Genomic DNA, 68,269 nt, shown 5'->3' with positions numbered 1-68,269 from the left:
TTCCGCGGGTGCAGCGCCTCGCAAAGGAGTCCAAGTCGCGGGGTCCCGCGCCCACGCGGCGGGTGGGGCAGCGCAGGCGCGTTGGACCCGGGCTCCCCGCGCTCACCTGGGGTGGGAGGCGGTTCAAGCAGCCCCGAGGGCCAGGAGCCAGAAGCGGATGGATTGTCAGGGGTTCAGTCATTCACTTTAAAAAAAAAAAAAAAAAAGATATTTTTTTAATTGATGTCAGAGAGGAAGGGAGAGAGAGAGAAACATCCATGATGAGAGCTGATCATGGATCGATCGGCTGCCTCCTGCATGCACGCCCCACACTGGGGATGGATGGAGCCTGCAACCTGGGCCTGTGCCCTTGACCGGGCATCCCACCGTGACCTCCTGGTTCCTAGGTCGATGCTCAACCCCTGAGCCACCCGGCTGGGGTCTGGCCTTTTTTTTTTTTTTTTTTTTTTTAATTGAGCATTTGATAACCACGTGGGATGAGGTCTGCTGTCCCTGGAATGCATAGGCCCTGGTGTGATGAAATAAAATACATTCTTATTCACCTGAGTGACTCATGCACAGCAAATCGGGAAGAAGCTGCATTTTTAAACGTATTCTTTCATGTTCCTTCGTGTGTCTGGGGGAGCTCACGAGCATTGGAAACACGGCGTTTTCCGTTCAAAGAATCGGTGCCCGGAAACGTCACTGCCCCAATCAGAACATCGCAATCCCGGCCCGACTGGACCCTGAGGCGAACTGTCCGAGCCAGAGAAAGAGGCCAGGTTGGCGGGCAGTTCTGCACGTAGACTTTGGGGCCGCTGGCTATTTGCACCCCGGGTGGGCGAGGTGCCACACTCAGAACTGGGGTGAGTTCCAAGAAGCCTGAGTCATTGTCGCTCAGTGGGTGCAGGACAGCTGAACACCCCGTCTTGGAAATTCTTGGACTATTCCCTCCCACCCCCCCAGGGATCAATATGACCCAATTTAAAGACCCACTCGCCTAAGCCAATCACAGCGCTCTTTTTTCTCCTTAGCCAACGATTGGCCCGCGGTACTCATGAGACCGAATTCTAGCCAATGAGAACAAAGGGCAGTGTCATGGGGGCGGGGCTCTGGGATGGGGGTTCTCTATCTTCCCCCTCCCCCCCGCCCCTCGCACCCCCCCATGAGCGGGGGTCCTTTTGCAGGGAGCTATGACAGACCCTGAGAAACAACCTTGAAGAAAGTCCATAAACAGCACCACGGGGCAGAAGGGGGGAGCGGGGGTGAGGGTGGGGGGGACCCAGACCTTCCCTCTGAGCTGCCAGAGCGGGCCCGCGACTAGCCGGGGGCTTCTGGCTGAATAAACAGCACCTGTCATCATGGTGTAAATCACTGGTCTTTTTTTTTAAAATATAATTTATCGATATTTCACAGAGAGGAATAGAGAGCCAGAAACATCGGTGAGAGAGAAACATCCATCAGCTGCCTCCTGCACACCTCCTAATGGGGATGTGCCCGCAACCCAGGTACATGCCCTTGACCGGAATCGAACCTGGGACCCCCCAGTCTGCAGGCCGACGCTCTATCCACTGAGCCAAGCCGGTTTTGGCTGTGTTGGCGTCTTAACCTCTGCTGAAAGCATCCCAACAGTTGCCAAAGGCCATCTCACTTGCCCTGCCTTGCCCCCCAGCCCTCCCCCCCCGGGGGGGCTTCTCTTCCCTTCGGTACATCCATGGCCCACGGGGGATGGCCGAGCCCACCTGATCCCAACTGGGAAGCTATGAGTAATACCTGGGGAGGGGAGGGTCCCCAGGCGTCTCTATGTACAGTATCTGTAACTATTAAAGATCTATCCCTCCAGCCCCCTTCTTTTTTTTTTAATATATTTTTTTAATATATATTTTATTGATTTTTTACAGAGAGGAAGGGAGAGGGATAGAGAGTCAGAAACATCGATGAGAGAGAAACATCGATCAGCGGCCTCCTGCACACCCCACCACTGGGGATGTGCCCGCAACCAAGGCACATGCCCTTGACCGGAATCGAACCCGGGACCCTTCCGTCCGCAGGCCGACGCTCTGTCCACTGAGCCACACCGGTTAGGGCTCCAGCCCCCTTCTTATCCTTATCGTCCCCACCTCTCCACCTAGTCCAAGCCACCACCATACCCCAAGTGGACTATGGCAACAATCCCCTCAACACCCCAAACCCAACCCCCCCCCCAATTACCTCAGGGCAGCGAGACTGTCCCTTTCGCAATGTGAGTCACATCACTTCCTCGCTCACAATGTCCCAACCGCTTTTAACCGCACTTTGCATACAAACCCCTAGGTCCTCTGAGGCCAGCACGGTGTGCCTCAGGGCCTTGGCACGTGCTATGCCACCTGTCTGGAAGGTTCTGCCTCCACGCTCAGCCCTGGGCCGGATGCCTCACTTCCCTGTAGGTGGGGGAGAGTCTTCAGTTCCTGTCTTCCAAGCCTGTGGAACCCTTCGGCTTGAATCACCTGACACAGACATTTGTCATCCGTTCCAACGTCACCCCCACTACCCAGCCTCCCCGCAGCCAGCCAACGACCCGTTACCCATTCCCCCCCACCCCCCTGCCCAGGCCGCCTACACGCTGTTCCATCTTGCTTCCTTGCCAGGGCGAGACGAGATCGCCCTGATTATTAACCGTGTTTGCTTTTTTTTATCTCCTGCCTGCGCCTTGGACAGCGAGGTGGCGTGGAAGCAAGAAGCTTCCTGCTTGTGTTGGCACGGGGCGGGCACACACTAAGCATCTGTCACCACGAATGCCTTCCCCGCCCCAGCAAACACTCCCCATCCTCTGCCTTGATTTCGCTTCCTTCTCCTCTCTTTCTGCAGAAGCCACGCTTCCCGAGGAAAGGAACACGGCCGGGCCGGCGAGGCTCGGTGGTTGAGGGGCGACCTATGAACCAGGAGGTCACGGTTCGATTCCAGGTCAAGGGCACAGGCCCGGGTGGCAGGCTCGATCCCCAGTAGGGGGCGTGCAGGAGGCAGCCGATCCATGATTCTCTCTGTGGACGATGGGGCCACATGCTGACCTGACAGCTCAGGGGAGGCCTGCGTGGCGGTCTTACAAACTCAGAGACCTAAAGTCACCACAGAGGAGGGTCTGAAATTAAACTTGAACTCAACGCAGTGATGGTGGACAGTTACAGCCTAGGCCGGTGTCTTCCCTGACAAGGCCAACCTTTACGTTAACTGAGTCTGTCTGTCTTTTTGCATCTATGATAACACACCCATGAAGTGTCTGGGTAACTGGTAACTTCCCTTTTTCTGGAGCCCCTGGGGCACAGCCTCATGTGGGGGGCGCCAGGACAGATGCCACAAATTCCTCCATCATCATGTGAATTGTTCCTGCACCCACCTAAGTGTGTGTCCATCATTTTATTTTTTATCCAGCCCCAGCGTTTCCCCACCACTTTGCTTTATCCCACCTCCTTAATCCATCCCCAATGAATTCCATGTCACCCACCTACGTCCCTTTCCTTTGATGGCCCTGTATAAATACAGATGTAACTGCCATTCTCCGGAGCATCATCTCCATCCGTTGAGGTTCTGCTTCCCGGCATATGTCCACAGTTTGGCTCAAATAAACTCACAAAAATTCTTTACAGGTTTCAATGTGTTTTTTTTTTTTACGTTAACATCTCTCATCATGGATGTTTCTCTCTCCCTCTCCCTTCCTCTCTGAAATCAATAAAATATATATATATATTAGAAAAGGATCATGAAAAATTTTAAAAAATTAAAAAATTGCCCCAACCGGTGTGGCTCAGGGGATAGAGCGTCAGCCTGCGGACTGAAAGGTCCCAGGTTCGATTCCGGTCAAGGGCGCACCCACACTTTCCTTTTTTTCACGCTCTACTTCCGCCTGCGCACCCGGTAAAAGGCCTCCAGAGTTGGCTCCTCTTTCGGAAGCCTTCCCGCACCCCATTTCATTGCATGTGGGTGCAATCCACACTAGCGCCCCGATCCTCCACCCACAACCCTGCTTCTACCACAGCACTTGGGCCCCCTGCCTGAAACGAAGCCCCGTGTGTGCCTGCAGCATCTGATCCCAGGCAGTGGAGAGCACAGCAGCAGCTCAAATATTTATGTAAATTAGGTTAAAAATACTGGGGTGGGGGGAAAGGGCGGGGTGTCAGAATTTGTCTGTCTCTCTCCTCCATGTGGCAAGGCTATACTGCGCATTTCTTTTGAATATTGTGGGCAATTTTAACCTTCCTTTTATTTTTATTATAAGGGTTCTTCTGTTTATTTGTATTCGTGATTTTGGGGGTGAGTTTTTTAAATGCTTTTTTTAAAAAAATATATATTTTATTGATTTTTACAGAGAGGAAGGGAGAGGGAGAGAGAGTTAGAAACATGGATGAGAGAGAAACATCGATCAGCTGCCTCCTGCACACCCCCCACTGGGGATCTGCCTGCAACCAAGGTACATGCCCTTGACCGGAATCGAACCTGGGACCCTACAGTCCGCAGGCCGACGCTCTATCCACTGAGCCAAACCGGTTAGGGCTTAAATTCTTTTCTTTTTTTTTCATTTTAAAATATATTTTTATTGTTGATAGTATGACAGATATCTCCCACCCACCCCTTCCCCCCCATCTCCTCCCAGCACCTACCCCACTCCCACCCCCAGGTCTTCACTGCCCTATTGCCCGGGTCCATGGGCGGTGCATGTGAGCATATAAGGTCTGGGTTTATCTCTTCTCGCCCCCCAGGCCCACGTGGAGGTGTGGCAGTCTGTTCATTTTGTTCATTAGATCCCACAAAAAAGTAAGATCATGTCTTTCTCCGCTTGGCTTATTTCACTCGGCATACTATTTTGCAGGTTCATCCATGCTTCCCCAAAGGGTAAGAGATCCCTCTTTCATTATTATTATTATTATTATTATTATTATTATTATTATTATTCTTTGGGATGTCAAGCAAGAGTTTCAATGTGCATAGAAGCAGGCAAAGTCCGTTCTAATAACGCTGTCCCGTGCTGTTCATTTCTCCTCCGCTGGGCATCACAGCGTGTCCCCCCGCCTCCCTCCGTCCCACCCGGCTGGTCCCGCCGGTCCCGCCCTGCCTCGCCCGGCAGCTGGGTCCCAGGGCGGCGGCGGCGGCGGCGGCGGCAGCGGCAGCAGCGGCGGATGGATCCTCACCACACGCACGCACCACTCACAGCTCGCACGCTGATTGGCTGATGGAGAGCTGGCCCCACATCAGCCCAGACCGCCGCGCCACGACCTGAGCGCCAACCAATCGCAAGTCGTTCCGGTACATGGGGCCGCGCCTCTCAGCCAATCCCAAGGGAGATCCTGACAAGGGCGTGCCCAATGGGAGCGGAGCAGCGGGGCGGGGTCACCCTTCGCCTGTGAAGGCCGCGCGCTGTCACCTTGACAACCTGACGGGTGCGGAGCGAGTGGGTCCCGCCCCACGTGCGGGGCTCCCCGGGTTCCCAGCGCTTCACTCCCGTGGGGCAGGGAGAGGGGTTTGCGTTTGGGACGCGGTGACGCTAACATTTCTACACTCGGAGATGCACGGGGGGGGGGGGGGCGCTCCTCGTATGTGAGGACCCAGAGCGCTTGGGGGCCCGGAGGGGACCCCCCCCCCCGCCCCCGCCAAGTCAGAGGGAAGGAAGTGAACATCAGTTAGTGAGAGGTGACAGGGATCAAAGGTCACAGAGCAGAGAAGCAGGAAGCTGCCCCTCACCACACACCAAACACCCGGCACCCTGATCTTGCACTTCCAGCCTCCAGGGCGGTCATAAATGAATGTTTGCTGTTTGCACCAGCCAATCCATGGTATCTATACTAATAAAAGGGTGATATGCTAATTAGACCGGGAGACCTTCCGGGTATCCTTCTGGACAAAGCTTTGGTGGTGGGGCCGAGGCAGAGGCAGTTAGGGGCGATCAGGTCAGGAGGGGAGGGCAGTTGGGGGCCATCAGGCTGGCGGTGGGGGGGGGGTGCAGTTGGGGGCGATCAGGCCAGCAGTGGGGTGCAGTTGGGGGCGATCAGGCCAGCAGTGGGGTGCAGTTGGGGGCAATCAGGCCAGCAGTGGAGGGCAGTTGGGGGCGATCAGGCCAGCAAGGGGGAGCAGTTGGGGGCGAGAAAGCTAGCAGGCAGAGTGGTTAGGGGCAATCAGGCAAGCAGGCAGGTGAGCAGTTTGGAGCCAGCGGTCCCGAATTGCGAGAGGGATGTCCAACTGCAGGTTTAGGCCCGATCCCAGCAGTGGGACATCACCCTTAGAGGTCCCAGATTGGAGAGGGTGCAGGCCGGGCTGAGGGACCCCCCCCCCCCTCGCCCCCCGTGCACAAATTTCATGCACCGGGCCACTAGTTTCTGTATACAGCAGCCCAATCAGACCAAGGCGAGGCCCTTTTCATGTCCTTTAACCGACCCTAGGAGCACTTCCTTCTGTGGGTTATAGCTACCGATTAGCATGTAACGGTAGCTCAGCCGGCTCCGTGGTTGAGCTTCCACCATGAGCCAGGAGGAGGTCATGGTTCCATTCCCCGGCAGGGCACATGCCTGGGTTGCAGGCTCGATCCCCAATAGGGGCATGCAGGAGGCAGCTGATGGATGTTTCTCTTTATCTATGTTTCTTTTCTTTTAATATATTTTATTGGTTTTTTACATAGAGGAAGGGAGAGAGAGAGTTAGAAACATCGATGAGAGAGAAACATCGATCAGCTGCCTCCTGCACATTCCCCACTGGGGATGTGCCCGCAACCCAGGTACATGCTCTTGACCGGAATCGAACCCGGGACCCCTCAGTCCGCAGGCTGACACTCTATCCACTGAGCCACACCGGTCAGGGCTTCATCTATATTTCTATCCTTCTCTCTTGCTCTATGTTTCTATCCCTCTCTCTTCCTCTCTCTCTCAATATCACGGGGGGGGGGGGATATCCTCAGGTGAGGATTAACAAAAATTAAAGGATGTTTCTTGTTTACCTGGAATGCACACTGAAACAGGCTTCCTGTATTTCATCTGATAACCCTGCCTCCAATAAACACTTCCAACGAACGACGGCCTGATCTTCTCACAGAATCACCACGACGTGTCGAAACGGGGGTAAACTCCACGTGGGCTTGGCCGGAAGGGGGGGAGCAGATTTAGGAGGTCGTACAACAGCCAGTTATTACAATAAAACATTTATTAAGCTGTCATCGTCACAACAGTTTCATTCTGTTCTGAAATCGGCCTACAAAGATCTCTACGTAACACCAAAGCCAGTTATCTTAATAAATAACAGGAAATGTATCGCTTTGCCAAAAAAATACAAACAAGCCTTGTACATTTAGGTCTATATGCGATATCTGTAGAATCCATTTCCCAAGGCTCATGGCACGGAGACTGTGCACACCACACACACACACGCGCGCACACACGCACGCACACGCACACGCCTCTATGCAAATCAGGTGATTTATAGTAAAAATGTCAAATGAAATGCTCTATCAAATTTATAACCAGGTACACAAAGTATTGAATCGGGAATGCATTGTGGACAACGGGCACCCCACCTCACCAATGAGATGTCCAGTGAAGAGGAGAGAAATGGCTTTGCTGAATTTGGAGGGAGCGCGAACCGCCGTCTCCATCACCAGCAATCAGCGCAATTGCACGGCCCTCGGAGACGGAACTCACACCTTTAAATCTGCGAGAAGACGCGGGAACAGGCGGTCCCTGCCGACACTCGCTGCCCAGGTTTTCGGATGCAATCGACGATCCCCACAAAGGCGACGCTGGTCCCCACGTGGCTGCCACAGGTCAGGGGGGTCATTGGAGAGCAGAGTGTGGGAGGCGGTACTCGGACCAGTCTGTCTGTGTCCCCAGGTGCAGGGCCTTGTACGAGGGCCGCCTAACACTCAGTTTAAGGGGACTGCGTCAGATCCTGCCAAACTAGATATACACGGAGTGGCCAGGTGATGGTGACCTCTGAACGCATAATCATCTGGCCACTCCGTGTCTATCCTATAGAATAAAAGGCTAATATGCAAATGGTCCCCTCGACCAGGAGTTGGACCAGCAGGCAGGCTGGCCAACCGCCCATGTCCCCTCCCCCTGGCCAGGCTGGCTGGACCCCACCCGTGCACGAACGAATTCATGCACCGGGCCTCTAGTATACATATATATATATATATACACGGAGTGGCCAGATTATTCTGCGCTCAGAGATCAACATCCTCTGGCCACTCCGTGTAATTCTATTATTCACAAGCGAGGCGCAAAAGTCCAACAACTCAAATGGCTAAGAACAAAAACTGTGCAGAACAGTGATCTCGTTAGAAAAATAAAGTTGGGGGGAGGCGGAGGTTGACACCTTGGGGTCTCAGGAATTTCTTCCTGTGTGTGTGTGTGTGTGTGTTGTTTTATTTTAAATATATTTTTATTGATTTCAGAGAAGAAAGAGGGATAGATAGAAGCAACAACGATGGATCACGGATGGGCGGCCACCTGCAGGCCCCCTGCTGGGGATGGAGCCTGCCACCTGCGCCCTGACCGGTACTCAAACCAGCGACCTCTTGGTTCATAGGTCGACGCTCAACCACGGAGCCACACTGGCCGGGCTCAAGAATTCCTTTCAACGTGAGCAAGCTGGGTGGCAGAGAGCTGGGGTTTGGGGGTAAGTCCACACCCAGCCGGGGCGGGGGGCAGGTCCCAGCATCAACCACGAGGCAGATGTCATTCATCCGAAGCGTCTGAAGCGGCAGGAAGCAGGGAAAGGTAGCGATTTCGGGTCTTTCGAGTCGGCGTTGGCTATTGGGTGTGTTATCCTGAATCGCTGCACAGAACTGCGGCATCGGAGACACACCAACAGCAAAACGTGGTTTCCGTGGTCCCCGCGAGCCAGCCCTCGTGGGCGTGCCAAAGTCATGAGCCTCACAGCCACCGACCCTGACCTGGCACGGTCCCCAGTTCGCCCCAGTCTCCGCTGACCCTGCGTGTGACAGGTTACGTGTGGCCCTGCGTGGCGTGGCGTGGCGTGGCGCACCTCATCTTCAGGCGCCTGAGCATTAAAAACCTTCTTTCGCCCTAGCCGGTTTGGCTCAGTGGATAGAGCGTCGGCCTGGGGACTGAAGGGTCTCGGGTTCGATTCCGGTCAAGGGCATGTACCTTGGTTGTGGGCACATCCCCAGTAGGGAGTGTGCAGGAGGCAGCTGATCGATGTTTCTCTCTCATCGATGTTTCTAACTCTATCCCTCGCCCTTCCTCTCTGTAAAAAGTCAATAAAATATATTTTAAAAAAATTTAAAAAATAAAAATAAAAACCTTTTTTCACTGGTATTAACCCTACATGTCCTCATGCAGTCACCTTTACAAATGAAGACCCCAGCGCAGGCCCCGGCCAGGGTGGCTCCGTTGAATTTGGGTGGGTGTCCTCACGTGCACTGAAAGGTTGCCGGTTCGATTCCCGGTCAAGGGCACACGCCCCGGGTTGCAGCCTCAATCCCCAGCAGGGGGCGTGCAGGAGGCAGCCGGTCATGGTTCCTCTCTCCCGCTCCCTTCCTCTTTCTAAACATCCATAAAAACACATTTTAAAAAAAAAATGAAAAGACCCCCCAGCACCATCCACAGGGCAAACGCGCTCAAGCGATTCCGTCGCTGCAACGACGCCCTTGGGAATGATACGGGGAACCCCTGGGACCCGGTACCCAGGCGGCCGGGGCGAGGCAGGGAACGCCGACCAGCGTCGGGATCAGAACCCGGACGCCGGGAAGGCCCCCACCCAAAGCTTCGCTCCTAGCGCATCGAGCGCGAGGTCACTGTCAACATCGGTCCCCACACAGCCCGCCACACAAACCCAGCCTTTTTTTTTTTTTTTTTTTTCTTTTCTGGACTGTTTTCTGTTCCTGGTATTTCCCGAAGTCCCGGGAAGTTAACACTGATGGAGACGCCTACACCGTGGAAGCCTCGCCACGGCGCCACGGCGGTTCTCACCAGGATGTGCTTACATCACGTCGAGCGACGCGTGACACTCCTCCCGTCCACGGCCCTGGAGCTAGAAAAAGGTGTCTCTTCAAGGTATGAGATACGGTACAAAAATACATTTTCCCACGTACAAAAGAGAAGACGAAGAGAGAGATGGGGGTGGGGGTGGCGGGGGGCCGGGAAGGGCGGGGGTGGGGGGCGGGGGGAACAGCAGGCCAAATACCCTATAAGCTTCCATGGAATGGAGACGGAAAGAAAAAATTCCCACCCTAGCTGGTGTGGCTCAATGGATAGAGCATCAGTCTGCGGACGGAAAGGTCCCGGGTTCGATTCCGGTCAAGGGCACAGGCCTGGGTTGCGGGCTTGATCCCCAGTAGGGGGTGTGCAAGAGGCAGCCAATCCATGATTCTCTCTCATCATGGATGTTTCTCTCTCTCTCTCTCCCTCTCCCTTCCTCTCTAAAATCAATAAAATATATTTTAATTCCCACACTCCCTGGGGTTAAGAATATAGGCCCGACAGAAGCCAGGTTTATGCCCGGGGTCCTGGTCGGGGCGCGTGCAGGAGGCAGCCCATCGATGTTTCTCTCACATCGATGTTTCTCTCTGTCTCTCTCTTCCACCCTCTCTCAAAATCAACGGGAAAAATGCCCTCGGGGTGAGGATTAAAAAAGCCACAAGCAAACCGAAAACCCTCAAGAGCGTCTTTTTCCTACGAAGGCCCCGGTGGCCCAGCGCGAGACTGGGGCCACCAAGAGGGTCCGGAGCGAGCCCGGCCGGCCGCCTGCCCAGGGCGCTCCTGGCATCCGACCCCAAGACGTTTCTCTGCCCCGTCCTGGGGGTGTTTTTTTTTTTTTTTTCTTTTACAAATTGTGGAGCCTAAAATACATCCAAGTACAGAAGTGTGTGGGGGGAAATACACTCAGTTCCTTTCAAGAACGGGTTCTTCACTTAGAGCATTACCGGGGGCGCGGCTGGGTCCCCTCAGGACCCAGGAGACGTGTCCTCAGCCTCGAGCCCAACCGTCCACCTGCGGAGGCGACAACGTGGACCGCTTCGGTCAACATCCACCCCCAAACGTCAGCCGGGCGGACGTGACACGCTCGCCCGGGGAGCGCCCGCCATCCGTCCCTTCTCCGACACGTCGGATGCGCGTCGTCTCCCCCCACCTCCACGTGAAGTGTGAAGCAACGGGACCCGGATCTGCCTTTATTTTTTTTAAAAAAAACCACCTTACAAAAGATGTTCTCTAAGGGCTGTGGCGGGGGGGGGGGGGGGGGGGAATCCACAGGATGCTCTACCGGACACACGTCTGTGACTGAACAGCTGACAGGGTCTCTCCTGGGTTTAAAAAAAAACCTCTCTCTCTTGCCCTGACTGGTGTGGCTCCGTGGATAGAGCGTTGGCCTGCGGACTGAAGGGTCCCGGGTTCGATTCCGGTCAAGGGCATGTGCCTTGGTTGCGGGCACATCCCCGGTGGGAGGTGTGCAGGAGGCAGCTGATCAATGTTTCTAACTCTCTATCCCTCGCCCTTCCTCTCTGTAAAAAATCAATAAAATATTTTTTAAAAAAAAAGAAAAAGAAAAAAAAAACCTCTCTCCCCGCCGCGGACCACACCCGGCAGGCGCCCCCCCCCCGGAGAGTCTGCTGCGGCCGCGGCCCCCCCCCCCCCCCGGAGAGTCTGCTGCGGCCGCGGCCCAAACACCCTCACCGAGCACCCCCCGTGGCTCAGGCACCTTTATTGAGACAGTTTGGGGTTGGCCGGCCTCCTCCTCCTCCTCCTCTGCTGCCTGCGGAGCGAGGGCGCCCGCGGCGTGGGGGGCCCCGGCGGGGCGGCTGGTTGTCACTTGCTGGCGGCGCCGTCCAGGCTCTCGAGCACGCGGTTGAGGCGGATGTTGAGCAGACGCACCTGGGCGTCCAGCTGGTCCAGCTTCTCCTCCAGGCCGGGGCCGCCGGGGGGGCCGCGCCAGCAGGCGCCCACGGGCCCCGTCATGAAGTAGACGGCCACCACGAAGCACAGCGGCAGCGCGGCGCCCTCGGGCTCGCCCTCGTACTTGTGCAGCACGTACACGCAGGACAGGGAGAACAGCGCCACGCGGGCCACCCAGAAGAAGCGGCCGAACAGCAGGTGCAGGAGGCTGAAGGCGAAGCCCAAGGTCAGCGACAGGAACCAGTAGGCCAGCATCAGGACGCCCACCAGGACCAGGGCGCGGGCGGGGCTGCTGGCCACCGAGGCGGGGCTCAGGTACTGCGACATGTTGGACACTGCGGGACAAGAGCGACAGGGGGACAGCGGCCGGTTACAGGCTGTGGGAGGCGGGCGGGCGTTTCGGGGCGAGGGCAGCTCGGCGCACCGGCTGGGCCCGCGCCACCGCCCGGGGCACGAAGCTGCCTCCGCTACCTTCACGCCAAACCCCGGGGGGGCGGGGGGGGGGGGGGAGTCTGCCTGCCCTCCCCTGGGTTTTAAAACGCCTGTCACGCCGAAACCGGTGTGGCTCAGTGGATAGAGCGCCGGCCTGCAGACAGAAGGGTCCTGGGTTCGATTCCGGTCAAGGGCACGTACCTTGGTTGCGGGCACATCCCCAGTGGGAGGTGTGCAGGAGGCAGCTGATCGATGCTTCTCTCTCACCGATGTTTCTAACTCTCTATCCCTCTCCCTTCCTCTCTGTAAAATATCAATAAAATATAAAAAAAAATAACAATAAAAAAATAAAAAAAAATATAAAACACCCGTCACGGTCCCTCACTGTCCTCCCCCCTCGTCTCTTTCCCGTTCTGGTTGCTCATCCTCGCCGGAGGATATTTTCCCACAGATTTTCAGAGAGAGCGGAAGGGAGAGGGAGAGACAGAGAGAGACATCGACGGGAGAGAAACACATCAATGGGTTGTTGCCTCCTGCACGAGCTCCGACCAGGACCTGAGCCGGGGAGAAGCCTGCAACCGAGGATACGTGCCCTTGACCGGAATCGAACCCGGGACCCTTGGGTCCGCAGGCCGACGCTCTATCCACGGAGCCACACCGGCCAGGGCCCTTCTCGTCTCTCTTGCAGCAACCAATGTCTCCCCGCTTCAAGCTACACTACCCAAGTGTTGGTCAAGGAAGCAGAAATGCTCTGTGGTCGCTTTAAGGGTCTGTGTGTGTGTGTGTGTGTATTTTAGTTTTAGTTTTATTTTTCTCCTAAAAGTAGCAGAAAGGCGCCCTTTACCTCTCGTTCCTCGGCCTGCCGGGAATTGGATGCGATAGTAGGACTGAGAGCAGCTGTCTCGGGCCATGAAGGGAGAAAAGTCACCGACTGGGGAGCAAAAACACGGAAGGGGCCTGGGTCCCGAGGACCTGGCACCGCCCAGCCACCTACCTGCCTACCCACCTACCTGCGACCTTCCCCATAAGAGAGAGACGCTTCCGCCTCGATAAGGCTGCTGCTAGGTGGTGGTGGTGGTGGGGGGCCTTACGCCCAGCCAACCCTACTCGTAACTGGCACCCCCCCACGAAGTGCCCTCGTGAGTGTGGGGGGAAACGCAGCAGCTGCGTCCTCTGCGTGCCGGCTCAGGGAGACGTCCGAAGAGAAGAGTGGAGAGAGCAGTGCCCGCGGCCGCATTTTGCCTCATCGCTCCAGCCACGCACCTTTTTTTTACCGAACCCTTGGGAACACGCACACGTCCTACTCCAGCATGCTTCTCCCGCCTCTAGTCTTGTTGAGATGGAAACGGCATCAGCACCATCTAAGCTTAAGGCGTACATCATCCTGGCACACATATGTGGGGGACATGAGCGCCACAGTAAGTTTAGTTCACAGCCGTCATCTCAGATGGATACAAAAAAGGGAAAAACTTTTTTTGCTTGTTCTAAGAACTCTGAGGATCTAGGTCTCTCTCTCTCTCTTTTAAAATATATTTTGTTGATTTTTTTTTTTTCAAAGATTTTGGGATTCATCTATTCCAATTCCTTTTTTTTTTTTTTAATGTATTTTATTGATTTTTTTACAGAGAGGAAGGGAGAGGGATAGAGAGTTAGAAACATCGATGAGAGAGAAACATCCATCAGCTGCCTCCTGCACACCTCCTACTGGGGATGTGCCCGCCACCAAGGTACATGCCCTTGACCGGAATCGAACCCGGGACCTTTCAGTCCGCAGGCCAACGCTCTATCCACTGAGCCAAACCGGTCAGGGCTCTCTCTCTCTTTTAAAATATATTTTGTTGATTTTTTTACAGAGAGGAAGGGAGAGGGATAGAGAACTGGAAACATCGATGAGAGAGAAACATCGATCAGCTGCCTCCTGCACACTCCCTACTGGGGATGTGCCCGCAACCAAGGTACATGCCCTTGACCAGAATCGAACCCGGGACCCTTCAGTCCGCAGGCCGACGCTCTATCCACTGAGCCACACCGGTTAGGGCTCTCTCTCTCTCTTTAATATTTTTTTTAATGATTTCAGAGAGGACTGGAGAGGGAGAAAGAGATAGAAACATCCATGATGAGAGAGAATCATTGATGGGCCGCCTCCTGCACGCTCCCTCCTCGGGAACCAGCCCGCAACCCGGGCACGTGCCCTGGTCAGGAATCCCACCGGGACCTCCTGGTTCCTAAGTGGTCTCTCAACCACTGAGCCACGCCGATGGGATCTAGCACTCTCTTAACAACCCCCCTACATACCCTCTAGCAGCGTTAGTGACAGCCATCACGTCCAACATCACATCCCTCGTATGTGTTTATCTAGACGCAGGGGTCCTGAAACTACGGCCCGCGGGCCACCTGCGGCCCGCCGAGGACATGGATCCGGCCCGCCGGGGGCCGCCGCCTGTCCTGCTTAGCAGCCGACGCGTCCCGGGCCCGCAGTGCGCCTAGGAATTTGTTCATCGTTTTGTTTTGTTTTTAAAAACTATAGTCCGGCCCTCCAACGGTCTGAGGGACAGGGACCTGGCCCCCTGATCTAGAGCTTGACCACCTCCATCCAACTCCCTTTCTCCCCACCTGCTTCCAGTCACCACCGTTCTGATCTCTTTTCCCATGGGTTGGGGCTGCTGTTAGGGGTCCATGTATAAGGGAGATCACAAGAGTACTCGTCTTTCTCTGTGGGGCTCATCTCAGCTTCAGCCCCCCAAGGTCCACCCGTATTTGTCAACAATGGCAGAGTTTCCCCCCGTCCTGTGGCCGGATAACACTCCGTGGCCCAAGTGCACACCTGCGTCCTCCACGCACCACTGATGAACACTCAGGCCGTCTGCATGTCTTGGCTACTGAAGATAACGCCGCTATGGACGTGGGGGAGCAGCTGTCTCTCATACGTCATGTTATTCATTTCCATCAGATATAACTCCCAGAAGTGGGGTCGCTGGGTCGGATGGCGGTTCTATTGTTTAAGTTTTTCAGATATTGATTTATGGCCCTAACCGGTGTGGCTCAGTGGATAGAGCGTCGGCCTGCGGACTGAAGGGTCCCGGGTTCGATTCCGGTCAAGGGCATGTACCTTGATTGCGGGCACATCCCCAGTGGGAGGTGTGCAGGAGGCAGCTGATCGATGTTTCTCTCTCATCGATGTTTCTGACTCTCTGTTCCTCTGTAAAAAAACCAATAAAATATATTTTAAAAAAATATATTGATTTATTGATTTTTCTTTTTAAGAGACAGAGGAAGGGAGAGAGAGAAGGGAAAGAGAGGAACATCCATGATAAGGGAGCATCACGGATCAGCTGCCTCCTGCACGCCCCACACTGGGGATCGAGCCCGCGAGCCGGGTCTGTGCCCTGACCGGGAATCAAACTGGCCACCTCCTAGTTCATGGGTCAATCAATGCTCAACCCCTGAGCCACACCAGCCAGGCAACTTTTTTTTTTTCAACAGACAATTACACCTCATCACTCATTTTCCATGTTGATAACACGCTGAGAGGACGATATTTCGGGTCTATCGGGTACATGAAATGCCTCATTAAAATGAATTCCACCGGTTTCCTTTCTTAGTGTGACAGTGAGTGAGAACATTTCACGTTGTGTGTGTGGCTGGCTTTCCCTCCCCTCCCTCCCTCCCTCCCTCCTTCCCTCCTTCCTCCCTCCCTCCCTCCCTCCCTCCTTCCTTCCTTCCTCCCTTCCTTCCTTCCTTCCTCCCTCCCTCTTTCCTTCCTTCCTCCCTCCCTCCCTCCCTCCCTTCCTCCCTCCCTCTTTCCTCCCTCCCTTCCTTCCTTCCTCCCTCCCTCTTTTCTTCCTTCCTCCCTCCCTCTTTCCTCCCTTCCTTCCTCCCTCCCTTCCTTCCTTCCTCCCTCCCTCTTTTCTTCCTTCCTCCCTCCCTCTTTCCTCCCTTCCTCCCTCCCTCTTTCCTTCCTTCCTTCCTTCCTCCCTCCCTCCTTCCTCCCTCCCTCCCTCCCTCCCTCCCTCCTTCCTGTTTCTGTTTAATCCTCACCCGAGGATATTGTTCCCATTGAGTCTTAGTGAAAGGGAGGGGGAGAGACAGAGAGAGAAACCCTGATGTGAGAGCGACACGTCGATGGGTTGCCTCCTGCAGGTGCCCAACCAGGGCCTGGGTTTGAACCTGCAGCTGAGGAATGTGCCCCCCCCCCCCCGGAACCAAAACCGGGACCCTTCAGTCCACAGGCCCGCGCTCTGTCCACTGAGCCCGACCGGCCAGGGCTGGCTCTCTGTGTCCGTGGGCGGGACGGCTCTGGCTAAGACGTGTCCATGTTCAGCCATCCCGGGACACCCCGAGGGAGGAAATCGGAGGACGGACGGTGCTCACGGGAAGACTCTGGACCGGAGCACCCACCACGTCAGCCTTCCACACACGCGTGCTTCGGAGGGCGGGACGCGGACTGCAGGGGCCTCCGGGTGCTCCGACGGCCGTGCTTTGAGCAAAAGGGGGAACGGTGCCGTGGGAGCGAGCACCCCCACCTCGGGAACCTGCGGATCGTGAGCATCGACCGCCTCGCGGTGCCACGGCGGCCCGACTCCGATTCTGGTCCCAGTCCCGTCCGTCCGTCCATCCGCCGCCGAGAGCTGTCTCCACTCGGGGTTCCTCCCCCCGGGCTGCGTGCCACTCCGGCAATCAGGTGTGTCCACCCGGGCTCCCGGGCCAGCGGTGGAAATGCCGAGAGTCCAACAGCCTGGGCAGGTGGAGAGCACGGGTCCCGAGCGGACCGCGCGCCGTCGCTGTATCCAGGTCATTCGTGGGCTCCACCCAAGTCCAGGAGGGGCCCTCGGGGGCCGCGAGCTGCACAGCATCCGCCTGAGGGGCCCCCCGGCCGCCTCCGATTCGTTGCCCGGGCAGCGAGGTGCCCGCCGCGGCCTGAGGCCCCCTCAGAGGGTGAACGCAATGGTTCGAGGCTGGAAACGTCCCGAGTGGCTGCGCCGGTGCGAACCAGGGCGCCCACCCACCCGTGCGGCCTTGGGCTCCGGGTCCCGCCTCGGCCCCTCCTGCCTGGGACCCTCCCGCACCCCTTGGCTTGTGGCCCCAACCCTCCAGGCTCTGCCCCCATGGCCACGCGGCGGGCTCCTCCCTGTGTGTTTCTGTGCCTGTTTCCAAACGTCCCTCTTCTTCTCAGGACCCCAGACAGGGGGTGCAGGGCCCCCAGCCTGAGCCGGGATGCCTTCCTCTTGACTTGCTCCCCTCTGCAAAGACCCTGCTCGCGATAAGGTCACAGGCACGGGCAGAGGGGCTCCCGGGAAGGACACGGCGTAAGCAGCGGGCCACAGGCCTCCAACGTTTTAAAAAATATATGTTTTTTTTAATATATTTTTATCGATTTCAGAGAGGAAGGGAGAAGGAGAGAGAGAAACATCAATGATGGCCCTAGCCAGTTTGGCTCAGTGGATAGAGCGTCGGCCTGCGGACTGAAGGGTCCCAGGTTCGATTCTGGCCAAGGGCACAGGCCTGGGTTGTGGGCTAGATCCACCCCAGTATGGGCGTGCAGGAGGCAGCCAACCAATGATTCTCTTTCATCATTGATGTTTCTCTCTCTCTCTCTCTCTCTCTCCCTTTCTCTCTGAAATCAATAAAAATCTATTTTAAAAAGTAAGAAATAGCCCTGATTGGTTTGGCTCAGTGAATAGAGCGTTGGCCTGCGGACTGAAGGGTCCCAGGTTCAATTCCGGTCAAGGGCATGTACCTTGGTTGCGGGCACATCCCCAGTGGGAGGTGTGCAGGAGGCAGCTGATCGATGTTTCTCTCTCATCATGGATGTTTGTAATCTCTATCCCTCTCCCTTCTTCTCTGTAAAAAATCAATATATTTAAAAATAAAAAAAAACATCCATGATGAGAGAGACTCATAGATCGGCTGCCCCCCTGCCTGCCCCCCACTGGGGATCAAGCCCGCAACCCGGGCATGTGCCCTGACCAGGAATCTAACCGTGACCTCCTGGTTCCTAGGTCAACCCTCAACCCCTGAGCCACGCCGGCCGGGCTCCCAACACTTATTAACGCTGGGCCCCTTCGTGCTGGGGCAGAGCTGGGGACAGGTGTACGACCTGGAGGAGATGGGCAAGACCCATCCCCCCTTCACAGAAGCTGAGATTCCAGAGGGGTACCCCCCTCTCCGCGCGCCCTCCCCCCCCCACAACACAGGAGGTTACAGCAGACAAACGCCATAAAAAGAAAGAAGGGGTGGTGCGAGCACAGACGACGTCCCTTTACGTGGGGTCATCAGGATGGACTCCTTGGAGGAGGTGTCACACAGCAGAGCCCCGAAGACGGAAAAGACCGAGCAGGCAAAGGGCTGGGACACCCACGGGGGCTCCGGGAAGGTGTGGGGGCCGCGGCCAGAACGGAGGCGGACGCTGAACACCCTCGGAGCTCAGAGCCCTCCGGAAAACCGTGTCACGTCCAGGTGCCCCCGGACGTCTCGTAGGGACCGAGCCCTTCACCTGTGGGACCAGAGGCGGACCCCAGGCAGGCCGCGTCAGAACGGAGCTAAACGTGTGGGACACCGGTCCGCGTTGCGGGGAATCGCGGTCATGGCTTGGGTGCGTGGGACTGGGCAAAGGGGCCCCTCCGTTCTCCCGGGCCTGGACTGCTTGCACCAACAGGATGGTTTACGCTGACCCCCCAGCTTCTTTCCTTCGGGGAGCCGGGGACTTGGGTGCCTGCCAGGCAGAGGGCGCCCAGCGGAGCGGCCCCCACCAACACCCCGGGGTGCTGGGGTCTCCAAGGAGTTTCCCGGGCGGATGCCACACGCACACACGTGTTGTCCCAGCTCCGTGCTGGGGAACTGAGCGGGTCCCGTGTGTCTCCCCCGAGAAGGCTCTGGAGCAGCCGTGGGCAAACTACGGCCCGCGGGCCGGATCCGGCTGTTCGATCCGGTTCTCTTGCTCTCCCCTCCGCTCCTTTCCTTTGAATTTATATTCGTTCACACCAACACTCCATCCATGCTTTTGCTCCGGCCCTCCGGTCCAGTGTAAGAACCCATGGTGGCCCTCGAGTCAGAAAGTTTGCCCACCCCTGCTCTGGAAGCTGGCGCCCCGTCTCTTCGGGACTTCATCTCACGCACCCGTTCCCTTCGCGGATCCGGCGTCACGTCCTTTCGCCCGGACACGCTGCAGCCGTGACTGTGACGCCGAGCTGGGTCCTGCGAGTCTTCCTCCAGCGCCCCAGAGCCTGGGTGGTCTCGGGGACCCCGAGGCGGAGGCGGCGGCTTCCTAGTTCCCAGGGCAGGACAGGAGGGCCGCGTGCGGGGTCACACGTCACTTCACCGGGGGACTCCGCGAGCACCCCACTTCTCTGCATTAATCCCCTTTCCGATGCAGTGACTGGAGCAGTTCTGTTTCCTTTTGCTTTGCTTTAATCCTCACCCGAGGATATTTTCCGTTGATTTTTTAGGGAGAGTGGAAGAGAGAGGGAATGACAGAGAGAAGCATCGACGGAGGGCCGGGGCCAGGGAGGAGCCTGCAGCCGAGGGACGTGCCCTTGACCGCGAGGCCCTTGGGTCCGCAGGCCGACGCTCTATCCACTGAGCCACACCGGCCAGGGCGGGAGCAGTTTGACCCGGATCCCAGGGAATGCACAGCGGGCCTGGGGCAGACACGGGGGCACGGGCCCTCCCCGGCACCGAATCCTCAATGGCACCGGAACCTCGGCTCCGAGGGACCATTCGTGGAAGCTACTGTCACGGCCGGTGCTCATCCCCATCCTCACTGCCCTCCCCCCCCCCCCGCCCCCCACCCCGAGCCCCACGGAGGGGACCGGCCACCCGGGAGACCCACCGGAACAGAACTGGCAGCTCACCGCCACCTACCGTCCAGTCCAAGGACATCCAAGATCTCGATCCACACCTTCCACAGCGTTTCCAGAAACACGTCCACGCCGTGCACGAACTTCTCCGTCAGCCTGGTCAGCAGCTGCGGAGACAGAGAAGGTCGTGACCGCCCCGGCCGCCGCCGCCGCCGTCCGGGCCCAGCGAGCTCACCGTTTACCGTCAGCAGGAACAGAGCCACGGGTCACCACGGCCCAGGGGACTGGCGAGCCGGGACCCACTGTCCACTGTCGTGGGCCACCAACTGAACGAAATGGAGTGCCACCTCCCTTCTGCACACCCCGCGGGGCCCCACCCGCGCCGCAGGGCCGCCTGCCCGCCCTCGTCCGACAGCCAGGAGTCCTCTGCTCGCCCTTGGCCAAGGGTCTGCTGTCCTCGGCCTGATGTCTCCTTTTTATGAGTTTGTTGTTGTTAGTCTTTTTTTTTTTTTAATATATTTTATTGATATTTTACAGAGAGGAAGGAAGAGGGATAGAGAGCTAGAAACATCGATGAGAGAGAAACATCGATCAGCTGCCTCCTGCACACCTCCCACTGGGGATGTGCCCGCAACCAAGGTACATGCCCTTGACCGGAATCGAACCCGGGACCCTTCAGTCTGCAGGCCGACGCTCTATCCGCTGATCCAAACCGGTTTTGGCTGTTGTTGTTAGTCTTCACCTGAGGACATTTTCCCGTTCATTTTTATTTTTTTATTTTATTTTATTTTTTTATGGACATAACAATCAATGATTTGCTTACATGTTTACTCATTTATTTTATTATTTTTTTTAATATATTTTATTGATATTTTACAAAGAGGAAGGGAGAGGGATAGAGAGCTAGAAACATCAATGAGAGAGAAACATCAACCAGCTGCCTCCTGCACACCATCCACTGGGGACGTGCCCGCAACCAAGGTACATGCCCTTGACCGGAATCGAACCCGGGACCCTTCAGTCCGCAGGCCGACGCTCTATCCACTGAGCCAAACCGGTTTCGGCTCCCGTTCATTTTTAGAGAGTGGGAGGGAAGGAGGGAAGGGGAGAAAGAGAGAGACATCAACATGAGAGAGACACAGCCACTGGCTGCCTCCTACAGGCACACCAGCCAGGGCCGGGAAGGAACCTGCAACCCACACCTTGGCCCCCGACCAGGAATCGAACCCGGGACGCTTTGGCGTGAGGGCTAGTGGGAGAGAGACAGAAACATCAATGGGAGATGGATGGGCTGCCTCCCGCACACCCCACATTGGGGATCGAGCCTGCCACCTGGGCGCCCCGACAGGGAATCGAACCAGTGACCTCCTGGTTCACGGGCGGACGCTCAGCCACGGAGCCACGCCGGCCAGGCCGCTTCCTTGTTTTGAGGTCTGTGACGCACGCCTGCGGTCTCACCGATGCCCTGCCGAGGGGCACCTAGGCTGTCCCCGGGTCTGAGCTATTCCGGGCCATGGGACCCTGTACATGTGCCCGTTGGCTCCGGTGTGGAGGGAAATGCCTCCCGGGGACCTGGCTGAGCATTTGGAACGGGCTCTCCTGCCCGGCCGGTGTGGCTCCGCGGTCCAGCATCAACCATATGTAACCGAGAGGTGACAGTTGGATTCCCGGCCAAGGTGCGCCTGAGAGGCAACCGATCGATGGTTCTCCCTCCCGTCAATGTTTCTCTCTCTCTCTCTCTCCCCCTTTACCTTCCTCGCTCTCTAAAAATCAATAAAAACATATTTTTTTAAATGGGAAGGAAAGCCCTAACTGGTGTGGCTCAGTGGACAGAGCGTCGGCCTGCGGACGGAAGGGTCCCGGGTTCGATTCCGGTCAAGGGCATGTACCTTGGTTGCGGGCACATCCCCAGTGGGAGGTGTGCAGGAGGCAGCTGATCGATGTTTCTCTCTCATCGATGTTTCTAACTCTCTATTCCTCTCTCTTCCTCTCTGTAAAAAATCAATAAAAATATATTAAAAAAATAAAAATAAATAAATAAATAAATAAAATGGGAAGGAAAAATAAAAGAGAGAGAATTGATTAAAAAGAAAATACCACCACCAAAGAAACTGCGTACTGCCCTGACTGGTTTGGCTCAGTGTATAGAGCGTCAGCCTGCGGACAGAAGGGTCCCGGGTTCGTTTCCAGTCAAGGGCATGTACCTTGGTTGCGGGCACATCCCCAGTGGGGGGCGTGCAGGAGGCAGCTGATGGATGTTTCTCTCTCATCGATGTTTCTAACTCTCTATCCCTCTCCCTTCCTTTCTGTAAAAAATCAATAAAATATATATATTTTTTTTAAAAAGCAACTGCTTACAGAGGACACAGGCAGGCACCCAGCTTCTGACCGTGAGTCGTCAGAAGTCAGCAGAGTGCTAATCATGTGGGGTGTGCCGGCGGGGGCGGGGGGGGGGGGCCATTCACATGCTTACCCTGCAGGAAAGGGCACGGGTTCTAATTCAAGTACAAATTTAAAAATGCACAGACCAGACCCTCTGACTCAGCAATTCTATAACAATTTACAGATGAATTGGTCTAAGTGCATACACACACACACCAAAAAAAAGAAAAAGAAAAAAAAAAAACCCCACCGATGAAGGCCTTTCCTGTGGCCTTGCTTAAGTGGCAAAGACAGGAACCGGATAACCCATCCACGGTGAGGGGTGGGGGAAAGGATGGGATGTCCTTAAACGAATTTGCTCCAGGGACTGAGAAGGTCCGATCTCCAAACTTTAATGGGAAAAGAAGGCGCAGACCAGCGTGCACAGTGCAAAATAAACCGAAAACCGACGAGGGGGGGATCTCTCTACACCTATAAGGGAAGGCAGGCTCTTTAAAAATAAAGACAAGCCCTGGCCAGTGTGGCTCAGTGGATGGAGCGTCGGCCTGCGGACTGAGAGGTCCCAGGTTTGATTCCGGTCAAGGGCACGTACCTCGGTTACAGGCTCCTCCCCGGCCCAGGCCCTGGTCGGGGCTCGTGCAGGAGGCAACCCATCCATGTGTCTCTCTCACATCGATGTTTCTCTCTGCCTCTCCCTCTCTCTCCCACTCTCTCTCAAAACGAATGGGAAAATATCCTCGGGTGAGGAGAAAGAGAGAGAGAGAGAGAAGAGAAGGTGCAGAATAGCATACACAAGACCAACAGAACACCAATGAGGGTGGATCTCTCTACCTATAAGGGAAGGCAGGCTCTTTAAAAATAAAAACATGGCCCTGGCCGGTGTGGCTCAATGGATAGAGCATCGGCCTGCGGGTTCGATTCCGGTCAAGGGCACGTACCTTGGTTGCGGGCACATCCCCAGTGGGAGGTGTGCAGGAGGCAGCTGATCGATGTTTCTCTCTCATCGATGTTTCTAGCTCTCTATCCCTCTCCCTTCCTCTCTGTAAAAAAATCCATAAAATATATTCAAATAAATAACTAAAAAATAAAAACATGAACAAACTGAAAAGAACAACACCAGCTCTCAGCCTCCCTGTTCCCACCACATCCAGAAGTTCCCGCCACACAGGAGCAGCTGGATTCCCCCCCACCCCCCCCCCTCCATGCTCCCCATGCTCCCCAAGACCCAGACCTCCGTGCCGCCGCCTGGGAACCTTGCCGCCAACCCTGTCCCGGGACTTCCCTTCCCTGCCAACCCACCTGCCCGGACCCAACGCGCGCCCCCTCCTCCGGGCAGGACCCCACTTTTTCTCCTGGGCGCAAGGGAGACCCAGACAGGCCCCAGGTCGCAGAGCTGGTGAGCAGCAGAGCTGGGGGTCCAAGCCATGTCTGTGGGTCAGCACGGCCCCGGAACCAAACCAGGTCGTGGGTTTATTTTATTTTAAATATATTTTATTGATTTTTTACAGAGAGGAAGGGAGAGGGAGAGAGAGTTAGAAACATCGATGAGAGAGAAACATCCATCAGCTGCCTCCCGCACACCCCCTACTGGGGATGTGCCCGCAACCAAGGTACATGCCCTTGACCGGAATCGAACCCGGGACCCTTCAGTCCGCAGGCCGACGCTCTATCCACTGAGCCACACCAGTGAGGGCTCGTGGGTTTCTTTTAGACGAGTCCTCGAGTAGAAACCCAGGGTGTCTCTTTAAACACCCCCAAAATTCGCAAACCATCACACAGCTCCGGCTCTTATTAGTAAGCCCAGGCCCCCCGGAAACCTACAGCTGCAGCCAAACGCAACCCGTCTTCCTTTGGGGGCCGTTAACACACCGTCTCCCCCAAACCCAAGCCTGGCGCGTCCGCGCTCCACTCAGCAGGAAACCAAAGGAAGTCACGTCAGCCACATTCTAGAAACGTCCCAGGTTGGGGAAACCGGGGACCAGTCTTGGGGCAGGAGACCGTGGGCTCCAGGTCCACACGGCCTGGGTTCAAGTCCCCGTTCTGCCACGCGGTCTCGCCGAAAGCCAGTCACTTCACCACCCGTCCTCGGTCTCCCCATCTGGCCATCTGTAAAATGGGAGCAGCACCTACCCCGTAGGACTGCCCTAAGGCGGGGGGGTGGGGGGGTGGGGGGGGAGGGGAGAGCCTTCTTTCTGCCAAAGGGCCATGTGGATATTTAGAACATCGTTCTCGGGCCACACAAAAGCACCCACTGAAACATTAACCTGGCCCGGCCGGTGTGGCTCGGTGGTTGAGCATCAACCTATGAACCAGGAGGTCAGGGTTCCATTCCCAGAATCGATCCACGATTCTCTCTCATCACTGATGTTTCTGTCTCTCCCTCTCGCTTCCTCTCTGAAATCCTTAAAAAGATATTTTGTAAAAAAAATTAGCCTGCTGTGCCCTAACCGGTCTGGCTCAGTGGATAGAGCGTCGGCCTGCGGACTGAAGGGTCCCGGGTTCGATTCCGGTCAAGGGCATGTACCTTGGTTGCGGGCACATCCCCGGTAGGAGGTGTGCAGGAGGCAGCTGATCGATGATTCTCTCTCATCGATGTTTCTAGCTCTCTATCCCTCTCCCGTCTTCTCTATTAAAAAATCAATAAAATATATTAATAAAACAAAAATTAGCCCGCTGTATTTGGGTTTTAATATTCTTCTCCCCCTCCCTCTCCATCTCAAGCACCAGGAAACTTGCTTTAACCCTGCAGGTCCTTCCAGCCCAGCTCAGCAACGCTGAGGATGGGTGCCCTGGCTGGCGGGTGCCCTGGCTGACGGGTGCCCTGGCTGACGGGTGCCCTGGCTGGTGGGTGGCCTGGCTGACGGGTGCCCTGGCTGACGGGTGCCCTGGCTGGTGGGTGGCCTGGCTGACGGGTGCCCTGGCTGACGGGTGCCCTGGCCGGGAGAGAACTAACAGTGGCCGATAGGAACCCAGCCATGACTCTCGGTGGGGACAGTACCGGCCCCTCAGTCACCAGCTCACAAGGCAGTGCTGTCCCCATTTAACAGGATGGAGGGACTGAGCCAGGGGCCCTCCAGTCTGGAAGCGGTGGAGCCCCAACGTGAACCCAAACGTCTCCGCGTTCCCACAGCCCAGAACTAGCGCAGCCGGAGGGATGCGAGGCTGAGCTCAGAGAACCACATCGCCACGTGCATCGGTCCCCATCCACTTCCTCCTTCTGGGGAGTCGCTGGTGGACTTGTGCCCCAATGGCGGCCCGTCCCACCCAGCTCCGAGGGCCCAGCAGGGAGCGGGGCGCCTCTCTGAGCTCCTCCTGGGCGCTCAGCACCCTCCCAGGGGGCTGCAGGCCCTGAACCCCCGCAAAGAGAGGAACCAAACGCCCCACCGGAGGGGCCCGCCGCGCAGTAGGCGCTCAGGAGGGTTAGGACAGCCGCATCGCTCCCTTCCTTTTCTTGTAAAGTAAAAGTTTTGTGTTTTTTTTTAAATAAATATCTTCCAATCAGACAGAGGAGGGCCCCAGGGGAAGTGGGTGCGAGGCTAGAGGAAATCTGGGGTCGCTGGGGAGAGGACACGGGCGGCACGGTGCCTGGCTCATAGTAGGTGCTCATTCAAACGCGGAGAATGAATGAATGAGGCGCGGCCGGCGTCAGCGCGGCCTGGAGGCCCTGGCCGCGGCGCCCTGGGGGGGCAAGGTCCAAGGAGAAGTGGGGCGCGGAGTAGAAGGAGCCCCGAGGCCCTGCGCTCACACGCGCCGCCAGACCTGACGCTGGCCGGGCAGGTGGGACGTAGGCGAAGCACCCCCATCCCGGGCACCCCCGTTCCCGGTGCCCCCATCCCCGGTATCCGTCTCCCCACGCCCCGGAGGCCGCGCACGGCCCAGGCGCCAAGCGCCAGGCGCCAGGTGCGCGCGGCCGGACAAGGTGACTGCGGGCACCGGCCCAGCGCCCACCTTCTGAGCAGCGCGCACGTTGTCCTCGCCGAACAGGCTGGCGACGCTCTGCCAGAAGGTGTTGGCGGTGCGGCGGTAGCTGTTCTTCTCGGCGCCGCCGCGGCCCCGCGCCCCCTGCGCGCCCGGAGCCAGCAGCGCGAGCAGCAGCGGCAGCACGAGCAGCAGCCCAGCCCGGGCCCGGGGCCAGCCCGAGGCGCGCGCGCCCATCCCGGGGCCGGAGGGATGATGCGGGGTCGGGAGGAGGGGGGGGAGGGCCGCACCGAGGGACGCGGCGACTCCGGAGGGGACCGCGTAGGCGCGCTGGAGGACCGCGCGCCGCCTGTGCCCGCCGCCGCCGCCGCCGCGCTGCGCCACCTGCCCCGCCCCGCGCGCAAAGGCGCCACAGCCCCGCCCACGTCTGGCCCCGCCCCCGGACGCGGGTACCCGCCCAGCCCTCCAACCTGGCGGGAGCAGGCGGGACAGGTTTGAGGTCGCTGTGTCTCCCCTCCCCCACCCCCTGGAAGCCCTCCCTGACCAGGTAGGGTGTCAACCTTTTTTTTTTTTAAAAAAAAATGTTTTTATTGATTTCCCAGAGGGAGGGAGAGGGAGAGAGAGATAGAAACATCAATGATGAGAGAGAGTCATGGATTGGCTGCCTCCTGCACGCCCCCTACTGGGGATCGAGCCCACAAGCCAGGCATGTGCCCTGACCGGGAATGGAAACCGTGACCCTTCAGTCCGCGGGCCAACGCTCTATCCACTGAGCCACACCAGCCAGGGCTATTTTTATTTTTTAAAATAATTTTAAACTTCCGTAAAAAGCAACCCATGCCTGGAAAACTTAGAACAGCCTCAACCAGGATAAATGACTGCAGTTGATTGGAAAAAAAGAAAGGTACATATTCCTCCACCAAGGGCCACGGTTGGCCGGGCCAGGGCACCGCTCTTTCGTTCATGCTGAACTATTTCTTTTCTTTTCTTTTAATATATTTTATTGATTTTTTACAGAGAGGAAGGGAGAGGGATAGAGAGTTAGAAACATTGATGAGAGAGAAACATCGATCAGCTGCCTCCTGCACACCTCCCACTGGGGATGTGCCCGCAACCAAGGTACATGCCCTTGATCAGAATTGAACCCGCGACCTCTCAGTCCGCAGGCCGACGCTCTATCCACTGAGCCAAACCAGTCAGGGCTGAACTATTTCTTTTAAAATATGTTTTTTATTGATTTCAGAGAGGAAGGGAGAGAGAGATAGAAACATCCATGATGAGAGAGAATCATGGATCGGCTGCCTCCTGCACGCCCCCTACTGAGGATCGAGCCAGCAACCCAGGCCTGTGCCCTGACCGGGAATCGAACCCGTGACCCTTCAGTCCACAGGCCGACGCTCTATCCACTGAGCAACACCAGCCAGGGCCATTCTGAACTATTTAAAGAAAGGGAACCATCTGGCTTCCCTCTAGCTGGGCCTGAGCGGACTGCATCTCACCGTTCCCACATCGTGGAAGCAAAGTGCTTTTTAGGCCCTCACCGGTTTGGCTCAGTGGATGGAGCGTCGGCCTGCGGACTGAAGGGTTCCAGGTTCGATTCCGGTCAAGGGCATGTACCTTGGTTGCGGGCACATCCCCAATAGGGGGTGTGCAGGAGGCAGCTGAATGATGTTTCTCTCCCATCGATGTTTCTAACTCTATCCTTCTCCCTTCCTCTCTGTAAAAAATTAATAAAATGTGTTTTTTTTTTAAATAAACTCAGTTGCTACAATCTACACTACGAAAACATAGATTTCATATGCTGGTTATGTTTTTTCAAAAATCCATTTGAAGTCATATATAACTTCTTTTTAAAAAATATATTTTATTGATTCTTCACAGAGAGGAAGGGAGAGGAATAGAGAGTTAGAAACATCGATGAGAGAGAAACACCGATCAGCTGCCTCCTGCACCCCTCCCACTGGAGATGTGCCTGCAACCAAGGTACATGCCCTTGACCGGAATCCAACCTGGGACCCTTCAGTCCGCAGGCCGATGCTCTATCCACTGAGCCACACTGGTCAGGACCATATATAACTTCTTAAAATGTTCATGTGTTCCCAAATCCTCCTGCATCACTTGTGCGTTTGTGGGGGTCTGTTCTGGTCTTGGGGGGGCGTGGAGAGAAGGGAAGTTGATCCAAATCTAGTCACACTCTTCATTTATTCATTCCTACATTCAACAACTATTTATTGCTCACGTCCTCTGCATTCTAGAATCTTCAAATGTTCTTCCTGGGACAGCCTTAAAAAAATACTAGTAACTTTATCCTTACCCTCGCTGTCAAGGGCACCTACCTCAGTTGCAGGCTCCATCCCCAGTAGGGACCGTGCAGGAGGCAGTCCATTGATGATGCTCCTCTCTCAACATGGTTTCTATCTCTCTATCCCTCTCCCTCCCTAAAAAAAATTAATAAAAATATATTTTTTTAAAAATAACTTTGTCTTTTCTAAATGTCTAAAATAACTCCCGGTGTCTTCACCTTTTTTAAAAAAAAAAAAAAAATATATATATATATATATATATATATATATATATATATATATTATTGATTTTTTTACAGAGAGGAAGGGAGAGAAATAGAGTTAGAAACTGGGGATGTGCCCGCAACCCAGGTACATGCCCTTCACCAGAATCGAACCTGGGACCTTCCAGTCCGCAGGCCGACGCTCTATCCACTGAGCCAAACCGGTTAGGGATTCACTTCTTTTTTTTTTTAATGGTATAATTTAAATGTTTGCCTTTAATGGGTTAACGCTTTTAACAGGGAAAAAAAAAAAAAAAAGGCGACACGATAGTACCGTTCTGTTTGCAAGATAATTACAGGATTCAGAAAAAGACGGTGTGATGTGTAACGAGAGTTGAAAGTGAACAGATGCCTTCTCCTTTGACTCCTTCTGTTCCAGGAAAGAGTGCCTTCACACACCAATGTGTGTTTGCTACAAGAATATCAGAAAATGCAAATGAGCAACAAGAAAGAAAGGAGCCCTAGCCGGTGTGGCTCAGTGGATAGAGCGTCGGCCTGCGGACTCAACGGTCCCGGGTTCGATTCCGGTCAAGGGCATGTACCTTGGTTGCGGGCACATCCCCAGTGGGAGGTGTGCAGGAGGCAGCTGATCGATGTTTCTCTCTCATCGATGTTTCTAGCTCTCTATCCCTCTCCCTTCCTCTCTGTAAAAAATCAATAAAATATGTTAAAAAAAAAAAAAAACACTCCCATGCCCGAGGAGCCAAGTTAATATTAGGATCATGCAAACCGAGAGACGCCGAGGACAGACAGACACCCAGTGCAAACAGCCTGCGTTGAAACTGCACCTTCTCGACATTGGCCCCGCCCAGGCTCCAGCCAGGCCCCGCCTCCCCTCTTAGCCCCGCCTCCAGCCCCGCCCCTCGACGGTCCGGTTAGTCCCAGTTCTCGCGAGAACACAGCCCGGAAGTTTTCCGTCCGGAGCGGTAGTGTCGGAACCCACGTGGGCTGGGCTTGTGGGGGGGATGCGCTGCCGGTGTCCGCGCCGGAGCTGAGCGGGATCGGGGCGCCATGGGGAAGCTGCACCGGCGGTACAACGTCAAGGGGCGCCAGCAGGCGGCCCCCGGCCCCTCGAAGGGCCCTCCAGAGCCGCCGCCTGTGCTGCTGGAACTGGAGGGTAAGGCGTTCGGGGGCTGGGTTTGGGGGGGAAGGGCCCGGGCCTGGGGGTCAGGGCAGGCCCATGGGAGCCGAAGGGCTTTTGACGACGCCCTGCCCTCGCCACCCTGGGGCGGGGGGCGGGGTCAGAGAGCTCCCCTCTAAGATCCAAAGAAGGGGGCACAGTGACAGTCTAAGTTTTTTATATGTTTGTATTGACTTCAGAGAGAGAGATGGAAACGTCAATGATGAGAATCATGGATCAGCTGCCTCCTGCACGCCCCCTGCTGGGGATGGAGCCTGCAACCGGGGCATGTGCCCTGGCCGGGGATCAAACTGGTGACCTCCTGGTTCATGGGTCCACGCTCAACCCCTGAGCCACACCGGCTGCGTGACAGTCTGATTTAACCGAATTTGGAACAATACCTGGGTTTCTCTCCCCTCATATAACAGCGTAGGGGAATTTGGGCAAGAAAATAAGTTCATTTGTCCTGATGGCTTCGTTCATATAAGCTCCTTGCCCTCCTGCTCCAAGGCGCTTGGCACTCCTGTTAGTAGGAGCGCCTACTAAGTGCCAGGGACCCCTAGACGCTGGAGAGGAGACGAAAAAAAAAGAGGCTTAAGAAAAATTAAAAATCTCAGCCTTCGTGAGGTTAGCAGCTCCTGGGAGGAGACAGCAAAGACAAACAGGTAAAACATACAGAACGGGGCGTGGACGTAAGTACGAAGGAGATAGAGCAGAGAGGTGGTGGGTGGGCTGTGATGTTGCATAGGGTGGATGGGGAAGGCTTGCTGAGAGAAAGAGCATTGAGTCAAGACCTGAAGGTGGCCAGTATGGCTGAGTGGAGATGAAATTTAAAAATGGGGGCAGGGCCCCAGCCGGAGTGGCTCAGTGGCTCAGTGGTTGAGCATTGACCTATGAACCAGGAGGTCATAGTTCAATTCCCGGTTAGGGCACATGCCCGGGTTGAGGGCTTGGACCCAGTGGGGGACATGCAGGAGGCAGCCGATCAATGATTCTCTCTCATCGTTGATGTTTCTCCCCGCCTCTCTTTCCTCTCAGAAATCAATTAAAAATATGTTTAAATAAAAATAAGTAGATATGGCCGAAACCGGTTTGGCTCAGTGGATAGAGCGTCGGCCTGCGGACTGAAGGGTCCCGGGTTCGATTCCGGTCAAGGGCATGTGCCTTGGTTGTGGGCACGTCCCCAGTGGGGGGTGTGCAGGAGGTGGCTGATCAGTGTTTCTTTCTCATCGATGTTTCTAGCTCTCTATCCCTCTCCCTTCCTCTCTGTAAAAAATCAATAAAAATATATTTTAAAAAATTTAATTAAAAAAATAAATAAGTAGATATGGCACAAGCTTGGTGCCTCATAATATTATTATGAGAATAGTTTTGATCTCACAGACCCGCTGAGAGCAGGCCCCACTTCCGAGGACACACTGGTACTCACCCCGTTTCCTCGTCCCCCACCCCCACACTGGGATGGAGGCACCCTGGCTCACAGCAGAGCCGGACCCGTGGCACATGCTGGGTGGATGAGTTGAGTGGACACAGGACCGGCTCGGCCCGCACCCCCGGTCCTGTGTGAGCGTTCAGGTGGCTCACATGCAGGGTTAGGGGGGGTCCCCAGAGGAAACCAGCATTAATGGGGAACCCTGGGTTCTGCCAGCGTCTGAACCCCCTGGCCCTGGGGCCGTGGGTCACACCAACGTGTCTTTTCAGATCGGGACACGTTGAAAGGCGTCGACGCCAGCAACGCCCTGGTCCTGCCGGGGAAGAGGAGGAAGAAGACTAAGGCCCCTCCGCGGCCGAAGGCCAAGAGGCCTCTGACCAAGAAGGAGCGGAAGGCGCTGCAGAGAATCTTGGAACAGAAGGAGAAAAAGAGCCAGGTACGCCCGCTCCGTGGGGTCTGAACCCGGATCTCCAGCCTGGAGAGAGAAGGGGGCCGGGGGGGGGTTGGGTCTCAGTCCCAAAATGCCGGGTATGGGGAGAGACTGAAAAACCCCGACCTCGAGGCTCTGCCGATTCACGGTTGACTCTCTGTCAGGGTCACCACAAGGGCACTGTGTCTACAGCAGGGGCCACACGGGCCTTCCCTTAGGGGCACTGACACCTATTCCCCAGAGCAGGCGTCCTTAAACTGCGGCCCGCCGAGGACATGTATCCGGCCCGCCGGGTGCCGCTGCCTGTCCTGCTTAGCAGCCGACGCGTCCCGGGCCCCGCAGTGCGCCTAGGAATTTGTTCATAGTTTTTTTTTTTTTAACTATAGTCCGGCCCTCCAACGATCTGAGGGACAGTGAACTAGCCCCCTGTTTAAAAAGTTTGAGGACCCCTGCCCCAGAGCACGTGTCCCTGTAAAACCCTGCGTGGCACTCCCCACCCCCCTCCCCCCGCTGTTCTGTACCTCATTTTTCTCTTTTATCGATGGCGAAAGGTACGTACAGGCACATAGGAAGTACGTGTAATTCCAGAACGATGAGACAAAAACTCACGAGCTGCTCACCGGGAGAAAGAAGCCAGTGGGTTTGCTTGCCGCTGTGCGGGTGGTGCAGGGAGAGTCTCGTTGACCCAGCCCCAGACTCCGTGGGGAGGACAAAGCACACGCATCTGTCAGCTTTAGAACGGAACAGTGCAGCTGCCTTTTGACCTTAAGGCTGTGGGGGTGAGGGCTTGGAGGGGAAGAGGTTAACCAGAGAACTTACGTACAAACCCATGGGCACAGACAGTAGTGTGGGGGAGGCCCAGGGGCGGGCGGAGGGGGTCAAGGAGGATTAAAAGGGGGACATCTGTAATACTTTCCACAATAAAGATAAACCTTTAAAAATATAAAAGTCTCCCGGCCGGCATGGCTCAGTGCTTGAGCATCGACCTATGAACCAGGAGGTCACAGTTCAATTCCTGGTCAGGGCACCCGGGTTGCTGGCTGCATTTCCAGGGTGGGGCGTGCAGGAGGCAGTCAATCAATGCTTCTCTCTCATCATTGTTTCTATCTCTCTCTCTCTCCCCCTCTCCCTTCCCTCTTGGAAATCAATAAAAACCTATTTTATTTACTTATTTTTTAAATATATATTTTATTGATTTTTTTACAGAGAGGAGGGGAGTGGGATAGAGAGTTAGAAACATCGATGAGAGAGAAACATCGATCAGCTGCCTCCTGCACACCTCCCACTGGGGATGTGCGCGCAACCAAGGTACATGCCCTTGACTAGAATCGAACCTGGGACCTTTCAGTCCACAGGCCGACGCTCTATCCACTGAGCCAAACCGGTTAGGGCAATAAAAACCTATTATAAATAAATAAAAATCGCCCAGCCGGTGTGGCTCAGTGGTTGAGTGTCAACCTGTGAACCGAGAGGTCACTGGTTCGATTCCAGTCAGGGCACATGCTGGGATTGTGGGCTTGATCCTCAGTGGGGGGCGTGCCTGAGGCAGCCGATCCATGTTTCATCGCTGTTTCTGTCTGTCTCCTTTCCTCTCTCTCTTTTTTTCCTTCCTCTCTCTCTAAAACCAATAACAAACACGTTAAAAAGTGCACATCTGCATATAAATAAACGGTGCCGGCATGGGGAGCTCTGACGGGGAGGGTCACCTCCCGGGGAAGAGGCTGACGCTCCCCGTGGCTGACGCTGCCCGTGGCTGACACGCGTGTCCGCCCGCAGCGCGCCCAGATGCTGCAGAAACTGAGCGAGGTGCAGGTGTCGGAGGCGGAGATGCGGCTCTACTTCACCACGTCCAGGCTGGGCACCGGGAACCGCATGTACCACACCAGGGGGTGAGTCGGCCGGCCCTGCGGCAGCACGCCCTCCCGCCCAGGTGGCGGGTCCTGCTGGGGCGTCTGACTCCTGGCTCTCCCGGCAGGAAGGCCGACGAGGCCGCGGCCCAGGGTCCGGAGAAGGTCAGCAGCCTCAGCGGGGCCCGCCGCAAGCGCCGGCTGCAGGAGTCGGAGGAAGAGTCCGAGTCCTCCGTGGAGTCGGAGCCGGACGAGGCCCCGGACGCCGAGCCGGTGGAGGCAGGTGCCGGGATGGTGGCCCTGCCTCTGCCGCCTGCTCCACCAGGGGACGCGGGGGAGTGCTCGGAGCCCAGCGGTCCCCCAGCTCCCCCAGCTCCTCCGGCTGCGGCCACCTCCCTGCCCAGGCCCCCCGCGAAGCCTGCCGTCTTCATCCCCGTCCACCGCTCCCCGGAAATGCAGGTTCGTGCCCCGGGGCCTGTGATGAGGCCGCGCGGTGAGGGTTCAAGCGTTCGGACAGGGGCGCCCGGGGACGGGCAGGCTGCCTCACGCCTGTGCCCGCTGCCCTGCTCCGGCCAGGCTGTCCCCGAGGACACGGGTCTCGCCTTCTGCAGGTCCCTGCTCGCCTCTCTGTCCCCTCCCCCGGCAGTCCAGGCTTCCACTCACCACGGACATGCATGGTCCCCGAGTCTGAACACCACCCACCTTTTTTTTTTTTTAATTGACTAGGGAGAGGAAGAAAGAGAGAGAAACATCAATGATGAGGATCATTGATCGGCTGCCTCCTGCACGCCCCACACTGGGGATGGAGCCCACAACCCGGGGGCATGTGCCTTGGCTGGGAATCGAACCATGGCTTCCTGGTTCATAGGTCGACGACGCTCAGCCACTGAGCCACACCGGCCGGGCCCCCCACTTTTATAGAGATCACGCTGCCCTACGTAGTCTTTGTCGGAGCAGAGTCCCCTTGTCCCCTCGGCCATCTGCGGGGCTCCCCCCGGCTGACTTCTCCCTCTGCAGGAAGAGCGCCTGAGGCTCCCGATTCTCTCGGAAGAGCAAGTGATCATGGAGGCGGTGGCCGAGCACCCCATCGTCATCGTGTGCGGGGAGACGGGCAGCGGGAAGACCACGCAGGTGCCGCAGTTCCTCTACGAGGCCGGATACAGCAGGTGGGCCGGGGGCCGTGGAGACGGTGTCCCCGAAAGTCCCCCGGAGCCTGGGCCCTGCCGGTCACCGCTGTGTGGCTCTGGGTGGGCTGTCGACCGTCTCTGGGCCTCCGTCTCCCTGGCTGTGAGGTGGGGCAGTCCGTGCACCCCGTTCCCACGGTTGACTCGGGGTGAAGCGCTGAGATCAGTCCCCGGCGCTGTGTCCTCCCTCCCCCAGCGATGGCTGCATCATCGGCGTCACGGAGCCCCGCCGAGTGGCCGCCGTGGCCATGTCCCAGCGAGTGGCCAAGGAGATGAACCTGTCGCCACGGTGAGGGCTGGGCCTCCAGGGGGGGGAGGTGCAGGTCCCCTGGCCTTGCCCAGGGTCCGCCGTGCAGGAGGCTCTGAACAGCGTTGCGGGCCCGCGGGCCCTCGTCCATCCTGAGGGCACTGGGCGGGGGCGGGGGCGTCGCTTCTGTGTCTGAGCACGGGGTCTCCTTAGGTGGGCAGGAAGGGTTTCTGCACGGCGGGCGGTGGGACCCTCCTGGGCAGGGCCGTGGGCTCACGTGCACGCCGTGTCCCGAGGGGCAGATGGAGCCTGTTGAGCCGCGGCCGATGTGGCTCAGGTGATAAAGCGTCAGCCCCTGGCCTGAAGGGTCCCGGGCTCGATTCTGGTCAAGGGCATGTACCTCATCCCTGCCCCGCCTGGTTGGGCAACCAATTGACGTGTCTCTGAAAGTCAATGGAAGAATATCCTCACGTGAGGTTAACTAACAGACAAACAAAAAAATACTGCATCCTTATTGTCTGCTTTGAATAAAACTTAAATGAGTAGCCGAAACCGGTTTGGCTCAGTGGATAGAGCGTCGGCCTGCGGACGGAAGGGTCCCAGGTCCGATTCCGGTCAAGGGCATGTACCTTGGTTGCAGGCACATCCCCAGTGGGAGGTGTGCAGGAGGCAGCTGATCGATGTTTCTCTCTCATCGATGTTTCTAACTCTCTATTCCTCTCCCTTCCTCTCTGTAAAAAAATCAATAAAGTATATTTTAAAAAAACAAAACAAATAAGTAAGTGAACCGCCCGCTGTGAAAATTGTGAGCCTTACCGGCCTGTGTGGCTCAGTGGTGGAGCATCCACCTGTGAACCAGGAGGTCATAGTTCAATTCGGTCAGGGCACCTGGCCGGGCTGCGGACTCCCTCCCCAGGGGGGCGGGCAGGAGGCGGCCGATAGGTGTCTGGATCTTGCCCAGGGCCCTGCCCTCGCCGCCTGCCCTCTGGGGCCAGGCCGCTCCGCCGCCGCCCGCCTTGGCTGCAGCCCCAGCCTGCTGGACCTCGGGGACTCTGCTGCTTGTCCCCGCAGCGTCGTCTCCTATCAGATCCGCTACGAAGGGAACGTGACGGAAGAGACCAAAATCAAGTTCATGACGGACGGCGTGCTGCTCAAGGAAATCCAGAAGGTCGGTCGCTCCTCTGACCTCCCGGCGGGGGCGGGGGGGGGGGGGGGGGGAGGTGCCGCCTCACGCCGGCCTCCCCTCAGGACTTCCTGCTGCGCAAGTACAAGGTGCTGATCATCGACGAGGCCCACGAGCGCAGCGTGTACACGGACATCCTCATCGGCCTCCTGTCCCGCATCGTCTCTCTCCGGGCCAAGGTAGGCGGGAGGGCGTGCGGGAGCCCCCTCGTCCCACGGCCAAGGCCAGGCCCCCCGCGCGGTGGAGCCGGGGCTCCATCTGCATCCGGCTGCTGCGGCCCGGCTGTGAAACGTCCCCGTCCCCCCCACCCCCCCGCTGGACCGTGGGTCTCGGTGTCGCAGCCCCTGTGGGACCCCCGTGGAGCCCGCGTCCAGCCTCGGGCAGTTAAGGACCCCCTTTCACGAGCCACCGCCTGGGAGGGGTGGTCCTGCTGTCAGCTCGCTTCTCCCCCTTTTGCTGGGACCTTTGGCAACCAGAACGGGGCTGAGGCTGAGGCTGAGGCTGGAGGGGGCCGAGGTCTCCCCGCCCTGGTGCCCGCGGGTCACCCAGCCTGTCGCTCGCAGAGGCTCCTGCCGCTGAAGCTGCTCATCATGTCGGCCACGCTGCGGGTGGAGGACTTCACGCAGAACCAGCGGCTCTTCCCGGTGCCGCCCCCGGTCGTCAAGGTGACGCCGGCCAGGGTCTCTGGTGGCGGGGAGGCGGGGCCCTGTCCACTCGGGCAGCGAGTGTACCGGAGGTTCCCCGGCACCGCACGGAGACCTGCCGGGTGGGGACGCCCAGGAGGGGGCGGGGCGAGCGGGCTGACGCTTGGCCCACGGGCACCCGTCCTGCCCGCTGCAGGTGGAGTCCCGGCAGTTCCCGGTGACGGTGCACTTCAACAAGCGGACGCCGCTCGAGGACTACAGCGGCGAGTGCTTCCGGAAGGTGTGCAAGATCCACCGCATGCTGCCCGCAGGTGAGGCCCCCCACGGTGAGGCCCCCCACAGGAGAGGCCCCCCCATGGGTGAGGCCCCCCCACGGTGAGGCCCCCCCACAGGAGAGGCCCCGCCCACGGGTGAGGCCCCCACAGGCGAGGCTCCCCGGTGCAGGCCAGTCCTCCCTCCAGGCCCGAGGGCTCGCCCTCCCCGAGGGGCTCGGGTACTTACTTGCTCCTGCCGCGCCTCCGCTTCCTCACTGGCTCCAGAGCGCCCACAGCCCCTGCCCTCCCAGTTCCCCAAAAGGATCGGGCGGCCTCAGTGGCTGACGGATGCTCCTGTCCACGTCTGATAAGCAGGGGCCCAGGCAGGTGTCCGTTGGCACCGGTGCCCCCAGACAGGACAGGAGAACGGTGTGTCCCGCCTGAGCGTCCCTCTGGACCCCAGGTCCCGGGTGCCGGTTCGGTTCTTCCCCTGACGCGGGCACTTCCTGTGGCCTGCCCGGCCCTGGCTCTGGGTGACCTGTTCTGGGCATTTCACGTGACCTCGGTGGGCGGCGGGTGGGACGGTGACCGAGGAATCCCAGTCCCCGTGCCCTCGGCCTGGGGTGGCTGCCGGTGCCCGTCGGTGAGTCCCGGTTTGACCAGCTCCCACTTGCGCCCGGCTCGCTCAGGGCAGGGCTTGGCCGGTGGTCGGGGCGACGTCACTGTTCCCCCCGTGGCGGAGCGGGTCACGGGGCCGCCTTCCTCCCGCAGGTGGCATCCTGGTGTTCCTGACGGGGCAGGCCGAGGTGCACGCGCTGTGTCGCAGGCTGCGGAGGGCCTTCCCGCACGTCCAGCGCGGGCGGCCAGGTAACCCGCCGGCGGGGCGCTCCCTGGGTGAGGCTGCTCCTTCCCCCGCCCTCCCCGCCCGGCCACGGGACGCCCTCCCTCACCTCCCTCTCTTCCAGAGAACCAAGACCAGGGAGACCCGGTGGAAGAAACGCGGAGGTTTAAGAAGTCTCGGGCGCGGGCGAGGAAGGCCCAGGCGGCGGTAGGTGGAGGGCGGAGGGCGGAGGGCGGCTGTGGCTCTGCAGTGCCCTGTGGGCCTGGTGGCCGCCACGTCCCCCTCCGTGGCTGTGAGGAGAGGACTCAGTGGAAGAGACAGAAGCCTCGCCGCCCATCGCATGAGGCTCGTTTTGGGGCTCCGTCGTGCCTGCGGCTGCCGGGCCGCATCGGGAGCCCCGGGAACACTGCGAGCAGGGCCTCTGTCGGGAGGGGCGGCTGCGGGCGGCTGGGACTGGAGGGTCAGGGGCCCGGGCTGTGTTCCCTGAGAAGCTTCCAGAAGGCCGGCCCTGAGCGCCTGGGCAGTAGGGTCCTTACTGAGCCACCACTAACCCGCCCGCTGCCTGTATGACACGCCAGGCAGGGCCCCCAGCTTCCCGTGTGTCAGCCAGCGGTCCTGTGAGCCTCCCAGGTTCTAGGAGAGCAGGGGCCGGCAAACTGCGGCTCTCTCGACCCCTGCAGGAGAGGAAACAGGACCAGGGAGGGCGGGTGGCCGGCTGGGCCTCGTGTTTGTTTTTCCTGCTCACGACACACGTCTGCACACGGCACACGACTGCACACGGCACACGTCTGCACACGGCACACGTCTGCACACGGCACCTGCGTGCGGCCGGGGTCCTGAGGCCTCGTTTCCCGCAGGTGTTGCCGCAGATCAGCCTGGACAGCTACTCGGTGCTGCCGGCGGGCGAAGGGGACGAGGACAGAGAGGCGGAGATGGATGAGGAGGAGGCGGCGCTGGGCTCCGACCTGGACCTGGATCTGGGGGACGGTGGGGCAGATGGAGGTACAGCCCCCCGTCCCGTGGGGGCTCGGGCTGGGACCTCGGGTTTCCGCTCCTGACGAGCACGGGGCCCCGAGCACCCGGGGGCTCCGGCTGCTTTGTCCCCGCTGTTTCCCAAGCTCTTGAACCTGCCTGGCCTCGGTGCCAGCTGGGAGGCGTGGGCAACTCCAGAGCGTGCTTGCTGGGCCTCTGTGCCCGGCGCCCTGCCGCCCGAGGCTCCCCCAGCGGGCCCCTCCCAGGCTCTCCAGGGGAGCAGATCCTAGTGTGCGGGTGGCCCCCCATCTGGGTCAGGCAGGGGCCAGGGGGAGCCTCGGGGCCTCCCTGCCCCTGTGCTGGTCCCGAGGGCTGAGCCCCGCCCAGCAGTGTGGCCTCTGCCTCCCGCAGGTGAGCAGCCGGACGCCTCGCTGCCCCTGCACGTGCTGCCGCTCTACTCCCTGCTGTCCCCGGAGAAGCAGGCGCAGGTGAGCGGGCGGGGCTGGGGCGGGGCCTGGGGGGGGCCGCTACAGGCATCGGGTGGGCAGAGCGGGCGGCTCACCCGATTTGGCGCCGGAGCCTCCTGGCGGGGGCAAGGGGCGGCCGTGCACCTCATCTGCCTGCACAGCCGGGGGCCTCGCCAGGAGGGAGACACCGCCCGGCCCTGCCCCCCCGAATCCCTCCCTGATTCGGGGTGTCTCTGCTGCCCTGCCGCTGTCCTAGGTCTTCCAGCCCCCCCCTGAGGGCACCCGGCTGTGTGTGGTGGCCACCAACGTGGCCGAGACATCCCTCACCATCCCGGGCATCAAGTACGTGGTGGACTGTGGGAAGGTCAAGAAGCGGCACTACGACCGCGTGACCGGCGTGTCCTCCTTCCGCGTCACCTGGGTCTCCCAGGCCTCGGCGGACCAGCGGGCGGGCCGAGCCGGCCGGACGGAGCCCGGGCACTGCTACAGGTGCGGCCGCTCTGCCTCACCCGCCGGGAGCAGGAGACGGGGTGCCACGTCCTGTTCCCCTCCTTCCCTCTCTTGCTCTCGCTGTGACCAACCAACAAATCCCCCCCCTCCTCCCCCCGCCCCCCGTCCCGGGAAGCAGCCGCGTAGCCCGGGTCAAGCCGAGGGAAGAGGCAGGAACAGGGCGGACCCTGTGGCGAGTCGGGGTTCCGGGTGGGGGTTCCGGCGGGTGTCCCCTCGTTTTCCTGAGTCTGAGCAGGGGGCCTGGTCTCCCAGGCTCTACTCCTCCGCGGTGTTCAGTGACTTTGAGCCGTTCCCGCCGCCTGAGATCACCCGGCGGCCCGTGGAGGACCTGGTCCTGCAGATGAAAGCGCTCAACATCGAGCGGGTCGTCAACTTCCCCTTCCCGACGCCGCCCTCGGTGGAGGCCCTGCTGGCCGCCGAGGAGCTGCTGGTGGCGCTGGGGGCCCTGCAGGCACCCCCGAGAGCGGAGAGGTAGCGGGGGAGCCGGGAGCCCCACCCCTGCGCGTGCTCAGCCCTCCCCCCTCCCCCCTCTCCCGAGCTGACCCGTGTGGGGGCCCTGCGTCCCCCAGGATGAAGCAGCTGCAGAGGTCCCGCCTGAGCTGCCCCATCACGGCGCTGGGCCGGACCATGGCCACCTTCCCCGTGGCGCCCCGCTACGCCAAGATGCTGGCGCTGAGCCAGCCTGACGGCTGCCTGCCCTACGCCATCACCATCGTGGCCGCCATGACCGTCCGGGAGCTGTTCGAGGAGCTGGACAGGTGGGGCGGGGCTGGGCGTGGGGGGTCTCGCTGGGGCTGACGGGCGCCTTGGCTGAGGTGCCTGGGGCCCGGCCCCTGGGGAACAGCTGGCAGTCGGGTGGCCTCCTCCAAGAGCCTCCCCTCTGGGCCCAGCAGGGTGCTCACCCCGGGACCCAAGTTAATGACGCGCCTCGGGGAGGCCGAGGGCAGGGCTCCTGGGGACCGTAAGGGTGCGGTGCCCAGACACGGCCCGGCCGCCCGGGGTCCAGGCGCCCTCGGCCACTTCCGGGCTGTGTGGCCCCGGGGCGGGGGGTGGGGGGGCGTGACTTGGCCTCCCTGTGCCTCATCGTGCCCTGGGCCCACGGGGCGCAGTGTGAACAGTAATTGCGTTGTCGTGAGGGGTGACCAGTTACCAGGCGCAGAGGACTCGGCTCTGCCTGACGGTCCGCGCACACGGAGAGAGCGGTCCCGGCATCCCGGCCGCCCCCGTGGACAGGCCAGAGCCGCCGGTGTTCCCTTTGTTGGGTGGTTGCTCTCTTTAAAGAGCAGTTTGTTGGGGTTTTGTTTGTTTTTGTCCTAGAGAGGGGGAGGGAGAGGGAGAGGGAAACATCCATGTGGCAATGACGGACCGGCTGCCTCCTGCAGGCCCCACATGGGGGATCGCGCCCGCAGCCCGGGCCTGTGCCCTGACCGGGAATCGAACCAGCGACCTTTCAGTGCCCGGGACCAGCCCAGCCCAGCGAGCCCCGGCCAGGGCGGGGTTGTCCCCATGCTGACCTCTAGACATGCCACTGCTGGGCTGGGAACAGGCCCGTTCTTTATCTCGGCTGCCAGGGGTGAATGTGGGGTCGTTTGAGCAGGAAGCCTAAGGCTTCATCGTGTCAGCGGCACCCCCACCCCCACCCCGGGCCTTGTCCCCGTCCCCGTGGCCCTGGGCCAGGGCAGTACCGGGGCTGTGCTGTGTCTGCAGGCCGGCCGCCAGCGACGACGAGCTCGCCGCGCTGAAGGGCAAGCGGGCCCGCGTGGCGCAGGTGAAGAGGGCCTGGGCCGGGCGCGGGGCTTCTCTGCAGCTCGGAGACCTCATGGTGCTGCTGGGTGAGTGCCCACGTGCGGGGAGGGCCGGGAGGGGAGCAGAGGGGGCAGCCGAGGGGACAGCTAGTGAGCGCCCCTCTTCCCCAGGCGCCGTGGGGGCCTGCGAGTACGCGGGCTGCTCGCCCCAGTTCTGCGAGGCGCACGGGCTGCGGTACAAGGCCATGCTGGAGATCCGGCGGCTGCGGGGCCAGCTCACCACCGCAGGTACCGGCCCCCGGCCCCAGGCCCCCGGCTCCCAGGCCCCCAGGCCCCCGGCTCCCAGGCCCCCAGGCCCCGTCCATGCCCCCTCCACGCTCCGTCCGGCAGGGAGCTCGCCCCTGTGTTTAAAGTCATCCTGAGCGACGTTTCCACGTACAGTTGCTCCCCGGCGATCCACCGATTCCGCATTTACTCATTCACCTGCTCACTAACAGTTCGTGACCCCAGAGCCTGTCCTGGGCGCCTCTGGGGGCCTCTGAGGACACGCCTCTGCCCGCAGGGCCTCACTCTCGCCCCTTCCCTGGTGGCATCCCTCCGTCACCCTTGTTCCCTGCCTCTGACCTGGACCAGCCGCTCCCCTAGCCAAACTCAGTGGTCGGCAAACTCATTAGTCCACAGAGCCAAATATCAACAGTACAACGATCGAAATTTCTTTGGAGAGCCAAATTTTTTAAACTTGAACTTCTTCTAATGCCACTTCTTCAAAATAGACTCGCCCAGGCCGTGGTATTTTGTGGAAGAGCCACCCTCAAGGGGCCAAAGAGCCGCGTGTGGCTCGCGAGCCGCAGTTTGCCGACCACAGCCCTAGCCCATGCTCAGCGCCCCCTTGTGGGAAGGCAGGCAGTTGGAGTGGATCCCACTGCTTTCCAGGCAGGAGGAACGTTCCAGAACGTTCAGTGCAGCCCCTGCTGTCTCTGGCAGGACCATCCGGGCCACTCTGCCCCCACAGAGGGCGGGGTTGTCCTGGGGGGACAGCGGTGAGGAGGGCTGTGGTCGGCAGGCGCAGAGCTGGGGCGACGCCACCCCGGGCCCCACGTCCTCACACCCGACTCCCCCCAGTCAACGCCGTGTGCCCCGACGCCGGGCTCTTCGTGGACCCCAAGATGCAGCCGCCCTCCGAGAGCCAGGTGACCTGCCTGCGGCAGATCGTGGCGGCCGGCCTGGGCGACCACCTGGCCCGCAGGGTGCAGAGCGAGGACCTGCTGGACGACGCGTGGAGGAACGCCTACAAGGTGGGCAGCCCGCTGGGGGCGGAGCCCCAACACCAGGGCAGCTGTGGGCCGGGCCTCCTCCCTCAGCCCCTCCCGCCAGCCTGGCTGTGGGTGTGGACAGGACACCGGGGCTGGGACAGGACACTGGGGCAGGGCGGGGCCCGTGGACTGGGGTGGGTCGTCCTCCCGCCAGCCTGGCTGTGGGCGTGGACAGGACACTGGGGCGGGGCCCGTGGGCTCAGGGTGGGCCGTCCTCGGTCATGTCCCCACACGGATTCGGGTGGCGTGTCCAGTGGAGTCTCATCTTCCTTTGGGCGTTGGCTTCGCCTCGACTTCATTTCTGTGACCCTTTCATGGAGGTGGAAGTTGCAGGGCGGACAGCTCACCAGTGTAACGTGCGCAGTTCGGTGGTTTCCGGAAGATTCCGGGTGCCGTGTGTTTTAGGGCGTGTGCGTTGCCCCACAGCGAACCCTGCGCCCGCTCAGTCACCCATCTCCTCCTCACCTCGCACCCGGCTCCAGCTCTGTCTGTGGGTTTGCTTATTCCTCGTAGCTCCTGCGAGTAGGATCCCACGGACGCGGCCTTTCCTGGCGGCCTCTGTGCCGCGCGTGTCCCTGAGGCCGGGCTGTGGCGTGTCCGTGCGCGTCAGCGGCTTCTCACGGCCGAGCCCGGGTCCCTCCGACAGGTGCGCCCCGGGTTCACCCACCGGGTGCCGGGTGTCTCCTGGGCTCACCACGCCCCTCTCTGCAGACGCCGCTCCTGGACGACCCCGTCTTCATCCACCCCAGCTCCGTCCTCTTCCGGGAGCTGCCCGACTTCGTGGTCTACCAGGAGGTCGTGGAGACGACCAAGATGTACATGAGAGGTAGCGGCCCCCGGTGCGCTCAGCGCAGTGTGTCGGCTGCGGGCTGCAGGGCCCCGGGTTCGATTCCCGTCAAGGGCACAAGCCTGGGTTGCAGGCTTGGTCCCCAGTAGGGGGCGTGCAGGGGGGCAGCCGGTCCAGGATTCTCTCTCATCATGGATGCTTCTATCTCTCCCTCTCCCTTCCTCTCTGAAATGAATAAAATAAATTTTAAAAAGAGAGGAAGGTGGCAGAGCGGTGGCTGGCCCTGGCCTAGCCCACTGTGGCTCTGAGAGCCGCGTCCCGGGCCCTTGGCGGGGAGATCGCTCCGGCCCCTCCAGCAGCGGTGACCTGTGACCCAGCCCCTCCCCCCTCTCGCAGGCGTCTCGGCCGTGGAGATCCAGTGGATCCCGGCGCTGCTGCCCTCCTACTGCCAGTTCAACAAGCCGCTGGGGGAGCCGCCGCCGGCCTACTGCCCTGAGAAGGGGCGGGTGCTCTGTCACCGCGACAGCGTGTTCTGTGAGTCCGACTCCCTGCTGGCCTGGGGCTCCCGCACCTGCGGCCTCACACCCTGTGTCTGGTGCGGGGTGGGGTGGGGTTCGGGGGAGTCGCCCCAGGCTGCCTGTCCCTCTTATGGGCGGGGCCCAGGCTGGGGAGGGACTAGGGAGGTCGTGGGCTCCACCCGGCCCCTCACGCGCCTGCCCTCCAGATCGCGTGGGCTGGCCCCTGCCTGCGGTGCAGGTGGACTTTCCCGAGGGCCTGGACCGCTACAGGCACTTCGCCCGGTTCCTGCTGGAAGGCCAGGTAGGCAGCGCTCCGCCTGGGCCGTGGGCGGGAGGGGAGCCAGGACCCCCGCCGATGCTGTGGTCTCCCCAGGTCTTCCCCACGCTGGCTTCCTACCGCACCTGCTTGCTGTCCAGCCCCAGCACGATGCTGAAGACCTGGGCCAGGTACGGCCTTGCCTGGCGCCTGGGGCCAGTGGTGGTGGAAGCTGGTGCCAGTCTCCTGGGCCAGCGTGACCGACTGCCACCACCCAAGCGGCTCAAATCCTCAGAGATCTGTTCTCGTGGTTCTGGAGGCCCGAAATCCAAACCACAGGCTGTCCCCTCCGAGGCTCTGGGGGGCCTCCTGCCTCGACCCCCACCTGCTGGCCCCTGCATCCTTGGCTGGTGGCCCCGCCACGTTTGTCTCTGCCTCCGCCTTCACGTGGCTGCCCTGCGGTTAGAGGCAGCCAAGGCGCCAGTGGTGGGCGGGGGGCGGAGAGGTGATGAGGTGTGGGCCCCCGTGGACAGGGCTGGCCTGGCGGCGGCCCGCCTGTGGCCATGTGACGCCCCACACCCCACGTCCCGCCCGCAGGCTGCAGCCCAGGACAGAGACTCTCCTCAGAGCCCTGGTTGCCGAGAAAGCCGACAACCGAGACGCCCTGCTGGCTGCTTGGAGGAAAAGCCCCAGATGTGAGTTTGAGCAGGGCAGCCCCCCCCCCCCCCCCAAGGGGTTGGGAGGGGACGGCATGGGGGTGGTCAGGGCAGCCAGGGTTGGAGAGGCTCTGCCTGGAGCCCTCTGACCCCGCCTCCCCTCTGACCCCATTTCCCCCCCCCAGACCTGCTGGCTGAGTACTGCGAGTGGCTCCCGCAGGCCATGCACGCGGACGTGGAGAAGGCCTGGCCCCCGACCTCTGACCGCTGACCCGATGGCTGGCCGCCGGACTGAGGACTGGTCTAGGGCCCCGGGGACGGCAGCAGCCCCGTCAGACACCATCCCTCTGGCCCTGGAAGCCCTCGTGCGTCTTGGCCCGATCTGGACGCGGCCTGCAGCCGCCCCGGCAGGCTGTCCCGGGCGACTGCGTACTATTTATCACGGGGTGGGCGATGGCTTGTCTCACGCTGACCTGACCCCCTTTTTAAAGGTGCTCCGTGGGCTGCATTAGTGCCTGTGGAGCCGCGGGGCTGGAGGGCGAAGCCTGAGAACGGGGCGACTGCAGGTTCTTCCCCCTCAGGGATGTGACTATGGCGGGGCAGAGGGGGCACCAGGAGGGGCGTCCCGGAGGCCAGCCCATCAGTGCCCTGCTGTAATAGATCTTGGCGTCCGCCAGCCGGCTGGCTCCTGGTTGAGCATCGAGCTATAAACCTGCAGGTCACGGTTCAATTCCCGGTCAAAGCACATGGCATAAGCCTGGGTTGCAGGCTCCATCCCCAGTAGGGGGCGTGCAGGAGGCAGCTGATGGATGATTCTCTCTTATCATTGATGTCTCTCTCCCCTTCCTCTCTGAAATCAATAAAAATACATATTTTTACAAACGTTGGCGTGGAAGTCCAATTGTCCTAGTGCATCTCTGACTGGGTGGTCTGGGGTGCCCCTCCCCCACACACCTGCTGCTCACCGGCGTGTCAGGGAGGTCACCTGGGGTGTCCCGAACCAGTTTGTGGGGACGCCGCAGTACAGAGGCCAGGGTTCCAGAGTGCACGTACATAGCGAAGACAGCACAACACGGACATGTTCAATGTTCCGGACTGTTCACTGCCCCGCTGTCCCCAGTGCGCCCCCATCTTGGTCTCCCCTGGCCTCTCCCCCCCACATCCACGCCGTCCGCAAGTCCTGTCACCGCCCCTCCAGAATCTGTGCGGAGCCTCTCACGCCCCACGGCCACTCCCGCACCCTCCCCGCCGCCTCCTGCGGGGACCTGGCGGGTCGTGTCCAGCCTGTGGGTCCATCGCTGGTTCCCCACGTGGCCGCCAGGGGGAGCCTCCAAAGCCCAAATTCCATCCTGTTCCCGCGCGTCGCCCTCCAGGGTCGGGACATTGAAACAAACCCCTGCTGCTTTCATGCTGTGAGCTCCGCGCACAGGCCTTTCTTTCTGTCCCTGCAACACGGAGCGCACCCCCTCCCCACCTCGGGGGTTTGCAGCGGCCCTTTCCTCTGTTTCTGCAGACAGGCAGCAGGCACCCCTGAGGGCTCTCCAGCGGCCCCCACACACCACCTTCCTCCTTCAGCCCCGTCCCAGCATTCGTCTCCCTAAAACTTAGCACCGCTTGTTTATTGTCAGCCTCCCGAACTGTCTGGGTTACGGGGGATCCGAGATACCTGGACGCTGCCTGGGCACATAGTAGGTGCGCAGTGCGTGCACACTGCCTGGCATCGGGCCCTCGCACACAGTAGGTGCGCAGTGCGTGCACACTGCCTGGCATCGGGCCCTCGCACACAGTAGGTGCGCAGTGCGTGCACACTGCCTGGCATCGGGCCCTCGCACACAGTAGGTGCGCAGTGCGTGCACACTGCCTGGCATCGGGCACTCGTGGGTCACTGAATGGATGGCCGGTTGCAAATCCCTCCCTAGAAACACCCAGCGTTTTCCTAACTGCCTGACAGGAATAACCGGGAGTGTCTGTTTAAAAGTGCAGCGTACTCCCTCCTCCCCCTCCTTTCTCCCCTCCCCCTGCCTTCCCCCCCCCCCGCCCCCAAATACTGGAGCCCACCGCCCTAGCGGAGGGATCCGGGCATCTGTGATTAGGCCCCAGGGAGCTTTCTTCTCAGGTCTGCTGATGGGGGGAGCCTGGGTCCCCTTCTCTGCTCGCCTTCCCACCCAGTCACTGAATTTACATGGTTAAAAAGGCGAAATAAAACAAAAAAATAAAACAAAATAAAGTGGAGATGCCGGGGATTGAACCCGGGGCCTCATACATGCAAAGCATGCGCTCTACCACTGAGCTACATCCCCTGGGCCTGGCAGCTGCGGGGCGGGAGGAAGACCCAGGATCCTTCCGCTCGCACGCGCCCCTTCCCGAGCTCAGCGGCTCGGATTCAGGCGGGTCCTCCCACGCCGCGTGGAAGCCCACGGACCAGGCCCTGCACCCGGGGAGGCCTGGCCCGGAGCAGGCGGGGGTGAGAGGAAGACAACGCCATGTCCATATGGACCAACGCGGAGAAAGCCAATCAGAGCTCGTCCTCGTTAGTATAGTGGTGAGTATCCCCGCCTGTCACGCGGGAGACCGGGGTTCGATTCCCCGACGGGGAGGCTGCGCAAAACTTTTAAGTCCCCTGTGACACACGCACCCGACACCATGTGCCTCGCGGTTGTCCCTGCAAACCTGGGCAATTGGGGCGCCACTAAGGAAGACGGGCAGGTGCGTGGCGGTGGGCCAAACAGGTCCCCGTCTCGCGTGTGTTTTTGCATTTGTATCTCCGGTCACCAGCTAGCAATTCTGCAGCTCGTATCGCGTCTTATCACGTCCCGGGCAGTGCTGGGCGCTGTGCAGGTCTGCCCTGGTTTAGTCTCCACCCACAGCAACCTCCGGGGTAGGTGCTGCTTCATCCCATTAGACAGATGGAGAAACTGAGGCCTGGGGAATGGCTGTGTGACCTGCCCACGGTCACCTCATCACGACCTGCTCCGGGCATGGGTCCCCTCTGTGGAGAGGGCAGGGAGAAGGCGGGAGCGACCCCTTGACTCCATTCTCCACCTTTCTGGACTCTTTCATCTTCTTTTTCTTTCTCTGTCCCTCCTTCCCCCTTCCCCGTGTTCCTCCCTCCCTCCATTTTTATCAGGATGCTACTCCTAATGCTTTTCAAAGGCCCGCTGTGCATGGAGAGCAGGGGGAGTCCGCGCCGTCCCCTCGCTCCTGAAGGGGTTCGGGGCGTGCCACTTGGTGTATAGATGGTTCTGAGCCTCAGTTGCCACACATGCCCTTCCTGGGTGATTGACTTGTTGTGACACCCAGATGAACTCGATCACAATCCATCAGACCTCCTACGTGCACCCAGAAGACAATGCACGCGCTTCTCCACGCAGCCTGGCAAGCCCTGGCCTCGCCCGCCTCTCTGGCCTCGCCAGGCGCCCTCTCCCCCATCACCCTCTCCCCCATCACCCTCTCCCCCATCACCCTCTTCCCCTCTCCCACGCCGGCTCGGCTCGCTGCTGCTGCTGCTGCTGCTCCTCCAATCAGCCCCTCCTCCCTGCCTCAGGGCCTTTGCACCTGCGGTCCGGTCCCTCCAAGGGCCTCTTGCTGGGGTCTCAGCACCGCGGGCTCGCCATGCTGCAGGTCTTCTCAGCTCCCTGCTTCTCTCGCTGCCGTATCCCCGAATGCCACCCCATCGCTACGGTTTATTTTGCTTCTCAGCACAACTATGATCCCTGAACTATCTCGTTCCTGGATTCGTGGATGAGCCATAGGGTCACCAGGTGTTTGGCACACACTTGCCAGATGACCTCACATCATGGACACTCTCCCCACCGGTGGGTCCTCCCCCCGGGGCAGCCCTTCCCACCCACCTGGTTCCCAAAGGGAAGAGTCAGAGCCGCTCCTGGATGCAGACCTGCTGGTTTGCTCACGCCTTGGGGCTGTGCGGGCGCCCAGGTGTGGAGGCCGGATCTGGGGCACTCGCTGCCCTGAGGAAAGCCACCTTCAGGCCCGTGGGTCACCCCACAGGCCCGGCGTGGTCAGCATGCCTGCACCTGGGCGCTGCCTGGGGCGCTGCACCCACGGGTGACCTTGTGCTTTTGCACGGAGAAGGGAGCTTGAGAAAGCTGAGGTCTGAGCCAGGCAGGGTCCGTCCATCCGTCCTTCCATCCATCCATCCATCCATCCATCCGCTTATGACTTCACAGCTATCTGTGGGGCACAGGTTATGCTCCAGGCACGGCTCTAGGCCCTGAGGGATGCAGCGGTGACCCAGACAGAGGGCTTTCCTGCTCTCGGAGGGGGGCCGGTGGGGGGGGACAATAACCTAAGCGAACAATCCGCAATATGGGGCTGCGGTCGTGTTGGGAGGCGTGATCATGGAAAGCTTCCGGGAGGCGGTGGCCTTGAAGGACGGGAAGGGGCCTTGCCTGTAGGTGGGGGCGGGCCCAGCAGGGGTGGATGCCGGCGGATTTTCGGCTCCCCGCCCCGGATTCCAGGGCGGAGGGCGATGACGCAGGGCCGCGAAGAAAAACATGGGGAGGAACCACGAAACGTGCGACTACAGCCGCCGAAATAGCTCAGTTGGGAGAGCGTTAGACTGAAGATCTAAAGGTCCCTGGTTCGATCCCGGGTTTCGGCAGCTCTCCTTTTTGTTTTTTTTTTTTCTTTTCCTTCCCCCCCCCCCCCCCCCGAGCGTGGTGGAAATAAACGAATGGAGAAGAATCATAAAGGGGGGATTTTACTTTCTTTGTTTAAAACAGCTCCGAGTTTCCCACCGGGAGCCCGAGCGGCTGGAAACTTCTCGATGCGTCCCTTCTGGGGGAAATCCCACAAGAGCCAGCTTTTCCTTGACCCCCTATTTATTTTATGTCGGAAAAGCTGATGAAGCTGCCCCGCGTGTGTCGGCTGCTGTGCGTTCCCGCTTCCCTGCGTGTTCATTTCTGCTCTCTGAGCGAGCGCAGCTGCGGGAAAGGATAGAGCGGGCAGACCCGCGGGGCGTGTTCAGAGCTGAACACCTTGAAGACGGGAGAGACTGAAATAAAAAGTCGAGCACAGCCGTCGAGGTGGAGATGCCGGGGATCGAACCCGGGGCCTCATACATGCAAAGCATGCGCTCTACCACTGAGCTACATCCCCCCGCACTCGGGGACCTGCGGGCCCTGCAAGTGGCGGCATTTCTCCGCCTGCATGTGTTTCTTGCTTTCGGGGTGCTCAGCGCCCCCAAGGGTCCGAGCAGGTCCCTCCGCGCAGGGCAGAAGCCCGCCGCCCCCGCCGCGCAGCGGGGAGACCGCGGGGAGGGAAGCGCGCGGCAGCCGGAAGCGCGCTGTTTCTATAGGAACAAGTGTGGAGGCGCCCCAGCATGGCTCGTCCTCGTTAGTATAGTGGTGAGTATCCCCGCCTGTCACGCGGGAGACCGGGGTTCGATTCCCCGACGGGGAGGCTGCGTATATTTTTTACTATTTTTGTTTTGTTTTCCAGGAGCAACATTTCAATCATAGATCTGCTGGCCTTGTATGTATACATGCATAACTCATGGATGCAGACAAGGGGTTGGGGAGGGCCTGAGACAGGGTGCGGGGTTGGCCGGAGGGGGTCGATGGGGGCAAAAGGGGGGACCTAGGTCATCCTTTCAACAATAACGATGGCGTGAATAAATAAGTAAACAAACAAAATACATGGAAACATACCCTTGGGTGAGGATCCAAAGGAAAAGAGTGTGGAATGGAGGACCAGAGTGTGTTCTGTACAGTCAGGATGGTTCTGTTTTGTGAAACAAACAAACAAAAAAAAAAAACAACAAAAAAAAACGAAGAACAGGTCTGTTTGCAACGGGATGGTGTCACCAGGGAACAGGTGGCTGGAGGGGGAAGAGGTTGGAGGGGTCGGAGGTGTGCTGACGGAAGGGGGCCAGCCTTCTGCGGGTGAGCACCCCGGGGAGTATTCAGAAGTTTATGTTCTGTTATGAACCAGTGTCCCCCTATAGATTTCCTTTTTATTTAAATTCCTTCCTGCACCTCCACCAAGAACAAACAAAAATAGGGGGCCTCTTCCCTTTCGCTCCTGGTTCCAGGATGGGCTGGAACTCCGGCTGTGAGGTTAAGAAAAGCAGGCCTCTTTGGGAGAAAGAAATATCGATTTCTTGTTCCCCTTACAGGGTTTTTAAAAAAAACAAAAAACAAAAAACAAAAAACGTATCTTTCTTGCTTAAAATATTACAGATGTCCCCCCTTTTTATTTTCTCATTGGCCCCCTCCCCCCTGCCCCGGCCCGCCCCCCTCCCCCCAGGCCTTCACCACACTATTGTCTGCGTCCATGGGTTATGCATGTATGCATACAAGGTCTTTGGTTCATCTCTCCCACCCACGCCTTCTCTCTGAGATCCGTCCATCTGTCCCCCGCTTCTATGTCTCTGGATCTGTTTTATTCACCACCAGTTTACATTCATGCGTTCCCTGGTTGCTTCTTGTGTGTGCCCTGACTGGGGATTGAACCTGCAACCTTGGTGTACTACGCATTTAAATGTATAAAATTTATTTATTAAATAAAAAGGGCACTGCACATTTAAATGTATAAAATCTATTTAGGAAAAAAAGATTTTAAGATTAGAGTCTAGCAGGGAATTCCAGGAAGTGGCACTGCAGGGCTGGGGGATGTAGCTCAGTGGTAGAGCGCATGCTTTGCATGTATGAGGCCCCGGGTTCGATCCCCGGCATCTCCATTGTGTTTTTTTCTCATTCTTTCGCCTGTTCATCCTTAAAGCATAACAGGTGGGGTTTTCCCCACAGTCACGATCGGCCCTTCCTCCAGCCTGGAATGTCCCAAATGCACTTTTGCTGGAGGAGGCGAACCGGAGCAACTCAGAGAAAAAAGTGAAGGAGGCTGAACCGACGTGATCAGGGGTGGGCAAACTTTTTGACTCGAGGGCCACCATGGGTTCTTAAACTGGACCGGAGGGCCGGAACAAAAGCATGGATGGAGTGTTTGTGTGAACTACTATAAATTCAAAGTCAACATCATTACATAAAAGGGTACGGTCTTTTTTTTTATTATTATTTCAATAGTTTTATTCATTTCAAACATTTTAACAAGAAGAATGTAAACACTAATTATTATAATTTGAAACTTCAAAAAATGGAGGAATCATAGCACAATAACATACCTTCTATTGAAGATGGCAAAGGCAAAATAAAATTGCCTAACAAAGGAAAGGTACAAAAGCCTTTCAAATTAAACTTAAATATAATAAAATAATTTAAAACTAAAACAAATAGAAAAGAACAAAATGTGTAAACAGTCAATTAAACATTTTCTTTAGTGCAACTTCCAAATTATGCCCGGGACGTAGATGTAGATGGCAATGTAGACTGGGTTGGAAGGTTTTTGGTCTTTAAAACATCCACTTCAGTGGGAACAGTGTTGTTGGTCTCCTTTTTAGCTAATGCTCTGACACTGTGCTCTCCAGGGGCGTGTCTCCCTACATCACCACGATAACGTGTCTCCGCATTCCCAGGGTGATGTCGGGGGACGCATCCGCGGGCATTACAAGGAGCCTCTGGAAGATGGAGAGGTTGTTCCTTCTACTGAATGGGGATATAAATCCGCCCACTCAGAAGAAGGAGCTGCGGCTGTGTTTCCCGACGTTGCCATGTTAACACTGCTGCTGGGGAAGGAGCGGAGGGGAGAGCAAGAGAACCCTCCGCTCTTTCGGCTCCGCAGGCCGGATAGAACAGCCGAACGGGCCGGATCCGGCCCACGGGCCGTAGTTTGCCCACAGCTGGACGTGATGCTGGGAACCACAGCAACCCGAAGGCCTGCAGGGCGGGGACTCAATCCCGGCCGCCAGGGGGTGCTGTGTAAGCCAGGGGTCAGAGGTGTGCGCCGGCCTTGCCCTTCGCCTTCTGTGGGGTCAGGAACAACCTCTTCCAGAGGGAGCCGCCCGAAAGGAGACGGGCATTCCCAGCAGGGGGCTTGCGCCCTGCTTCATCAGTAACAGGACCAGGATGAATGGGTGTAAGAATGAACGAATGAAGTGCATGAACGCTTTATACTTGTACGCTGTGTTTTATCCCTGGAAATGAAAGCTATTTTTCATTCCAAGGAGCGGTCCTGTTGCATCCTACGGCTCCAGTTCTTTGTCTGCAGTAATAATGGGTCCTCGTCCGTCCATCTGTCTCGTTTGACTCCACACTTGTGTGTGTTTTTTAAATATATATATATTTTTAAAAATATATACATTTTATTGATATTTTACAGAGAGGAAGGGAGAGGGATAGAGAGCTAGAAACATCGATGAGAGAGAAACATCGATCAGCTGCCTCCTGCACACCTCCCACTGGGGATGTGCCCGCAACCAAGGTACATGCCCTTGACCGGAATCGAACCCGGGACCCTTCAGTCCGCAGGCCAACGCTCTATCCACTGAGCCAAACCGGTTTCGGCTTAAATATATTTTTATTGATGTCATAGTGGAAGGAAGAGGGAGAGAGGTAGAAACATCGATGACCGGAGAGAATCATTGATCAGCTGCCCCCTGCACGCCCCACACTGGGGATTGAGCCCGAGATCTGGGCATGTGCCCTGACCGGGAATGGAACGGTGACCTCCTGGTTCATAGGTAAGACACTCACCTACTGAGCCACGCCGGCCTCGCATTTTAAAACATCGCACCCACCCTCCAGAAAATTGAAAACATCCACCTTAGATCTGCAAAGCCCTCGTTCCTGAGATGAAACAAATTCCTGAAGTGACTCACCCTGGGGCGGTGGCTGGTGGCGTGTGGGTGGCAGCTCCTGTTTCTAAACAAACAAACAAAGGTTGAAGTTTAATTTATGAGGCCTCACAGGAAACTAATGATACGCTTCTGTTTTACTGTGTAGCTGACCATTACGTACTTGTTATGGTGTTACCGGGAAACCCCCTGGTGGGCTCGGCTGCCTGTGTCCAATCACGTAGGCAGGTTGGATCCTATGAGGCGTTTATTGAGAAGGCCAGCCCACCAAGAAGACAGGGCGCTTACAAGCATCAAATCCTGCCTTCCAGCCGGTGCAGGGGACAGGACTGCAAGGGGAAGGGGCTGGGTGAGGCAGCCCTGGGGGCCCGCAGACGTCAACTATTGCCTGGCCATGAGATGATGGTGAGGAGATGATGTGGATGAGATGATGGTGAGGGGATGATGTGGATGAGATGATGGTGAGGAGGTGATGTGGATGAGAAGATGGTGAGGAGGTGATGTGGATGAGAAGATGGTGAGGAGGTGATGTGGATGAGAAGATGGTGAGGAGGTGATGTGGATGAGATGATGGTGAGGAGGTGATGTGGATGAGATGATAGTGAGGAGATGATGTGGATGAGAAGATGGTGAGGAGGTGATGTGGATGAGAAGATGGTGAGGAGGTGATGTGGATGAGATGATGGTGAGGAGGTGATGTGGATGAGATGATGGTGAGGAGGTGATGTGGATGAGAAGATGGTGAGGAGGTGATGTGGATGAGATGATGGTGAGGAGATGATGTGGATGAGATGATGGTGAGGAGGTGATGTGGATGAGATGATGGTGAGGAGGTGATGTGGATGAGATGATGGTGAGGAGGTGATGTGGATGAGATGATGGTGAAGAGATGATGTGGATGAGAAGATGGTGAGGAGATGATGTGGATGAGATGATGGTGAGGAGATGATAGTGAGGAGGTGATGTGGATGAGATGATGTGGATGAGATGATGGTGAAGAGATGATGTGGATGAGAAGATGGTGAGGAGATGATGTGGATGAGATGATAGTGAGGAGATGATACTGAGGAGGTGATGTGGATGAGATGATGTGGATGAGATGATGGTGAAGAGATGATGTAAATTATGAGATGATGGTGAGGAGATGATGTGGATGAGATGATGGTGAGGAGATGATGTGGATGAGATGATGGTGAGGAGGTGATGTTTTGACTCCTGGTGGGTCAGTCTGACCCTATGTATCGGTTCTGCTTACTAGATTCACAGCAGGGTCACCTCCTCCATCGCTTCGCATGGGGAAACTTAAGAAAAACTTCACCCCCGCTTCACATATGAGAAACATAACCCCCTATTCATATAAGTATATGTGTTCTAAGATTTAAAATAATAGGGTCATTTTTCAAATTAATTCAGGTGCTCTATCAAATTATAGGTTCCCCCCTATCAATACACAATGACAATGGGGGAAAAATACCCTAAAGAAAAAAAAAAATTAGCCATAGCTGGTTTGGCTCAGTGGATAGAGCGTCGGCCTGCGGACTGAATGGTCCCAGGTTTGATCCCGGCTGGGGACATATGCCTGGGTTGCAGGCTCGATCCCCAGTGGGGGGGTGTGCAGGAGGCAGCCGATCGGTGATTCTCTCTCATCATTGATGTTTCTATCTTTCTATCCCTCTGCTTTCCTCTCTGAAATCAATAAAAATATAAAAATAAAAAAACCCACCACAAAGTCCCTTAGATGAGGTCCCTGGAGAAGTCAACTTCATAGAGACGGAAAGCGGGGTGGCGGCTGCCCTGGGCCGGGAGGATGGGGCAATGGAGGGTTGGTTAATGGGTCAGAGTTCAGTTTTGCAAGACGAAAACAGTTGTGGAGGTGGTTGCATAACAGTGTGAGTGTGCAAGGTGAATATGCCACCCCAAATATGCCACTTTGCTGTTGTGGTGAATGCTTTTAAATATATCTTTATTGATTTCAGAGAGGAAGGGAGGGGGAAAGAGAGCTAGAAACATCCATGAGGAGAGAGAATCATGGATCGGCTGCCTCCTGCACGTCCCCCACTGGGGATCAAGCCCGCAACCCAGGCATGTGCCCTTGACTGGAATCGAACCTGGGACCCTTCAGTCCACAGGCTGATGCTCTATCCACTGAGCCACACCAGCCAGGGCGTTAATGCTTTTATTGATTTGAGAGAGAGAGAGAGAGAGAGAGAGAGAGAGAGAGAGACATCCATATCAGAGAGAAACGGGTCAAACGCACACAACCCGGGCACGTGCCCTGACCGACCACGGGGAATCCAACCAAAGGCTTTTGAGTGCCTGGGGCAACTCACCCAACTGACCCGCACGCGGCCAGGGCGAGGAGAAGCCACTTGGGTATCACGATGAGCTGAAGGCACCTGAGAAACCGCCAACGTGGGGAGAGCCTCTCCCCCAGCCCCCTCAGCAGTCTCCCCCCCAAGGAACTGAGAGGCCCACCAGCGGACCCTGGTCACAGGAGTGAAGTTAGGAGAGGACACCACACTTGGTCACAAGCGATCCTGTCCCCCCCAACCCCCACCCCCTTCCCCATGTGTCTTTCCTACCAATGACTCCCCCTCCCCTAAGAGGCCTCCCCCCTCTCCCCTTCTCCCTGCGGTGTTCGGCCTCCAATCTAAACTGGCTTCCTGGATGGCTCCTGGTCCCCAGGGTGTCTCCCACCCGGACAGCGTTGCAGGGAATGAAATCTGGGTTTTCCTCCTCCTGGGACTCTCGCCCGAAACCGGGGTCTCTAAGAGCTCCCCTGAACGGGGTAAGCCAGGCCATGGGCATCGACCTCTGAACCGGGGGCCGCGGCTCCATTCCGGGGGTCAGGGCCGTGTGGGGCGGGCAGGAGGTGTCTGGTGGGTGATTCTCTCTCATCGTTGCTATCTCTCTCTCTCTCTCTCTCTCTCTCTCTCTCTCTCTCTCTCTCTCTCGGAAATCAATAAAAATACCTTTTTTTCAAAAATGGTTCGTGAAGATGGTTCCGTTGGGTTATGTCTGTGCTGCCACGATTATTTTTGGAAGTGCCAGGAAGGTAGGGGGAGGGACCGGTTATTTCTGAGCTGGAGCAGCTGTGTTCTGCTGCGAGACGCGAATGTTCCAACGCCCCCAGGGAGAAGAGGGAGCAGGGCCCCTGGGTTCCGTGCGGGGCGTGTTTTCTCGTGGTGTTTTCTCCCTTTTAAGGTTGCGTCACCCATGAAGGATGACAACGCACCCAGCTCTCCCGGGAACAGGCCCGACCGGCCACTGTGTCCTGGGACATTCCCCGGACGGACGCAGGCTGAGTGGCGAGTGTCCTACAAGGTTGTCACCTTCATGGCAGCTGAACCCCCTGCGGGTAGAGGAAGCACAGCAGACACGCAGGCACCAGGCCCATCTCTGCCCCCCCCTACCCCCCTGCCCCCACGCCCCACCCCTGCAGCCCTCACCCAGGCCTTTGTGAGCTCAGTACATCATGTGCCTGGGGGTGGGGTGTTGGGGGGGTGTGAGGGGGGGGGGACTCACCAATCCGGCCCTGTTGCTGGGCCTCTGTCACGCTGCCATTGGTGGCAGCTCTGACGCTGTGGCTGCTGGGCCGCCAGCAAAGGACGGATCTGAGTCAGGAAGGAGCTGGAACTGGATCGCGTGACTCACCCTGCCTCTGGCACATTCTAGCACACTGCCTTCTGGGTCAGGGGACGGTGGGTTGGGGAGCAGCGTGCCCTGAGCCCCGATTCCCTGAGACCCAGTGGGACATGCAGACTTTCCAGGGACCCCCGCCCCCCAGAAGCCTCTGGAGACCTGAATCTGGGCATTGTCGACATGAGGGCCAGGTGGCTGTGTTGGAGGGGGGGACTGTCCACTGTAGGGTGTTCAGCAGCGTCCCTGGCCGCCCCCCAGTTGTGAAGACCCAAGTAGATCTCCCCGCGGTGCCAGTCCCTCCTGGTTGGGAAAAACAGCAGCCACTTGTCTTGGGGAAGGTCATTCTCTCTTCTTCTTCTTCTTCTAATGTAATTTCTTTGTTGTCTAGTGTATTACATAGTCTCCTTTTCCCCCTGCCCCCCCACCCCCCACCCCCCACTCCTGTGTCCATTGGCTCCGCTCATCATTTTCTCTCCTCCTCCCCGTGCCCTTGGCCGACCTTGACTTCTGTGGGCCAGCACGAATCACGCGGGCGGACTTCAGTCTGGGGCGGCAGGCGGTTCGGAATTTGTTTTTCCTGCTGGAGGCAACCTGGGTGTCCCCCCCCAGCTCACCCTGGGCCCACGCCCCGGCCCCTGAGCCTGTCTCCTTCCTCCTCCGCTCGCCTCCCTCCCGGCCCCGCACACCTTCGGACTCTGGAAGAAGCTGTCACGACCACGAAGCTCCTGACTCAGCCTTGACACATCCTCCATCACGGGCTCCGGGCAGAACAACGCCCAAAGCAAACGGGGTGCAGCGGGGAGGGTGTGTGCTCCCCTTAAAACCTCCGACCTTCGGCCTGAAATCCAGGGAGAAGTGACCCCGCACAGAGCCTCCGTGTTTTGTTCCTTTCGAACCTCTTTCCAGAAATTTAGAAAGAAGCCATCTTTTTTTATTATTATTATTTATTTAACTACATGAGTATTCTGTGTTTTTTTTAATTTAAATTCTTTATTGCTTACATGAGTCTCCCTTTTCCCCTCATTGACCTCTCTCTCCGGCTGCTCCCACCGCCCCAGATGCTCCCACCCCCCCCAGCTGCTCCCACCCCCCAGCTGCTCCCACCCCCCAGCTGCTCCCACCCCCCCAGCTGCTCCCACCCCCCCCCCCGGAACATGCCCTCACCCCCCAGCTGCTCCCACCCCCCCGGAACATGCCCTCACCCCCCAGCTGCTCCCACCCCCCCAGCTGCTCCCATCCCCCAGCTGCTCCCATCCCCCAGCTGCTCCCACCCCCCCAGCTGCTCCCACCCCCCCAGCTGCTCCCACCCCCCCAGCTGCTCCCATCCCCCCCAGCTGCTCCCACCTCCCAGCTGCTCCCACCCCCCCAGCTGCTCCCACCCCCCCAGCTGCTCCCACCCCCCCAGCTGCTCCCATCCCCCCCAGCTGCTCCCACCTCCCAGCTGCTCCCACCCCCCCAGCTGCTCCCACCCCCCCAGCTGCTCCCACCCCCCCAGCTGCTCCCACCCCCCCAGCTGCTCCCATCCCCCAGCTGCGCCCACCCCCCCAGCTGCTCCCACCCCCCAGTACATGCCCTCACCCCCCAGCTGCCCCCACCCCCCAGTACATGCCCTCACCCCCCTATGGTCTGTGTCCATTGGTTAAGAAATGACCTTGACAGAAGTCTAGACTGGAAATCCCCGGGACTCCCCCCGCCCTGCTACCCGGGAAAATGACATTTTATCGGTCTCCATTTCCCGGTCGTGCGTTCATTCTCTTGGGAAAACGTTAAAAAATGACGGAGGGTGAAATCTGTTGTGAACTGCTCAGACCTTCTTCCTGAACTCAGCCATCGGGAGGGTGTTTGCTAATGGCACTAGCTTTTATTTTTTCGTCGCTTGGCGAATGGCCCCAAGGTTAGTCGTATTTTTGTTGTTGTTGTTGTTACCTCTCATTTTTTTTTTCTCGAAGGCCTTAAAGGGTAGATATTCAAGTCTCCCGTCCCGTCCCCGTTTTCAGGAACTGCACGTTTTCCTAGAAGAGTCCAGAAGGAACAGTGACTAAGAAAAATGACACGAGGGGGGAGTGTTTACTGTAAACTTCTAAAAAAAAACCAAACCCTGTTTTAAACGTTCACCAGGTAAAAACACTTAAAAAACAAAAGGCTGGCCGAAACCGGTTTGGCTCCGTGGATAGAGCGTCGGCCTGCGGACGGAAGGGTCCCGGGTTCGGTTCTGGTCAAGGGCATGTACCTTGGTTGCGGGCACATCCCCGGTGGGAGGTGTGCAGGAGGCAGCTGATGGATGTTTCTCTCTCATCGATGTTTCTAGCTCTCTATCCCTCTCCCTTCCTCTCTGTAAAATATCAATAAAATATATATATATATATTAAAAAAACAAAAGGCTGAAGACGTGACCCAGAGAGATCACAAAACAGATCACCGTCAACAGGAAAAAGGTCCCGCGGGTGACCTTGTTCTCCCCGCTTGTCCCCGAGGGGAACTTCCCTGTGGAATCACAGCTCATCTTTGGGATGTTAAACAGGTGTTTGTTCCCTCGTTCCCCTCGTTCCCCTCGGACACACACGGGGCTGAGAGTCCACCCGTGTCTTTCTAAAACCTCAGGCTTAAATGGGTTCCATGCCTGAGGTCAATGGGTTACCAACCCAGCGCGGCCTCCCAGGGGTCCTCAAACTGCGGCCCGCGGGGACATGGATCCAGCCCGCCCGGTGCCGCTGCCTGTCCTGCTTAGCAGCCGACCCGTCCCGGGCCCGCAGTGCGCATAGGAATTTGTTCATGTTTTTTTTTTTAAACTATAGTCCGGCCCTCCAGCGGTCTGAGGGACAGGGAACTGGCCCCCTGTTTAGAAAGTTTGAGGACCCCTGGTAGACTCAAGGACCACCGTGCCCACCCCCCCCCCACCAAACAGGAAGGGGAAAGAACATTCTAGAACCATCTAGAAAGTTCTAGTCCTGCCCAGCTTTCAGGTCCAGCTCAAATTGTGGTGTGTGTGTGTGTGTGTGTGTGTGTGTGTGTGTGTGTGTGTGTGTCTTTTGTAGTCTTTTAAAGAATTTATTGGGGGCAAATCGTTCTTTTTTTTCTTTTTTTAAAAAGTATGTTGGGCCCTAACCGGTGTGGCTCAGAGCGTCGGCCTGCGGACTGAAGGGTCCCGGGTTCGATTCCGGTCAAGGGCATGTACCTTGGTTGCGGGCACATCCCCAGTGGGAGGTGTGCAGGAGGCAGCTGATCGATGTTCCCCCTTCCTCTCTGTAAAAAATTAATAAAAATATATTTAAAAAGAAAAATGAAGCTAAATTAAAAAAAAAAAATGTTGCATGTCCCCCTCTTTCCAAAACCCAGCGCAGACTCACCGCGGCCGGGTCTCCCACGCAAACCTTGTTTTTCGCTCCTTTGCCCGGAGAACCCAACCCCCGCGTGTCCCCAGCGGCCCCCAGGCCTCGGCCGGCGCCCAGGCCCCACGCGGACATTTGCCGAGTCATCCGCCCTGTCCCGGTGCCCGCCGGGGGGATGGGCCGGCCGCCGCCGGTCGCGGTGGGGGTGGGGGCTGAGGTTCCCGGAAGCCCTCGCGACGCGCCTGGGGGGCGGGGGGCGGCGTGGCGAGAACTTTAGGGTAACACAAACACTATCAAGATCTTACAGGTGACCCCAACAGAAAGACCCCTCCTATTTGCGGGGGGGAGGGGAGTGGGACCCCGACTCCGCACGAGGCGCTGGGCCGGACCCGTCAGTCAAGGGTGGGTCCCGAGAACGGCGGGGGACGGTTGGTGCTGAAGGAAGGGGGCGTCGGGGTCGGCAAGTGGGATTGAGGGGTGGGGGGGACGCGGGCTCGCCCACCCGCTCCGAGCGCCCGCCGACTCCGTGCCGGGTTTTCGCTTCCGCCGCGGGCACCCCTCCCCCCGCCCCACGCCCGTCCTGCCGAGTCAAGCGCCGGCCGCGTCCGCGGACGTAGCGCGCAGCAAACGCGCTGATCCCTCCGCCCGGGCCCTCAGAAGAGCCGCCCCCTCGCCACCCGGTTCCGCCCAGAGTGCCAGCCTTCGCCATAGAACATTCTAGAAGGGGAGTTAGAGGACACGGAGGCGCTCGTTATCCCCGCGGAGGGCGGAAGGGCAGAAGGGCGGAGAAAAGTAGTCCCTCGTCCTCGTTTCTGCGGAGGGATCCGCAGGCGCGGCGCTTGCGTGGCTATATAAGGCGGCGTCGGGCGTGGCGCACGCAGTTCGCGGTCGCTCGAAGCGCAGTTGCTGTTTTTCTCTTCGCCCGCAGCTTCCTTCATCGCCCTTGGTGAGCGGGGACGGCCTCGGCCGCGACGGCCGGGGGGTCTCGGGACCGTTCAGCTCCGTGGGGAGCGGCGGGGGCGGCAAGCGGGGTGTCCGCCGCGGACGGAGGGCAGCTGAGGGGGCCTTTAGTCGTGCGGGTCCCGCGAGCCGGGGACCCTGAGGGGAGAGGGCCGCCGCGAAATGGCGGCCTGTGAGGCGGCTGAGGGGCTGGCGGGCAGGCTGAGGGGGAATGTGGTGGGGAGACGCGGCAGGCGCTGCGGTCGGAGCGGGGAGAGCGCGGTTGCGGTTTTGGTTTTGGCCGGACGGGGCTGGGCAGTGCGTGTGGGTCCACCATGGGGTCTGTCACGGCCTAAGGGGCCGGAAGTCCCCGCGGTGTCAGAGCGCCGTGAGGGGGCCCAGCCCGGCCGGTGCCGCTGCGAACCGACCTGCACCCGCGGCTGGGGGTGCGCTCGCGTGACGTCACCCCGCTGTGGGCGCACAATGCCGGGTGGGGCCGCCTGCCGGTCGGGCGTTAGGATTCCTTTCTGGGGTGGCGGGACGCAGGGCTGGGCCTGGGCCGAGCTGACGGGAGACAGACGAGCAGGGAGGGCGAGTGCGCGAGCCCGGAGTTTACTTGGGTCCAGTTTCCCTGCTTTTCTCGTGTAAGTGCCCGGACCTGGGGTTCTGACTTTGCCAAGGAGATTCCGTTTCACCTTCTGAGGTGTTGTAGGCAAGTTGCATTTATTTTTCTAAATTTAACAGGGTGACACTGGCTCGTAATACTATGCAGGTTTTAAGTGTCCGTGTCTATGATAAGTGATCTGTGTTGTGTTAGGCAAGTTGATTTGTTTGTTTTTTTGGGGGGTTCTTTGCCCGGGGCAGGTGTTTATCTTAGTCATTGGGGCCAATAAAAAAATGACACTTCTGCCAAAACCGGTTTGGCTCAGTGGATAGAGCGTCGGCCTTCGGACTCAAGGGTCCCAGGTTCGATTCCGGTCAAGGGCATGTACCTTGGTTGCGGGCACATCCCCAGTAGGGGGCGTGCAAGAGGCAGCTGATCGATGTTTCTCTCTCATTGATGTTTCTAACTCTCTATACCTCTCCCTTCCGCTCTGTAAAAAATCAATAAAATATATTTTTAAAAAAATGACACTTCTAGCGTTAGGAATGTGTTGACTGGTGAATTGCCTGCTAAACTCTCCGTCTCTTTCTGTTCTAACAGACAATGCAGATCTTCGTGAAGACCTTGACCGGCAAGACCATCACCCTCGAGGTCGAGCCCAGTGACACCATCGAGAACGTCAAGGCCAAGATCCAAGACAAAGAGGGCATCCCCCCTGACCAGCAGCGGCTGATCTTCGCCGGCAAGCAGCTGGAAGATGGGCGCACCCTGTCCGACTACAACATCCAGAAAGAGTCCACTCTGCACCTGGTCCTGCGCCTCAGAGGTGGGATGCAGATCTTCGTGAAGACCCTGACCGGCAAGACCATCACCCTCGAGGTCGAGCCCAGTGACACCATCGAGAACGTCAAGGCCAAGATCCAAGACAAAGAGGGCATCCCCCCTGACCAGCAGCGGCTGATCTTCGCCGGCAAGCAGCTGGAAGATGGGCGCACCCTGTCCGACTACAACATCCAGAAAGAGTCCACTCTGCACCTGGTCCTGCGCCTCAGAGGTGGGATGCAGATCTTCGTGAAGACCCTGACCGGCAAGACCATCACCCTCGAGGTCGAGCCCAGTGACACCATCGAGAACGTCAAGGCCAAGATCCAAGACAAAGAGGGCATCCCCCCTGACCAGCAGCGGCTGATCTTCGCCGGCAAGCAGCTGGAAGATGGGCGCACCCTGTCCGACTACAACATCCAGAAGGAGTCCACTCTGCACCTGGTCCTGCGCCTCAGAGGTGGGATGCAGATCTTCGTGAAGACCCTGACCGGCAAGACCATCACCCTCGAGGTCGAGCCCAGTGACACCATCGAGAACGTCAAGGCCAAGATCCAAGACAAAGAGGGCATCCCCCCTGACCAGCAGCGGCTGATCTTCGCCGGCAAGCAGCTGGAAGATGGGCGCACCCTGTCCGACTACAACATCCAGAAGGAGTCCACTCTGCACCTGGTCCTGCGCCTCAGAGGTGGGATGCAGATCTTCGTGAAGACCCTGACCGGCAAGACCATCACCCTCGAGGTCGAGCCCAGTGACACCATCGAGAACGTCAAGGCCAAGATCCAAGACAAAGAGGGCATCCCCCCTGACCAGCAGCGGCTGATCTTCGCCGGCAAGCAGCTGGAAGATGGGCGCACCCTGTCCGACTACAACATCCAGAAAGAGTCCACTCTGCACCTGGTCCTGCGCCTCAGAGGTGGGATGCAGATCTTCGTGAAGACCCTGACCGGCAAGACCATCACCCTCGAGGTCGAGCCCAGTGACACCATCGAGAACGTCAAGGCCAAGATCCAAGACAAAGAGGGCATCCCCCCTGACCAGCAGCGGCTGATCTTCGCCGGCAAGCAGCTGGAAGATGGGCGCACCCTGTCCGACTACAACATCCAGAAAGAGTCCACTCTGCACCTGGTCCTGCGCCTCAGAGGTGGGATGCAGATCTTCGTGAAGACCCTGACCGGCAAGACCATCACCCTCGAGGTCGAGCCCAGTGACACCATCGAGAACGTCAAGGCCAAGATCCAAGACAAAGAGGGCATCCCCCCTGACCAGCAGCGGCTGATCTTCGCCGGCAAGCAGCTGGAAGATGGGCGCACCCTGTCCGACTACAACATCCAGAAGGAGTCCACTCTGCACCTGGTCCTGCGCCTCAGAGGTGGGATGCAGATCTTCGTGAAGACCCTGACCGGCAAGACCATCACCCTCGAGGTCGAGCCCAGTGACACCATCGAGAACGTCAAGGCCAAGATCCAAGACAAAGAGGGCATCCCCCCTGACCAGCAGCGGCTGATCTTCGCCGGCAAGCAGCTGGAAGATGGGCGCACCCTGTCCGACTACAACATCCAGAAAGAGTCCACTCTGCACCTGGTCCTGCGCTTAAGAGGAGGTGTCTAAGTTTTCCCTTTTAAGCTTTCAACCAATTTAAATTGCACTTTTCTTTCAATAAAGTTGTTGCATTCCCAAGTAGTGTGATCTTTTTTCTTTTATCCTTGCTAAGGTTATTTTTATTTAGGTGGAGTGTGAGGGATCAAGGTTTTTAGGCTAACATTTTGTGGTAAGGAGGTAATGTTAAAATGTGGCCTAATATAGTTGTGGGTAAGAAAAGCTGGCACATTGGAGGTTTGCAGTTATAATTTTCCGTTTTTCCATATGTGCACATAAATGTAGATATATTAGTAAACTACTGACTTCAAAATACTGAGTTTGGGCATAGTGTTAGGTACCTGAGAAGGAAAGTTTCTGGAATACCAGTAAGGAGATACAAAAACGGTGGGAGCGGTTGAAGGGAACATACAGTAGAAACTTTAAAATACATAGTTCTATTTAAAATCAAAAGTTGCATAGAAAGTTAATCTGACCATATATATTTTTTTATATTTTTTATTGATTTTTTACATAGAGGAAGGGAGAGGGATAGAGAGTTAGAAACATCGATGAGAGAGAAACATCCATCAGCTGCCTCCCGCACACCTCCTACTGGGTATGTGCCAGCAACCAAGGTACATGCCCTTGACCGGAATCGAACCCGGGACCCTTCAGTCCACAGGCCGACGCTCTATCCACTGAGCCAAACCGGTTAGGGCTCTACGGTATTTTTAAAGAAAGGTAATGTTCTGCATTATGCTAGTGGTTATTTAGAGAATTAAAGCTATTGGTTGAAATAAAATTGCTAAAGATTCAATATTCCTCAATTTCATGTAACAGCAGATGCAGTTACTATATAACTGTGGGTGAAACAATTTGCCCTTGGTCCCCAGAAATCCCGTCTCCAAAGAGCACTAGTCATGGTGTAGAGAAAAATGTTTTCTCACTTGCTAACAGTAAAATACCTGACGTCAACAGGTTTAAGTCCTACATTTAGGGGATTATAACTAGGAAAGCCCTTAAATTGTAGGCAAATCCATTCTGGTGGGTTTCTCACTATGTTGACATAAATATGTAATGCATATATCAGTGAATTTCTGTGACTCACTGCAAGTCCTGGAAGTCCAGAGCCATGTCCCAAGAACCTCAGCAACCCCACCAGCACCTCCAACCACTTCAGTCACGTCGGGAGTTGTGTAATTTTGACATTCATTACAGAACGAATGCCCTAGCTGGTTTGGCTCAGTGGATAGAGCCTTGGCCTGCAGACAAGGATCCTGGGTTCGATTATGGTGCCGGTTTGCGGGCTCAATCTCCAGTAGGAGGCACCAGATGGATGGTTCTCATCAAGGATGTTTCTATCTCCTCCCTCTGAAATAAAATATATGTGTATATATTTAAAATGATCATAACAGGAAATAAAAACTCAGTCGCCGCTTCTTGAAAATGACCACTGCAGGACAGGCATTGCGAAGTTCCAATTCATCTTGAGAGTCCAGGTACAAGTGGGTCGGTGGCTACAAACAGGTGAGGAAATGGGACTGGGTTGTCATGGCGGCCTGATGCCCCTTGAGATAAACGGAGATCCGCCTGCCTCCCCCAGGGCTCGGAGGGTCTTGCCATTGGAGCCCGGGGGCATTAGTCTAATAAAGCTGGGGTGTTTCAGGGCTGGGGGTGGGCAAGCACTTGGCTCCTGGAGGTACAGCTTCCAGCCGAGTGTGACAGGAATCGCTAATCACGATAGAAAAACCAATGCAAACGTTAAAAACCGGATGTGGAAAGAGTTGAATTACAAGCTTATTCCCAGGAAAGAAGGGGTTAGGAATATATTGGCCTCGTTATTTATAACATGTACACACATTTGTGTGTTTCACAAATTCAAAGGTAACACGTCTAAATTCCTAAGGAGCCATTTTTCTCAGTGATAACTACTTAAAGTTGCACTTTTTTGGACTTTCCCCCCTGTGTAGTATATATTCCATAATATATATATATATACATACACACACACACACACACAAATAGGGTCATTCACAACAGTTTTCAGCTTTTTTTAAAAATAGCCCATGGAAAGAGTATATTCTCTTTTCATGTTGTTTCTACTTTAAATCAGAAAATTCATAACCATAAAAACGTGCTTTACATGTTATTTACATGTCACCAAAGCCTACAGCCATATCAGACATCACAGGGTTTGACTGCATGGCACCGTTAGCTTTGCTTTAGTTGATTCTGGGTGTTTTTTTCCGTACCAGCCTATCTACATCTACCTCCTCCTCGTTCATATTCTTGCTGGTGGGTGGCCCACTGTATGGACGCCTTGTGATTTACTTCACGTGTCTACCAACGTTGGTTTCCAGGTCTTGGCTGCTACGGTGCTGGTGCCAGGGGCATCGGACTGAAAGGACAGCTAAATGCCAGGTCTCTAGAAAGGGTCTTGGGAATAATGAGGAGTCATCGGTCTCCGTGCTCGCTTGGGGGGCACATACTCCAAAGTGGGGAGATTCAGAGGTTAGCACGGCTCCTGCAAAGGATGACACGAACATTTGTGAAGCGTCCATGTTCTAAAAAATACGCCTTAGAACTTACTTTTGTAACTAAATAACGATGACTGCATTTGTTACTGTCTCATATTTCCTTTAGTTCTTTGGAAAGGTATTACTTCCACGTGTTTCGGTATTTGTAGAAGGCTTATAAGAACATAGAATGAAAAGACTTTCATGCGCCCAGCATGTCCTTCGCAGAGGTTTTCCATGCACAAACAGCACCCCCCTCACATGGAAGGTAGCATACTGCACCTTGCTTTCTTTATATCTTCATCCAGGGGCCCGGTGCACCAAATTTGTGTACTGGGGAGGGGTCCCTCAGCCCAGCCTGCCCCCTCTCACATACTGGGAGCCCTCAGGGGATGTCCTACTGATGGCTTAGGCCCTCTCCCTGTTGGGAGCGGACCTAAGCCGCAGTCTGGCCTCCCTTTGTGGGAGGCAACCGGGCTGATCAGGGGAAGGCGCCAGCCCCATCACCCGGCTGCTCCAGTCACCGCAGCCACCAAGGTATTTTCATCAACATGGACTCCAGTCCCTTCACCATGAAAAAATGACAACTTTCTTTAAGCATTTTCAAGATGTGTCTTTCATAGGATTGGAGGTTTATTTTTATTTTTATCCTCACCTGAGGATATGTTTCCATTGATTTTTTTCCCCTTCCCTCCGATCGCAGGCTTGGCCCCTTCCCAAGCCTAAAGCCTCCACCCCAGGCTTTAGGCTTGGGAAGGGGATCCCCTGCCCCCCCCC

The 68,269-nt window shown here is 57.8% G+C and overlaps 3 protein-coding genes and 1 long non-coding RNA gene across 4 annotated transcripts; 2 read left to right on the top strand and 2 right to left on the bottom strand.

The window, feature by feature from the left end:
* Positions 1-7,128: 7,128 nt before the first annotated feature.
* BRI3BP (BRI3 binding protein) lies at positions 7,129-26,750 on the bottom strand. The gene is made up of 3 exons (XM_080650308.1): positions 26,408-26,750; positions 20,142-20,244; positions 7,129-12,184 (listed from the first exon to the last, which is right to left on the bottom strand). The coding sequence occupies exons 1-3, from the start codon at positions 26,612-26,614 to the stop codon at positions 11,763-11,765; spliced, it is 732 nt and encodes a 243-aa protein (XP_080506434.1). The 5' UTR covers positions 26,615-26,750; the 3' UTR covers positions 7,129-11,762.
* Positions 26,751-29,894: 3,144 nt separating this feature from the next.
* On the top strand, positions 29,895-46,228 carry DHX37 (DEAH-box helicase 37). Its single transcript, XM_080649824.1, has 26 exons — positions 29,895-30,060; positions 31,765-31,931; positions 33,702-33,814; positions 33,901-34,231; positions 34,790-34,938; positions 35,153-35,245; positions 36,275-36,371; positions 36,452-36,565; positions 36,950-37,051; positions 37,227-37,341; positions 38,056-38,151; positions 38,250-38,332; positions 38,983-39,127; positions 39,509-39,585; positions 39,821-40,053; positions 40,327-40,545; positions 40,644-40,832; positions 41,782-41,906; positions 41,991-42,107; positions 42,942-43,114; positions 43,844-43,958; positions 44,316-44,453; positions 44,644-44,738; positions 44,811-44,884; positions 45,291-45,388; positions 45,535-46,228. The coding sequence occupies exons 1-26, from the start codon at positions 29,955-29,957 to the stop codon at positions 45,618-45,620; spliced, it is 3,450 nt and encodes a 1,149-aa protein (XP_080505950.1). The 5' UTR covers positions 29,895-29,954; the 3' UTR covers positions 45,621-46,228.
* A 13,104-nt stretch (positions 46,229-59,332) lies between these two features.
* Positions 59,333-61,198, bottom strand: LOC308238280. The gene is made up of 3 exons (XR_013959537.1): positions 61,049-61,198; positions 60,877-60,944; positions 59,333-59,713 (listed from the first exon to the last, which is right to left on the bottom strand). It is a non-coding gene; the product is annotated as an uncharacterized lncRNA (long non-coding RNA).
* A 433-nt stretch (positions 61,199-61,631) lies between these two features.
* Positions 61,632-65,075, top strand: UBC (ubiquitin C). Its single transcript, XM_080649977.1, has 2 exons — positions 61,632-61,976; positions 63,174-65,075. Exon 2 carries the CDS (start codon positions 63,177-63,179, stop codon positions 65,004-65,006), a length of 1,830 nt encoding a protein of 609 aa, XP_080506103.1. The 5' UTR covers positions 61,632-61,976; positions 63,174-63,176; the 3' UTR covers positions 65,007-65,075.
* Positions 65,076-68,269: the final 3,194 nt, after the last annotated feature.

The sequence above is a fragment of the Plecotus auritus genome (genome assembly GCF_963455305.1).
Source record: "Plecotus auritus genome assembly, chromosome: 13".
Taxonomy (NCBI): domain Eukaryota; kingdom Metazoa; phylum Chordata; class Mammalia; order Chiroptera; family Vespertilionidae; genus Plecotus; species Plecotus auritus.
Note: the sequence above shows the minus strand (reverse complement) of the source record. Positions and strands in the feature narration are given on the sequence as shown.

Coding starts and splice junctions, on each gene's coding strand:
- BRI3BP (XM_080650308.1), bottom strand. CDS start 26,614: ATGGGCGCGCGCGCCTCGGGCTGGCCCCGGGCCCGGGCTGGGCTGCTG. Junction 20,245..26,407: donor ACGTGCGCGCTGCTCAGAAG/GTGGGCGCTGGG, acceptor CTGTCTCCGCAG/CTGCTGACCAGGCTGACGGA. Junction 12,185..20,141: donor GGATGTCCTTGGACTGGACG/GTAGGTGGCGGT, acceptor CTTGTCCCGCAG/TGTCCAACATGTCGCAGTAC.
- DHX37 (XM_080649824.1), top strand. CDS start 29,955: ATGGGGAAGCTGCACCGGCGGTACAACGTCAAGGGGCGCCAGCAGGCG. Junction 37,052..37,226: donor TGCCGCCCCCGGTCGTCAAG/GTGACGCCGGCC, acceptor TGCCCGCTGCAG/GTGGAGTCCCGGCAGTTCCC. Junction 42,108..42,941: donor GGGCCAGCTCACCACCGCAG/GTACCGGCCCCC, acceptor GACTCCCCCCAG/TCAACGCCGTGTGCCCCGAC.
- UBC (XM_080649977.1), top strand. CDS start 63,177: ATGCAGATCTTCGTGAAGACCTTGACCGGCAAGACCATCACCCTCGAG.